The sequence below is a fragment of the Sceloporus undulatus genome, chromosome 6 (genome assembly GCF_019175285.1).
Source record: "Sceloporus undulatus isolate JIND9_A2432 ecotype Alabama chromosome 6, SceUnd_v1.1, whole genome shotgun sequence".
Classification (NCBI taxonomy): domain Eukaryota; kingdom Metazoa; phylum Chordata; class Lepidosauria; order Squamata; family Phrynosomatidae; genus Sceloporus; species Sceloporus undulatus.
Window position 1 is genome coordinate 108,574,589 of NC_056527.1, and position 72,089 is coordinate 108,646,677.

General features: G+C 42.5%; 1 protein-coding gene and 1 long non-coding RNA gene across 3 annotated transcripts; both read left to right on the forward strand.

Annotated features, from left to right (window-relative positions):
* The first annotated feature begins 9,395 nt into the window (after window positions 1-9,395).
* SPN (sialophorin) lies at window positions 9,396-17,466 on the forward strand. 2 transcript variants are annotated; one of them, XM_042471669.1, is made up of 3 exons: window positions 9,396-9,502; window positions 9,996-10,137; window positions 15,618-17,466. In XM_042471669.1, the coding sequence occupies exon 3, from the start codon at window positions 15,653-15,655 to the stop codon at window positions 16,838-16,840; it is 1,188 nt and encodes a 395-aa protein (XP_042327603.1). In that variant the 5' UTR covers window positions 9,396-9,502; window positions 9,996-10,137; window positions 15,618-15,652; the 3' UTR covers window positions 16,841-17,466. The 2 variants fall into 2 exon arrangements, with proteins under 2 accessions (XP_042327603.1, XP_042327604.1); XM_042471670.1 differs by lacking the exons at window positions 9,396-9,502; window positions 9,996-10,137 and adding an exon at window positions 10,647-10,711.
* Window positions 17,467-26,387: 8,921 nt separating this feature from the next.
* Window positions 26,388-32,714, forward strand: LOC121932779. The gene is made up of 3 exons (XR_006104412.1): window positions 26,388-26,490; window positions 27,303-27,444; window positions 31,730-32,714. It is a non-coding gene; the product is annotated as an uncharacterized LOC121932779 (long non-coding RNA).
* Window positions 32,715-72,089: the final 39,375 nt, after the last annotated feature.

Below are 72,089 nucleotides of genomic sequence, written 5' to 3' on the forward strand. Positions count from 1 at the left end.
TCTGGCTCACCCCTTCTGTTCCCTGTCTCAGCACTGGCGCCCCCAACAGGTGTTCCGATGCCTCCCCCTTCCACTGCTCCCCTGTTCAGCGAATGTGGCAACTGCTTGCTGATCATGATCTGTCTTGCCTTCATCGCGGGTGTCTTCATGGTGATCGCCGCCATCCTCTGCGAACGGGTTTTCCGTGGGTCCCTGCCTCCGGAAAGAAGAGGAGTGCCATCTGTCTGGAGGCAAGGTGGGACCTTGTGGATAGAGCCTAACAGGGACCATGCAGAGCCAGATGTCCTCTCGAGGCAATCGGCAACAGTCCCTCTTTGGATCCAGCGCTCTCATCACTGGTTTCAGGATATTCTCCCAGCAGAACCAAGGAGCTGTGATTCCACCGATGACCTTCAGATGGAGACATACAGCCCAACCAGTTCTTCTCCTCTCTGTGACCACAATGAACCAACATGGGGGGTCCAGCCACGGGTAACCCTACAAGACCTGAGGGGTTTTTTTCAGCAGAGTACCCGTGGTACTTAAGAAGGGCCTGTACCTGAATGGGTTCAGGATGTCCAAGACCTACCTTCTCCTTTCCCTCTCCTCCTTCTTTCCTGAATTCATGAAGGCTGAAAGGTCTGTGAGATGCAAATATTTGCCTTAGGGATGTGTGCTTGTGCAGGCAACAAGACATGAAAAGAGTATAGGGTACTACATTCAAAAGACTGGGAGTAAAAGGCATTTGAAAACAGAATTTTTGTGTTAAAAAAGTATATTACGTCAGGGTGGTCATGTTAGGCTGGAAAGTGTAACCAGGAACTTGTAAAAGCAGACATGAGAAGCTCACAGACTTTGCTTCTTAAATCAACATCCTTTTCAAAAATGCTCTCCAAGTGGCTATACATCTCTGGGCTATACAATACAAGAGAACATAACATTATTAAACAAACACCAACAAACAACTGAACAAAAACAGATAAGCATAACTATGTCAATTACAACATTCAACCAAACACTAAAAACACAACAATCACATAACAACACTTCCTCAACTATTTTTTTTCCTGTTAAGGTACAGAAACTTATTACCTCCATATATCTTATCATTTATTTCACACACCCCAATTATATATTATAAATTTCTTCAATAACTACTAAATATTGTATCTTAATCCAAGGCTATTATAAATTCACCACCACATTCTTTTTAAAAGTAAGTTATCGATGGGTTCCATTCTGTTTTAAATTTATTCAGTGATTTCTTTTTTAACATTTGTGTTAATTTATTGCTTTCAAAATAGTCATATAATTTTAAAAGCCATTCTTTTACCCTTGGACAATCATCTCCCCCATACTTGCATATAAAATTTGAGTTGCTGTAATCATGTAGAATATATGCTTACCATATTTATTTTCTAAATCTTCATTTATGACGATACTTAACAGGTACATTTAGGGGGGCTAAAGTTTCTTTAATTTTTAGTATTTTTGTAATTTGATTATGAATAGCCTTCCAATATCATTCCAATTTTTTGGCCTCTTTCATGACCACCAAAAGTGGAAGAAAGTGATAGTTTCTTTGTTGCATTATCAACATATGGGGGCTTTTTTAACTATCCTAATTCATTTTGGCTATTTTATATGGAGTACAATACCATCTATGTTGCATCTTATATATATAAAAAAATTAGGTCATAATTTAAGGTATATTTAATTCTTTTAGATCATAATTTTTCCCACTGTTATTATTAGATGGATGGTCCTATGGGGTAAAACAGATGGGCCAAATAAAGTAGTTTCCACCTGCTTTGAAGACAGGGTGTTTAGATGACGCATGCCTCCAAAGCAGGCAGAAACCAGATTGAAGCTGTGCTTTGGAGCTAAAAACTGGAGAGAGAGAAAAAAGTCAGGATATTCCAATTTAGCCTGGAAAATGCATGTCTTTGACCCTGTATATAAACACCCTGAAGTGAAAGCAATTCTGAAGGAGCAATCCAGCCTAACCCTAACCCTAAACCTGCATATAAACGAAGTGGTGCAGGTGCGCATTTAAAAAGGACGAAGCCGGCCAGCAATGCAAAAAAGTGAAAGTATGACACCTCCAACAGATATAAGTACAACACACACAAACCAGATAGTCCAAGAGGGGGCATGGGGTGGAGTGAAGGGAGCATGTAGGGGGCCCATGATTGTGCTTTGCCAGTGTTTTACTGGGCACACCGATGCTCCAATGCCTTGTGGAGCAAGGTGAAGGATCGCAGGTACGACTGTGTGGCTGATCAAACAAAAGGCCATCCAATGGGATGGCATCTAGGCTGTAGGCAGTTACTGGTGGTGTGTTTGTGGAACAATGCACATGCATGGTGGGGAAGTGACCAAAAAAAAAAAAAAAATTACCCAGCAGTGTGGCTTGATGCCACACCATGCAGTTGGGCTGTGTGCATTTGAGCCACCTTGGGAGCAATCAGTGCAGGCAATTGCTTCCGTAAAAGGCAAGTTCCAGTCGCTTTTTCCTGCCTGTCTGTTCCTCTCCTACATCTTGGACACACTTTACCATACACTTTACCAAACCAAACCATCTTCTCCACCATTAATCTGCCCAAACATTACAATCATTCCTGGAGGTCCCCCCCCTACCTTCTGCAATAAAGGACTATGAGAAGGGTCTTTTCTATTTGTGAGCCAGTTTTTGAAATTTCTCCTTAGGAAGGCCTGCCTGATACCATTTTTAATGCCTTTTTGGCACTATGTGAAGACCTTTTTCTTTACTTGGTCCTTGGGCAGAACAATCTGAAATGGAGATAAACTCCATGGTGGAGGAGCCATCACATCTCTTCCAGTAGGTTTATATGGTCAGTTTTAAATCATGACTTTTAATTGGCATATTTTAAAGACTTTATTATAAGTGTGCATTTTAATTATTTTATAGTATTGTATTTTAACTGTAGGTTTCATAGCAATAGCAGTACAGCATGTACATTTCTATACTGCTTATCAGTGAACTCAGCATTCCTTAAGTGGTTTACAATGTGTAAGCCAATTGCCCCCCAACAAGCTGGGTGTTTACAGCATATTCATCTGTCGAATCTCTTCCTGGTGCTGTCCACATCTTTTATCTGTTGTGCTGATGCGGCTTTTAATGTATTTATTTTTGAACTTTTATTCTTCCTAAAAATGATTTTATTATAGGTAGCTGAATATCCTGTTATTAGGACAGAACAGGGATATAAATCTATGTATTTCTCTTTCTCACAAGTAGGTACAAATAATCTCCTCACTATTCACCTCACTGAACAAGACTTTTTGCGAAACTTTGAGAGCCAATTGTAATTGGACCCTCAAGAATACATGTAATGCATGCGCGTGCGTGCACAGAAAATATATATAAAACACATTTCCTGCACAAAATAAGCACTTACCTATGCACAACACATGCTTTCTGTGGGGGAAAGGTATGTTCTGTTTAGGGAACAGTGTATTTTGCACAAAGACTAAGGGGACTTTTTGAAATGCAATGTGCAAAGTACCTCCTGGCTTTCATTATTTTACCCAAAAGGAAGAATAACAGGATAAAGTTATAATTTACTAAATAAATAAATGTGCACTGTTTCTTCCAGAAAACTTGGTTTTGTGTTCTGTCTTCTGCCAAAATGGAAGACAACCAGCTCTGGGGATATCAAGACAGAGAAGCTGTCAGGATCTTGAAGCCAACATGAGACCTACTGTGTGGAGCTCTGAGAAAATGAAACCACTCTCATCTTATCTATTTCACCACCACCCCACTGCCTTTTATCTCAACCCAACTCATATTGCCCACCCGTCGAAAGAAGCAGCTTCCAAATTTGTATAAAACCTTCCAGTGCAGACCTATGTTGTATCTGTGGTTGCTAGGTTGAATATAGGATAGAGTTCCTTTAACTCCTAACAGATCATGGAGCAGATGAGGCTGTGTGAAGCTCCATCTAGCAGGACAAAGGCACAGATCCTCCCTCACCATCAAAACCCAACTTTCAGTTGCAGATGTCCCCTCCCAATATCGCTGTTGAAAGCAGGAGAAAGGTGTATGGATGAATGCTCAGCTCTGCTCTTGTCACAGATCGATAGGGAAGATGTTCTCACCCTTGACAAGAACAAAACTGGGTGATACTGCACACCTTCTTTTCCTGCGTTCCAACAGGGAGGCAATAGCTTTGTTGAGAAAGGAGATAGCTGCAGTTAAAAGTTGAGGTTTGGAAAGTGTGGAAGCAGATATCTTTGTCCTACTTGAGGGAACCAAGCCCTGCTCCATAATTTGTGACAATTAAAGTTACAGGAGCACCATCCTGTACCCAGATTGGTAGCCCTAGCACTGGCATGTGTATATGTAAATATATATGTATATGCTTTCCAGTTGTCTATCAACTTATGACAGCTCCATAAGTTTCATCAATTTTTTTTAAAGCAAGGAATACTCAGAGGTGGTTTGCCAGTTCCTTCCTTTGAAATACATCCTACAGAACCTAGCGTTCGTTGTCTGGAATAGACCACCCAGAAGCTGGAGAATGTGCACCTGGAGCTGACCCATGAAATTTGGAGTCTAAAGTCAATGTCTTGAGATCTAGTGACCTCGCCTGAAGGACGTTTGAGCAAACTGATAGGTTACCCCTTGGGTTGCATATTCCACTCCTCTCTGCCCCTCACTGACTAAATAGGGCCAATAGTTGTCTTTTGTTTGGGAAGGATCTGGGACCCCAAAATCCCAAAACTGGTTCCTTGAGGGTTGTAGTTGTTTTGCCCTATTTGACTAGATAATATACCCCATAACAGCTCTCCACCTTCCTCCACAGACTCCCCAGAAGTTGTAGAGAATGGCAGCCAGGATATTTGATCTTTCTGAAGGAACAACTGTGGGAACATACATTGGCTGATGCTGTAAGGGCAAGACAGCACCCCTAGATTGCCTTCACCTCACCCTATTTCTTGTTTATCATTGTGTTTGAAGACAACATTTTACGCCTAAACCATCACATAAAAACACAGAGATGAAGTCCGCAGATGAACTGGCTGCTCTGGCAGCCCAACCCTTCCTGTGTTATTGGGTGTGTATTTACAGTTATAAGACTGTCCTCGATTGCCTGGCAGCTTACTAGTTCCCCGGGTAACTTTTGTTTCTTCCTGTTCCTTTCCCCTACCTTTAACGGTTCATTCTCCTGACATGTCAAGATTAAGTAGGTGACATGCATTTTCCCCTTCAAGTGTCCATACCACATACGTCTCCTCTGTGGTATATCAGTTTCTTCAGGCAGTTGGAGGTAACGTGGCAGCAAAAACTGTCTTTAGCAATCAGAGAGTGGTGAAATAGATATCTGAAATATATCCTACAGCACCTAGTGTTCATCAGCAGTCTCCCATCCAAGTACTAACACATTAGTTAGTACTTTTAGGCTATTGACTTAATGAACTTAGGATGAGCCCCTTTCAGTGGCCTTATGGCAGTGGTCTCCAAAGAAATGTAAGATTTTATACTCCGAGAAAACAACATAGACTTGGAACGATTACCAAGGAAAGTTGAAGAACAAAATGCAAAGGCAGGCTTACTGCTGAACATTAAGAAAACAAAAATAATGAGCATAGAGGACTGACCTAAATTTAACCCAGATAACAAGGATATCGAAATATTTAAAGATTGCCCATCCCTTGGATCTATCACTGATCAGAATAGAGATCTTGTAGCACCTTTGAGACTAACTGAAATAAAGAGGTTGGCAGCATGAGCATTCATAGACTTCAGTCTACTTCCTCAGAAGCATATGGTAGAGTGCATCTATATGCATCTGAGGAAGTAGACTGAAGTCTATGAAAGCTCATGCTGCCAACTTCCTTCTGTTAGTTAGTACCTTATCGCACTTACTTTTGCCCCGGGTCTGGGCACGGGCAGGGGATGCGTGTGGCCGATGAAAAATGCATTTTATCACACACCACACTGCCCCATGCCATTGCCCAGCACCAATCCGTCTCCAATCAGGGCTCATGATTTTGCCCCGCCAGAAAGCTTCCACCTTTCAGAATTCACGCGCCTGAGTTCTGATTGGGGATGGCTTGGTGCCAGATGATGGCATGGGGCCACCTTGGGGACAGTGTGACGTGCAATAAAATGTGTTTTCCCCTAGGCCATGTGCGTCCCCTGCCCATGCCCATATCGGGGGCAAAAGTGAGCATGATAAGCTCCTAAGGGTGTGTTACCACTTGGCAGATAAAACAGATTATATTGGCGCAATTCTGATTCGGATTATGTTCCGGGAATAATTCGAATTTTTCCATTGTTTCCATTACCAAAAGGGACAAATTACCTCGATTCATTTAGACCCTGTTTTAATTCCCATTTATTTTAAATCGCTTTATTTTAAAGTGGATTAACTTGCTCCCTGTTCCCATTTGTGTCCACAAGCTGTCAATCAAGCACGTAGGTTTCAGATGTCACAAGTCTAGGTTTTTATTTTTATTTTTAGGGCAGCCAATGAAAATTGGCTGCATCCAAGGCTCTTCTGTTATGTCTCCCCAGACTAGAAGGAGGCTTGGCAAATCGGATCAAGGAGGAGAAGGCAGCGGGCTTCATTACTGCGGAGAGAATCTTTGGGGAAGAGAGAAGATAAGGCTCGATTCCCCCCCCCTCAGATCCCAGGGCATCCAGGCTCTCCTTTCCCCAAAATCGCTTTGCCTCCCCCATTGCTCCCTGGGCCGTCTGGGGGGCGATCAAGCAGGCATGTCCTGCAAAGCCCATCTGCTGCTCAGGCGCTCAGGCAGAGGTGAAAAAAGAAAAAAGAATAGTTTAAAATTGTGTTCAGTGGCTCTCCTCAGATATCGGTCTAAGAATGAGGAGCAGAGGGGAGGTTGCAATCCACCAGGGGAAAGCTATGCGAATTGAAGAAAATGGTGCTGGCGATGCAGAAAGAGACCAAAGAGGGTGACACCCCCAGGCCACCCCCTTGAGCGCTGCTCCTCCCATCTCCAGGTTCTCGCTTCAGACACCCTTGTCGTTCCCATTCGGATACAGCAAATTGTACCCCGCTTTCAAAAATAACTCGCTTTATAACCTACTATTTTTTAAACCGGTTTATAGGCGTCTAATTCGAATTATACAATATAATTTGATTTTGAATCGAATCGCAGTGGAAACAATTCCGGGGCATTGAGGAACTAATTTGGGCATCAGTGGGAACGACACCTCTTAATTTGCTTCATGATCCGCTTTATAGGCAAGTGGAAACACCCCCTAAGTCTCAAAGGTGTTACAAGGGACCTTATTGCACACACAATTTTAAACATTATGGGGACTGGAGGAGGACACTCATGTGCACGCGCGGCTGCCCAAAACCAGATTTTATCACACACAATTCAGTCCTCCAACAGTCCCCGTTCCGTCCCCGGTGCGCACCCGTTCGCATCCAGTCCTGACGGGCATGATTTTTGCCTGACGGATTACCTTCCGTCAGCAAAAAATGGCGCCCGTCAGGACTGGACGCGAACGGGTGCGCGCCGGGGGATGGAACGGGGACTGTTGTAGGACTGAATTGTGTGCAATAAAATCCGTTTTTGGGCAGCCGCGCGCGCACACGAGCGTCCTCCTCCAGTCCTCATAACGTTTAAAACTGTGTGTGCGATAAGGTCCACTATCTCTCTACGGAGTAACATGGCTATATCTTTGAACTGATCAGAACAGAGACTGCAGTCAAGAAACAGATGAAGATTAGGACTGGGAAGGGTAGCTATGAAAGAACTAGGCAAGATTCTAAAGTGCAAGAATATTACACTCTACTAGCTGAGATGGAGATTTGCACCCAGCCCTTTCCTTTTGCCTAGAGCTGACTCTTGCACCTCAAAAAACTGGGCAATTTGCACCCTTGTCTCCTGCCTGGAAATAACCCATGAAAACAGAAGACTCAGGGCCAAGCAGACACACATACACATTATATTCTCTCAGATGAAGGAAGGCCATCTTCCTCACACTAATTCAAAAATACAAGATGGCTTCCTGGATATTGGGAGACCAATTTCTAACTGTCTGTTCCCACTGAGGGAAATATTAACCAACCATTCTGGACTACTGACCAAGGAGAAGGCCTGACTAATGAAAAAGTCACAGTGACCGTGTGGCACCAGGAACCTCAGTGCTGTAGCCATTGAACCAGTGGGATGTCATTCAGAGGTTGGGTGACTGAAGTTCCTGCTTCAGCCCCCAATATCTTCATTATCTGAGACAGGACTGCACAGCCATAGTGGTAGACTATCACTTTCCTTGTGGAGGGTCCCAGATTCATATTCTCCCATTTTTAAAAAATAAAAAAAATAGTCAGTGGGTGAGGAGTTGGCTGTCTCAATGCCTTTCTGGTCAGAGAAGAAGATATTAAACAAGATTGATTGTGGTCAGATGCCTCTTCAATCCCTGCTCCAGTCTCCACCAGCCATACAATGCTCATTCTGGAAACTGCACCAAAACCTTGAATCCTGAGGGGGCTTTGGATGCTGTGGAGGATGGAAAAGAATACAACCTCCGTAATAGCGTGCAAAAGAAAAAAAGAAAGAAGCATATACACAGGCATAAGGTGGAATTATGCTTGTATGTCAATGAACAGGATGTTGTCCTGATTTTCATCTGTGAAATGTTGGAGGGTATGGTCCTTCCTGTGCATAATACACACACATGCACATATGCGCGCACACACACATTGCATGCATACAAAATGAATACATGACAGTAGTCACAAATGTACAAAGTATGCAGGGACAACCCAAAGGTGCCGGGACATACTGACCAAGAGCAATTGCTTGGTTTTATTTTATTATATTGATTTTGTTCAATGCTGGCTGAAAAAGAGCCATTCCTCCTTCATTTGGGAAAGGGACAAAGCTTTAAAATGTCTTCCTTGCCGCACCATTCAGATGTCAGCTTCTCTCTTTCTCATCCATCCTATCCCTTCATGGTACTATCTGAAGGAGACTTCTTCACCTTGTGGTATGCCAGTGGGACTAGTCCAGCTTTCATGTAATGATTTAGACCATTTACAGTATTTGCTTACGGGATACAACAAATTCTCAACAAATTAGTACAAGATACAACATAGAACAACAACCAAACCTTGAAAATGCTCATTGAGAAAGAAGTCCAAACAGCAGCCAACAAATCAAGTAAATTCCATTTGGCACAGTCAGACACCCACCAGTGGGTCTTTTAAAACTTTAAAAATTAAAAAGAAAAAAGACTGAACTTCCAAATTTACTGACAAATCTGAACTGGTAAATGCTGGCAAGGTCCAGGAGCCACAACTAAGAATGTGTTGGCCACTAGATGAATCAAGAGGAACTTGACTCTCTGCTGAATAATGGACAGTAAGCACCCATGGAGAAGCGATAAGAAAAAGACTGGTGAGGAGAGATAAGAACTTGGGCATTTTGCAAAGCATTCCTTTAATTTGTGGATGCTCTGTAGTCACAGATGTGTAAGCAAGTTCTGCCCCCATCCAGGACAAGAGATCATTGCCCGGTAAGATGAACCTTCCATTTCATTCTATATATGCTGTCTCCTCTCCACTCCCAATGGTTGCTTTTCAACAACAACAACAACAACAACAAAACCTTTGCTTAACAATGGCATGTTTTATCATAATAGTTAATTCCACTCTGAGCTGTACCTTTTCATCTCTTGTCCCCATCTCTTCTCTATGTTTTGGCATAAGAGGGAGACTGGAGACTAGCTCAGAGTCACTCCTTAATTCTACATCTATGCTAGAGACATATCCAGGCACTGGGTGCATGTGTGTGTGTATGCTTGTATGCATGTGTGCATCCATGAATAATGCACCATTCCCAATTCCAACTAAGCATTATTTCTAAAAATGTTTCCCTACCTAAGGCCTCTCCCCAGATCCAACCTGATTTGTTGTTTTTTTTTTAAATGGGTGGAATTAAACAGTGTTTGCACCCCACAAAGCCACTTCCTCTATGAATGTAACGGTTGCATCTTTGGCTTTTTTCAGCATTTCTCCACCGCCACCACCTTCTCAGTTTCATTCACTGCTTCCTGCCTGGCCAGGCGAAAAACTGGCGAGGAAAAACCAAGCCTTGGCACGCAAACACCGGGCACAGTCACACCCTTTCTTGAAGCTATCCTAGTCAAAGGTAGAAGGGACTGGGATGGTATGGGTGGGAATAGTCCATAGGGCTACAACAGTATTGAGAAGCATTGTTTGGAAATGAGATGGTGGGGGGGGGGTGATACGTTTGCAGAGTGGACAGTAATGGAGTGGGATTTCTGAACTGTATTTTATTGGGTTTAAATCCAGCCTTTTCCCCCAGAAACTTGGAGCAGGGGGCATGGGTGGCCCCTATTTTAACCTTACAACAAATATGTAAGGTACATTAGCATGGAGAATTGCCTGGTCAGCCTCTGGGCTGAGTGGGGATTTGAACTAAGGTTTAAATCAAACAATATTTCCACTATACCCGTCCACTCCAAGCCAGCATCCATCACCCCCAGCTACATTTTCTGGGAATGATGGGCATTGTAGTTCTACATCTCTGGAGGGCACCATGAGGGAAAAGACTGCAGTACCTCATGCCTGCAGTACCTCATGCAAGGATTAAAAGACATCCTGTAACTTGTTAGAAGTGCTGAAAGAGAAGGGGTGGTGGTATGCAACCATCTCAGTTCCGGCAGCCTTGCCATGCAACAGGGTGAAGGAGACAGATCAAGGTGGGAACTAGATACTGTATTTTAAAATATTTAACCTAGTTGCCGGATTTGGGTTGCTCTGCTTCAGATAGCAAAATGTCTTGGGCTCATACAGCATTACTGACCAGCCAACATGTAGAGCAGATTTTGAGCCTGAAAGGTCTGCTTTCTTTCCTAGAAACCCAAGATCTGTCAGTCAGAGGTTGGTCCCAAAGATAACATACTGGAATTAGAGAACTCTGAGTCCAGGCATTTGTTCTGACTGTACCAGAAATGACCGCGTTTAAAGTCCTTCCGCAGAAAAGGACACTCCTGGTTACTCAATGTTTTCGTAAGCAGTGTAACTCTTTGCTGGAGGGATGTATCTGTTCTGAAATTGTTGATCAACTGGCAGTTCCAAATCTTCATGGCACTACTGCAAACTACTCACAACTAAACTGGTAGATCTAGATCTGTCTCCAAAGAATGGGAAAAGTGTTTTGGACTGACCATGCTGGGTGGAGAATGATGGGAGCTGCAATCCCCAAAAGGGGCTGTTTTTTCCCAGCTCCTGCTCACACTGATATACAATTGCTAGCTTGCGTCTATCCAGAATATGGCTGATACAGTACAGAGTTTTATTTAGGGATTCATGCCTCTCTGCTGATAGCAGGTTGACTTGTTGCACCCGCTAAATTTCTAGAGCCATGTAGCAGTTAAGGACACCAAAGCCTTTTCCAGGCGTATCAGTGGTTAATGGAACCAGTGGTTCTCTGCCCCATCTCTTCTGTCTCATCCCACACTCACCTTCATATGGAGTAATAGGGTCATCTTATATAGAGTTCTGCCCATTTTTCCTCCAGCTTCATGATCTAAGTGGTTTATAGCTGCCTGCTGAGGATAAGAAGGCAGTGAATCCTGGCACTGGTCAACTGGCCAAGACATGGGACCCACTTGGGGGGGGGGGGGGGGTGAGCTTTAGCCCCTTCTTTCAAACTGAGTGTGGGTTTTCTGCCCAATGATATTGGAGATACCAGTCACACTGGCTGCTGTTCCCATTTCTTCATCTCTTCTCTGCTGATGAAGAACATGTGTGCCTCTGTGATTTTTCTTGAGTCACTATTTCCATGCTGCAAAACTGAGTGAAAGGGCCACCTCAGCCAACTGAGTTCTCCCCACCCTGCTTTTGCTGAGTTGTTATGTGTTTGCATCACAAACAGCACAGAAGCCCTGAATTTTGCATCTTCTTGTCTGCACATGTCCCTTGGGGTGGGAGTTCTCACTTCCACTCTGCATGGGAAAAATACTGACATGTTAAGCCACTATTCGTGGGGTCTACTTTGGTAATGGTTTTCAAGGCTCCTCAGAGCCATCAGTCTTCCCAGAGAAATTATTCTGGAAACTTTCCTCCACAGAGCAATGTAGCAGGATCAAAAAGTCTGCTTCAGGAAGCCTCATGCTGCAGACTTTATAAAGTGTTGGGGTGTGTGTGTGAGAGAGAGAGAGAGAGAGAGAAACAAAATGTCTTTCACTGGCACAGATCTGATTTTACAGCTTTCACTTTTTAAAATAAATTTTTTGCTCTTTAAATTACAATGGGCCTTTGGTATCTGCTGGCGTTTTGTTCCAGGACCCCACTTGTATACCAAAATCCGTGGATACTCAAATCCCACTAAATACAATGGGGCAGTGAAATGCTGTTCCTTACATAAAATGTCAAAATCAAGGTTTGCTTTTTGGAATTTATATTATTTTGGAATATTTCAAGCTGTGGATGGTTGACTCCATGGATGAAATTCCCATGGATACAGTGGGCCAACTGTACAAAGATATAAGAGAAGCTTTTATATGTAAGAGAGACATTAGAAAGGGAAATGGCTTCATGGGGCCTGGAAAGGGAGGGTTCCTCTGGCTTGGCCTGCATTATGCAACTGCCACCTGCATACCCTCCAACATTTCACAGATGAAAACCAGGATACTGTGGCTAAGACACATCAGAGTGTGGTCAAGATAGCAAAAATTAGTGAGGAAGAACACAAGCTAGGAGAGGCTGCAGCACTTTACTTTTGTTTAAGCCTACTGGGAAGGGCAAGATTGCACCCCGTTCTCTTCTCTCCCATTGCAGAGTTAATTGAGTGCACTTGGAATTCAGTTTGCAGCCATTAAAATAAGCTGAGGACAAAGAAGCAAAGTGGGAGGAGGAGAGAGAAACTGGGACATTTTAAAAACAACTGGAAAAAAAAAGAGATGACAGAGGATTAATCAGGAGGGTATAAACCTGGATCCTTCCCTCATTTCTTGGAGTAGGCTCTGCTTTGTTGTCTCCCTCACCCAGTAAATGGCCATGGGAATGCATCAATGGGAGGAAAGGAGATTGGATATTATGCAAGGAGGCAATGAATAGCTCCTCAAACAACATCCCAAACCAGGCATAGCTACCTTGAGTCCCTATACTGGAAGAATGGCAGGATATAAATAAAACAACAACAACAACAACGTACACATGCATAGCTCAGAATTACACACATTCATGTCACTGCAGGGGCTAATAGCAAAATTGGTGTGGTTTGATATTATGGTTGTCCAATATATTTCACAGCTTCAAGTAAAGAACAAGTTAGTATTCCCATGCACAGCATCCAGTAGAGAGCTGCCTGGTGTTTGAATTTTAATTCAACATTAGTGAAGTGGCAGTGCCCACCTCTACACCTTAAGGTAGTGGGGAGACAGGAGAGCCACAGGTTGTTGGTTACCCCCATGCTGTCCCTGACTTCAAATACTCTGGACAGCCCTGGCGATAGACCCCCCTGGGCTGAAAAGGCTGCTGCCCAATGCCAATGCTGCTGCCTTGCAACCAGGTCACAAGCAACACCTCCTGAAATTCCCTCTTCTATATAACCATTAACCCTTGCTTCTGTACAAGCATTAAAGGCACAGGAGCCCTTGCCAGTTTTCACTTTGGCGACCCTAAATCCAACAAGCTTTCCTAACTCCCTTGGGCTTGGGAAATTGCTCCGCCCTGGTACCAGCAAGACTAGAAACTTTGAGGAATAGAGGAAAAGCTACCAGTAGCAATAGTAACAACTGAGCTCAGTTTATTGTGATAAATTTGGGAAGACTTTTTCATAACATGGAAAGTTCAGAGTCTCCCTGCACTCCTGCACCCCCAAAGCTGAATTCTGCACCATTACCATGGTCTCTGTTATTTCCTGTACTTATGTAGAATAGTAGGAAAAACAGTCCCGTGGATGATTCACACAACAGCTTTAAGATAATCAAATATGGGCCAAGACAGTAAATCATTTAAATATGTGTTCCCCTTCTTTGCTTATATGGTGCGGATGCTTCACTGCATACCCATAAGAGCAGTTTAAGTATTGAGTGGTAAAATGTGGTTTTATGATGATAGATATGGAAATGGCAATTAGATGACATACATCTGAGAGAAGGAAGACATGTACCATCTGACCACACTGATATCACTTTGGGATTGAATTCATTTGTAAATTCAGCCATGTTTATGATACTGTACAGAGCTTGAAAACTTACTTTTGGACTATGTCACCCAGAATGCATTAGCTAGCATGCCCCCAAAATGTAGCTTTTCCAAACCCTATTTCTGAATCAGGACAGACACATTTTGTAAAAAATGATACACTCCATCCTTAACTGTATATAACAGGCAGGCAGCACATAGTCCTTTCTATGCGGGGTGTGTGGCTGTTCCTGTTGAATTTGGCCAGTGCAGATTGAACTAGTTCATTCTTATTTTTTAAATAAGATTTATTAACATTTGCAAAATTCATCATAGAATCATAGAATCATAGATCATAGAATCATAGAGTTGGAAGAGACCACAAGGGCCATCCAGTCCAACCCCCTGCCATGCAGGAAATCTCAATCAAAGCATCCCTGACAGATGGCCATCCAGCCTCTACTTAAAGACCTCCAAAGAAGGAGACTCCACCACTTTCCAAGGGAGTTTGTTCCACTGTCGAACAGCCCTTACTGTCAAGAAGTTCCTCCTAATGTTGAGGTGGAATCTCTTTTCCTGTAGCTTGCATCCATTGCTCCGGGTCCTGGTCTCTGGAGCAGCAGAAAACATCATCAATGGGCAGAGCTGAGATTTAGTGGGTTAAAACCCTAAATCCGAGAGAAACCTACTAAGACAGATTTGTTCATCTCTTGGTTATGTGAACAGCAAGTATGGTGTAGTGGTTTACACGTTGGGCAAAGAGTCTGGGGGGCAGTGTTTGAATCCCCATTCAAACATGGAAATCCACTGAGTGAATTTGTACAGGTTACAGTCTCTCAGGCCCGGCATTAAAAGAAGGCAATGAATCCTCTCTGAATATATCTTGCAAAGAAAACTCTAGGATAGAGTTGTAATAAGGTGTGTTACATGGTAATAAGTAAAGTGGAAGGCACACAACAACAACAACAACAACAACAACAACAACAACAACAACAGGTTGTGTGAACAAAACCCTCGGAAATCTTAGCCCAGTCTAGCTATAGCAATAGATAAAAAATTGTTGCTCATTGCTCAAGCACAAGAAGATATACATTCTCATCCATGTAAACAGGCAGATTGCACACTCACCTCCAACCAAATTGTTTCACCCATTAGGTTCACAGTGAATACTCCCTGCAAACATCTACACTCTTAGCCAAAAAGAATTGCTTCTGTGTAGACATTATGATGTGGAACTGTATATCCATGTGAATCTCTCTGTGTGTATATGAAGCCCCCAATCCAGTAAGAAGAATCTATGTTCAGAATTCCACTCCTCTGCTGAGTTGAAATACTTCTGCCTCTCATTTTAAAACCCTTCCTAGTACTGGGTTCTACTGTAATCTTTCAGAGTGCTTTTTCCTGGAAGTCTGTTTTATTGCTTTTTTCTTTTTGTTCTTAGTTTGCCACTGTTTTTTGTTCCACATACCACAGACTAAGAAAATCCTGGACTCTGAAGTTCTGCTGCCATGAAAACCTCAAGATCTCTCCTCCATGGCTACAACAAATCCTTTGGCCTCATTATCCTTTTTACTATGGGCACTGTTTGGGGTACAGACATGCCAACAGTGAAACCTGTCACCACAGTGCATCTACTGGTACCTGTTAAAACTACATCTGTGCCTCACATTGCCATAGCTGAACAAAAGGAGGATGTACAAATCACACATGATCCAGAGGAGCATTCAGATGTCCCATTGGCATCTCCCACAGTGCCCAAGCTACCAACTGAATCACCTTCCAGCATACCCAGCAGCAAGGACACAACCCTAGAGCCCAAACTGCATCCTAAGCAAGCCCTTGCTGTGACCACACTTTTGACCTCACATCCTGAAAAAAAGGCCACTTCCACCACTGTATCACCTCATTCTGAACCAGAAGGCACTTCAGCTACACAAAGAATTCCTGAGGATATTTCCGACATGTCCACTTTACCTGACCAGGTAACCCCCCATATCCATGGCCATGTCACTGTGGGAGAAAAATACCCAGCAGCAATTGGCAAAAATTCCAGTGAAACAACTGGTACTGTCAGCACTGCCTTGAGGGTTACATCTGGGCCAGAACCATCTGAAAAGACAACTCAGACTAAGGAAGAAACAGAGATGACAACCACACCATCACAAAATATATTGGACACCATCACAACCGGTGCTGCGGATGAAAAACCAGAACCTGATTCAGCTGGTGCAAACTCTTCAGGGAACAACTACATCATCATAATCGTGGCAGTAGCCTTTTGCCTCCTGTGTCTTCTGGCTATCATTGCTTTTCTGTACCATAGACGCAGATACCGGTCTGGATCTACCAGCTTCAACACAGCAGAGTGGGCAGGGCAGGTGGCATTACCAGATGATTCTGGTTTGGATAGGGACATAGAACCAGGGTCAGTGACTGTCTCAGGGGATGGAGAGACAAGGCGTAACACCTTGGTTACATTCTTTGGTAAACGTCAGTCTAGGGTACCCTCAGTAGCCATGGAAGATATCAGTGGTAAAAGAGAGAGAGAGGAGTGCCAGCAGCTGCTTGATGGAGATGCCAGCATAGGCTCTGGTCCAGAAGGATCGGAGGAAGCGAATGGTAAATTACCAGAGCCCACCATGCAGTCTTCTGAGGAGACCTCCACTCCAAACAAACCAGAAGGAAGCTCTTCCTAAACAACTAGTACAGGCCAAACCAACATCACTGCCACCAACCTCTTCCCTTCCCCGTCCCACTAGATCACAGCACTTGCTCTGCTTATATTCATCCCCACTTCTTGGTCCATTGTATGTGGGCGGAGGAGAGGAGGAGCAAAAGAGAGAAACTCTTATTTCACCACCATTATTCAGAGATGCCTGACCACATCCTTTTTCCTGTTTGCATGGTATCTGCAGGGTGGAAACAATTACAGAGATAAATCAGGAGTCTGGGTTTTCCAGTCACTTTCACAACAGATTCACCAAACCCTGTGTTCATTCTAGAAGATAATAGGTGGAATTTTTGTAAGGCCTTCTTTGAGATCAATGTGTGTGTTTATAAAGGGAGAAACCAGGTCTGCAAAGAGAAGAGAGACTGTGGTGGAATAATGAGCTCTGGCATAACTTTCAGTTTGTAGCAGGAAATTTGGATCACCATGTTCAAAAAGTATGCAAATTCAAAATGCTCCAATTTGCTTAAGGTTACTTAATATAAAAACTGCTTTTTGAACAAATGAGAGGGGAGATGCTGAAGCAAAGCAGCTAGGGACAGAGGGAGGAATGGGTTAAATAAGTTGAAATAAACAGTCTTCTCCCTAACTCTAGATTAAATTTTGTCACCATTGTCTTGTTTTTCTTTCTATGAAGTTAGACAGCCATTCCTGGAGATTGACAATTAAAGTGTACAGAGATTTATAGGCACAGTTCCTTCAGGCATTGGTTCAACATAACTGCAATGCTTATTATGTAGTGTCATTTCAAAAGACATGTTAACAAACAGAGCATTTTTTCTGCACTAAAAGAGCTTTTAAACAACATAGGGACAAAATGAAGAAGCCGTTTAATAAAACTAGTTTTTAATTGGGAGAAATAAAATATACATTCTGGAATATCAGAAAATGCACAGAGCACAAAATAGCATTCCATCCAATGCCTTGTCCTCGTTCAGCTGTTAAAGTTCTGCCTTTTCTCTGAGTAGATACCATGCATATCAGAAACATTGATAGGTGAAGCTGGCTTGTCCTGCTAGACAACACTTCTTTCCCCTTTCCCCCCTAGAGGAATATTCTTTGATTGTGAATAATGTGGCAAATAACCAATCCTGAATCAGAATTCACAACAAGCTAGCTAATATACAGATGAATCATTTGGAGAGTGAAATTACAGCACATCCTAAGCATGTTTATGCATTGATCTTACTGATTGCAGTGAGACTATTCAGGATTCTGGGGAGCTCTTGTAGAATGGCTAGACTATACAGAAGCTCCTAATGGGACACATCCAAAAGATGAATCAAGTCAGAATGGACAGATGATGGCTAACAGGGCTCTATTATTAGGTAAAATGAGGCTGCTGCCTCAGATGGTAAATTTGGAGAGCAGACATAGCAGTCTCTAATCTGCTCCTCCTGGCCTCAGGCTGTTGGCCGGTGTCAGAGGCAGCACTCTGTATGTGCCATATACATTTTAGGAGATTATCACACTGTCCTTTCCATTCCTTTCCTCCCATGCTAGGCGCAGGATATAAACTTTAATAGAAGGATTTTATCGCACACCTCTGTGCCCAGGGAGAAGGCATCCTATACCCAGTCTAGGCATCACATACCCAATCCAGGCTTCTCCCGCACTTTTGCAATGAATGGGATTTTTCCACTTTTTGCAAGGTACAGGAGAAACCCGGATCAGGTACGGGATGTCTCCTGCCTGAGAATGGAGGTGTACGATAAAATCTGCCTATTAAAGTTTACATTCTATGTCTAGCGTGGGAGGAAAGGGTGGTGTGATAATCTCCAAAGAATCATAGAATCATAGAACTGGAAGAGACCTCAAGGCCCATCCAAGTCCAATCCCTGCCATGCATGAACACACCTTCAAAGCACTCCTGACACATGGCCATTCAGCCTCTGTTTAAAAACCTCCAAAGAAGTAGACTCCATCACACTTCAAGGGAGTGTATTCTACTGCTGAACAACTCTTACCATCAGGAAGTTCTTCCTAATGTTTAGGTGGAATCTCTTTTCCTGTAGTTTGAATCCATTGTTCCATCTCCTTGTTTTTGGAGCAGCAGAAAACAAACTTACTCTTTCTTCTTGGTTTCCTTTCACACTAAACAATTCCAAGAAAGTACCTTGAGTCCACCTGAACTGCTATGATTCTATTTTATGAAATCCTGGGATTTATAAGAGATTATCACATGGAGAAAAAGACCCGAACTAAATTTGGGACTGCAAACTCAAAGTGGGTATTGTCACATGTAAAACCACCGCCGCTACCACCAGGCAACTTCAACCTGGGTCCCAGCTATGCTCAGCCAGCCACTTTGTAAAAACGTGGCTGGAACCCGGGTTGTAGTTACCTGGCGGCGGTAGCAGCAATTTTACTTGTGATAATACCCTCTTTTGAGTTTGCAACCCCAAATCTATTTTGGGCCTTTTTCTCCATATGATAATCTCCATAGTTGTGAGGCAGTGAAAAGTGTCTTCAAGAAAGCTCCATTGCTTCACCAGACTTCAAGCCACAGGATTCCATAGAATGCAGCCACGACAATCAAAGAGGAATCAATTGGGTAGTATTACCTGCTGATAGGATACCAGATTCATTTAGCTATTCAATCCACTTCTGTATACAGTATGGGATAGACGAAAGGGTGCACTTGCCTCCCGCACCTCAGGCAGCAAAATATCTGGGGCCAGCACTAATGGTTCAGATACATTTCTGGATCAACTTTACAGTTAAGCTCCAAACCACCTGTTCTCATGACCTGTTCTAATGTAGTTTGTTACTCCTTTACAGGCTTCAGTCAGTCTTTTGATTTAATTTATCTAAATCTATCAAAAGATTTAGAAAGTGGGACATTTTGGTAATGGTGTGTATGTGATCATTTTGTCTGTGGGCCAGACATTCTACTTAATTTTAAACAGAATAAAATCAGAAGATCTGGAGAAGGTCCTGAGTACATCTAGAGCTGCAAAAGCATAAATGTGTGGTTCCTTAAAAACAAATAGGAATTATGTCATAAACAAATCAATGGATTCACTTAATAAATTGTGGGCTCCAATCCATGAGAACCTGTGACATAATATGTCTGATAGTCTTTAACATGCTAGAAGTCTGTCTGGTTTTGTTGGAATCAGAGTTTGTAATAATCTCACATGATTTTTTTTAAATGGAATATTTATCTGTACTGTATCTCTAAACTGAGTTGGTTGCCATAGCTTTCTCCAAGAGATCCTTGATGCAGTTTTCTGAAGGGACGAGGACACTGCAAGAGAGTTCAGAAACTGGGCAACTATTATGAGAAAATAATTCCTTAAAAATAACTGGTTGCATTACTTATGGCATGATTTGCTTCTTTTCCATTGTAAAAAGATGTTAGGACTGATAAGTGGATGGTATAAGATTTGCAGTCAAAATTCCTCTAGAAATGCCCTTTCAAAGTGCCTTTTAAAAAGAGCAAGAAAATGTTACTCATTATACCTTTGAAATGTGTCTTGGTTATGTCATTTAATTTCTTTTTTTATAACACAGGTTACCGTGTCTTTGGTAACGTCTCACTTCAAGCTCCGCGAGACAAGCTGCTACCACCCTGATAAAATAATAGATCCCATGGTTCTCTGTGGGAGATGCCATGGAAATTGTTGTGTTTTTCAATCAAACTCAGTTTGGGATCATAGGTGTCCCATTCAGCAATGACAGAAGACTGTCTCCTATGCAAACCCTATTGAATTGAACATGAACTGTGCAAGAGCTCATATGCCATTTTTTTTTTACTTCTCTTTCACTGAACAAGTGGGACCTGTGCATGAGGTAACGCACCATTATTCTAGTTGGTTTTCTTCTCCATTCAGCTTCTTGGTAACACAAAGGTATATTTTGTTGCTGTTCAGATCAAGTTTGTTGGGTGCTGAGTCAATGCATTCGCCTGTATTAGTGTATCACCTGTGTTACTGTATCAATAAAAATGTTTAATTTGTTTTAATTTGGGGGTGTGCCGTATATAATAGTGTTGAAATCAACAGCATTGGTCAGATCGCACAATGTACACTTTTGTTAAAATCAGGACTATGGCAGCCAGAAGAGCATGTATAGCATACTACAAACTCCTTCCTAAATTTAAAAGCCAGAATCCTAAAGGAGACATACATCTTTGTAAATGGACTTATGTCTCTCAGAATTAGAATTGGGTCATTTTGTAATGTCCATATCCACTAAAGGAGTGGAAATCAAACTCTGGTCCTCCAGGTGTTTTGGATTTCCATTCCCAGAATTCTTGACTCTTGGCCAAGCTGACTGGGATTTCTGGGAACTGAAGTGCAAAACACCTGGAGGATTGAAGTTTGGGACCACGCACTAAAGGGCTGATGTTACTACTTAGGAGAGTCAGTAAAGAGACTGATGCACAATCGTTTGAAATAGTTCAAAATTTCAACCCAGGGATTGGAAAAATTCAGTGTTGTTGAGTTTGTTAACATTAAAACAACAGGGAACATTGATTAATTAATGCTAACCCGTTAAGACAATTTCATTCAATTCATTCATTAATGGGTTATTAATCTATGAAATTATTAAATTAAAATCATTTTAAAATACTAAAAGCCACCAGTAATGAATTAAAGTAATTAGAACCTTTAATTGCCAGTCAAAAACTAAGTTGTTGGTATTTAGTGATTAAAATAACACATTTTGAAATTATTGCAGTGAAATATAGCAGATTAAAAGTGCTATGTCAATGTTAACAAATTATTAACAGAGGACCCAGTCTGAAGCACAACACAACACATAGCACCCTGACCAGATCACTTGGTCTATCTAGTCCTTTCCTCAGGGTACACTTGCTTTCCCAACCTACTGTGCTCAACATTGTTGCTAGACAACTATAATTCCCTTCTAGCACTTAGAACAGCCTTCCCCAACCTGGTGCTCTCCAGACAGGTTGGTCTACAACTTTCATCCTCCCCATCCAACACGTCCACTGTCTCCTCAAAAAGATGTGCGATCTCCTTTGATGAAATTACATTGTTGGAGTTAGCCATACACTAGATGGTGCTGTGGTGTCAAACAGAGAACTGGAGATGCAATTAATGTGAGAAAGATGTACTTTGTCAGTTTGGTATTGTCTAGTGATAATCAGTCTGCCCCCATATTCATTAGCATTCCCTGCAAATCTGCTTCCCCCCCCCCCAATGCAAAATGTAATACATGCACAGAACATGTACAACATCTTCCATACCACTGGATGCCAATGATGATGATGATGATGATGAATAAATAATAATACAAGCTTTCATTCAAAAGGAAATAAGATGGCACACACTGGAGTCCTTGGCATAATATCTCTGCATGATGTTTATCTGATATAAGAGTAGTATTTGGACTTGTGCCATGTCTCCTGGGCCTTCATATTGGAAACTAGTGCTAGTGTATCATGGAGGGAAGGTCTGGTTCTGGGTTATAGACTCTACACAAAGGAATGTTCCTCCCCATGATGTGCATATCCTATAAAAACTTTGAGGAAATTACTTTTCAGGATTATAACTCTCAGAACCCCTGGCCACTCATGGGAGATTATCACACTGCCTTTCTTCCTGACCTAAATGCAGGCTGAAACATTTTTAAAACTGATTTTATTGCATGCCTCCATGCCAAGGCTAGAGGCATCCTGTGCCCGATTCGGACTTCTCCAGCACTTTTTGAAAGAATGGGATTTTCTCGTTCTTTGCAAAGTATGGGAGAAGACCGGATTGGATATGGGAGGCCATAATCAGGAACGGAATTTATTATTATTATTATTATTATTATTATTATTAACCTTTATTTATAAAGCACTGTAAATTTACACAGCGCTGTACATACAATCTTTTTAATTCCTCTGGCCTGGGCATAGAGGTGTGCAATAAAACCCAGTTTTAAAATGTTTTAGCCCAAGCCTAGGTCAGGAGGAAAGGCAGTGCAATGATCTCCATGGTCAAAGGGCTGCAGGATTTGTAGTCCCCAAAAACAACTTCTCTCACCTTTTGATACTGATGCTTCTATGATCACTCTTGGAACAGGCTGGGTTTTACACTCCTTCCTTCACTGACAAATGTTGTATCCTATGATTTCCAGGCCAAAACCTGGGACCAAGGGATGGTCTTGAGGGATGTCATGGGGGCAGAGAGGAGAAGTGAGGAAGCTGAGCTAACTCAGTAAATGAACACACACCATGGAGTTTTTGCAAGTTGCAGCAACTTGGCTGAAATTAGTTAAGCATTACAAATTGAAGCAAGCTGCATAGCCAAGTAGAAGAGCAAAAGTGGAGGAGGATGAAGAGGAAAGAATGATAAGTACAGTACATATAGCTGGCAAAAAGCTCTGGGCTGAAGGTTTGTATGCAACGATTGCCTCTTGTCTGGACCTGGCCACACAGAGGCCATAGAATGTGCACCTGGAGGTGACCCATGAAATCTGGGGACTAAAGCTAATGTCTTGAAAGCTGGCAACCCACCTTGAACAACATCTGAGCAGAAGAAAACCAAGAGGTTGCTCCCTGGGTTGCCCCTCACTGGCTACACACAGCCAATGGTTGCCTTCTGTTTGGGAAGGCTCTGAGATCCCAAAATCCTAAAATTGGTTCCCTGAAGTTTGTGATACTTTCCTTATATTTGACTAGAAAATATGCTCCATAACAGCTCTCTGCTTCCCTTCACAGATGCCCCAGCAAGTGGCCAGGGTAGTATTTCAGTAGTAACAGCTGTAAGCACAGGCCTTGAACCATGCTATAAGGGCAATATGACACCCCTAGATTAACTTCTTCTCATTACACTTCTTGATTTCCAAGAAGACAGTAACATACACATATCAGCATATATTTCATCTCATAAATACAGACATGAAATCCCCGGATAAATTGGCTGCGCCAGTGGTCCAACCGTTCTTGTGTCGTTGGGTGTGTATATACCGTTATCAGACTGTCCTCAATTGCCTGGCATCTTACTAGTGCCCAGATTATTTTCGTTTCTTCTTTTTCTCTCCCTTGCCTGGCATCTTACTAGTGCCTGAGTTACTTTCGTTTCTTCTTTTTCTCCTCCCTACTCCTGACATGTCATGATTAAGTAGGCGAAATGTGTCCCCTCTTCAAGTGTCCATACCACATGCATCTCTTCTGTGTCAAAGCATTTTCTCTGGGTGGGCAGTTGTGGGGAAAGTGGCAGCAAGAGCTTTTTTTAGGAATCTGTGGGGTGGGAACATGATGTTAGAAAAGAAATTTAAGATTTTATAGGAGTTTGAAGACTTAGCTTCAAATAATTCCAGTTTGGCAAATTCTATTTGGCAATTATTTGCCAAATAGAAAACCAGAGAGGACTCTGGTACCTTTAATGGTTGTGTGAGAAGAGGGCATTTCAGTGTTTGTCATGCAATGAGCCAACAACAGCTGAAATGCCCTCTCCTACACAACCTTAAGACATGCAAGAGTCCTTTCCAGTTTTTACCCAGGCAACCCTAAATCTGCTATAGGTGTACAAGCAGGACCTAGGGTTGCCAGTTCAGGATTTTCTCAGGCCCTGAGGTTTCCAGATCAAAACCTGAGACTTAGGGATGGCCCCTGGTGATGCTATTAAGTGTTATGTATTAGATGCCCACCACAGTTGTTCACAGCTTGTCACACACACACACACCCCACACACAACCTATTTTCCTGATTGGACATAAATTTGTGCTAAAGGGACTGTTCCCAGATGCTACTGGAACTAAGCAATGATTAGGAAGAGGGGATAAAGAACATTTAATCTAGCCTACCTAGCTCCTGAAGCAAGAAATCAAGTTGCAGTAAGATATCAATGAAGCCTTGGAAAAAGCTTTGGACAGCAAGAGCTGTTTGACAGTGGAATGTGCTGCCTTGATGTTTGGTGGAGTCTCCTTCTTTGGAGGGTTTTAAACAGAGGCTGGGTGGCCATCTGTCCTGGGTAGTTTGATTGTGTATTCCTGCATGGCAGTGGGAGGAACTAGACTGCTGTTGTGGTCTCTTCCAACTTTATGATTTTATGGCGGGTTACATACCGCCATTTGGGACGTCCCCAGGACGTCCCAGTTTAAAAAAGGGGCGTCTCTTCTAGACACCCCTACTCCTGTTACGGACTCTGTCCGTAACAAATGGCGGTGGCCGTTCCACATGGCTGCTGCCATCTTGACGTAGCGGACGCTGTGCATCCGCACGTTGTGTGGTGCTTATGATGTCGCGAGGGCACCATTGGCGCCTCACGGCGTCATAACTGCGACACAAGAAGAAGCTCCATTTTGGAGCTTCTTTTTTGCTCCGCGTGGGAGCCGCACGGTTTGGCTGCTGCGGCTCCCTCACGGAGCAAACAGCAGCGGCGGTCTGTAACAGACCTATGATTCAATTGCAGCATGCTGCTACTCTACTAGCTGAGGTGGAGATTTGCATCAGTGACATCATTAAGGTGGGTGCGGGGGGTGCAGCCCAAAAGAGGGGTGACACCCAGTCGGGGGGGGCACCTCGATGCTGTTGTCTTGTTCTCCTTATAAGGAGAACGATGTCGCAGCACCAAGAGAGGCTGAGCACACACACACATAGACACCTCTGTATTGTTGCAAGAACAAGTGTGTGGCCTCTGGAAATCTCCCCCTGCAAGTGGGGACACCACTGATCTGTACTCAGCCCTTTCCTCTTGCCCGGAGGTGGGTCCCCTACCACCCACCTCAGTAGAGAATTTGCACCCTTGTCTCATGCCTGGAAATGACCCATGAAAACTGGAGACTCAGGGCCAGGCACTGAAATCTGGCAAACTCAGTCGCCACATATACAGTGGTACCCCGGGTTACGAAATTAATTCGTTCCGCGGCGCCCTTCGTAACCCGAAATCTTTCGCAACCTGAAAAAGCCATAGGCGCTAGCGCTGGAAGCCGCGATTTCATGAGAAAAAGCGCCGAAAAGCACCAAAAAATTTTTTCGTAAGCCAAAAAAAAAAACGTAACCCGGAACAGTTTTTTCCTATGGAATTTTTTCGTATCCCGGAAATTTCGTAACGCGGTGCTTTCGTATCCCGGGGTACCACTGTACACTGATGAAGAAATATTATCTTCCTCAAACACAAGATGGCTTCCTAGCTAGCAGGAGACCAATTTCTAACTGTTATTTCATACTGAAGTAGTATTCATTTTGGACTGTTGGCGGCAAGGCCTGACTGGTCAAAGTGACACCAGTGACACCAGTGAAATACAGTGGGACACCAGTGGGACCCAATGCTGTAGCCATTGAACCAGTGAGAGGTCTTTCAGGGTCTAGATGACCGAGGTTCTGGCTTCAGCCCCCAACATCTTCATCATATGAGGAAAGACTGCAAGCCCATAATTCAGTGGTAGAGCACCAGCTTTCCTTGTAGAAGCTCCCATGTTCATCTTTTCCTGGTTTTTAAAAATAAAAATAGTTACTGAGATAGGAAAGGCCTGTGTCAGAGCCTATTCCACATAAATAGGCAGTAGGAACTCATATAAAAGTGATAAGAGTAAGACTGGTTAGGAGAGATAAGAACATGGGCTATTTAAGAAGTATTCCTTTAATTTGTGTATGCATTCTAGTCAGAGACGTACAGGCAAGTTCTCCACACATCCAGAACAAGAGGCCATTGCCTGGTAAGGTGAATCCTTCTGCCCTGTCCTGCCTGTTTATGAGGTCCGTGTCTGTTGTCTCCTCTCCCCTTCCAATGGTTGCTGTTCAACAAGAAATCTTTGGCTGACAACTGCATGTTTTATCATAATCTTTAATCCCCCCAACTTTCACTTTTTATTTCTTGTCCCGTTTTTAATGTTCAATCTCTTCCTTATATTTGTCACAAGAAGGAGACTGGAAGATTCATCTGTGAATTTTACCTGGCACACAGGTGGCAGTGGTTCTCAAATGGTGGGGCATAAGAGTTGCTTCAAGGGGGCTGCAAGACTTGGAGGTTCTGAACCTTCCTTCCCCTCCTCTTCTCAAACTTTTTTATGTGTAAAATTTACACAGGCATTGAGTTAACAAATGAATTTATTTAAACAGAACTGTTCTAATCTGAACGTTGCTACTTCCTTTTAAAATATTAAAATATGAATATACATGAATGTATGGATGAAAATGCAAACACTAAGCAAACAAAATATTTTCATTCCTATATTATGGCGAGTGGGGGATGTGACATCCACATGTAGATATAAGGTGGGATCCCAAGGGTAATAAGTTTAAGTACCAATGGTTAATGGCATGGGAATCCTACTAGAAAGGAATAAGCTGCATTTTTCTTCTACCAGAGCATTGTTTGTCCTCTTTCTTGGATGCAGAAGATGTGAGGAAAGGTAGCTGTACAAGCTAGTGAGGGAAAATTGCACCCTGCACAAGCTCAGAAGCACTCCTTATTTTTTCATCTGTGCTGGAGATAAATCCTGACACTGTAAATATCTTTTTCCCCCAGCATTTCTGCACCACTACTGCCTTCTCAGTTTCATTCGCTGCTTCTTCCTTGGCCAGGCGAAAAACCAGTGAGAGAAAAAACAACCCTTGGCATGCAAACTGGGCACAGTCACAACCCTTGCTTGAAGCCATCCTAGTCAAAGGTAGAATGGACTGGGATGGGACGGGATGGGTGAGAACATCCCATAGGGCTATAACAATATTGAGAAGCATCATTTGGAAATGGGGTGGGGGGGGGATATGCTTGAAGAGAGGGGGTTGGATTTTTAAATCTGTATTTCATTGGGTTTCCATCCAGCTTCTTCTCCTGGGAAATCAGGGCAGGAGGCATATGTGACCTCGATTTTAACCTTACAACAATCTTGTGAGGTGGGTTAGCATGGGGGGAGAAATGACCAAATGCCTGGAGAGCTACCACCATGAGTGGGGATTTGGACCCAGGTTTAAATCAAACATTTTCCCACTATAACAGTCCTCTCTAAGCCCAATTATATTTTCTGGGAGTGATAGGCATTGTAGTCCTACACCTCTGGAAGGTACCAGGAGGGAACAAATACAGTGCCTCATACTAGGATTAAGAGGCATTCTGTAATTTATTTAAGGCATCATAAGGAGAAAGGGCCGTGGTATGCAACCATACATTACCTCATTTCCAGCACCCTTGCCATGCATCACGGTAATGGAGACAGATCGAGGTGGCTCTAGACATTTTTAAAGAATTTAACCTAATTGCAGGATTTGGATTGCTCTGCTTCAGCTGTCTTTTGGACATAGTACTGCATTATCAACCAGCCAGCATGTAGCACAGACTTCAGGTTTGAAGAGTTTACTTTCTTTCCTAGAATCCCAAGACACACCAACCAGAGGTTGGTGTCAAAGATTACATACAGTATATACTTGACTATAAGTCGATTGCAAATATAAGTTGAGGGCAAGTTTTGGGGCCAAAATAATGGATTTTGATATGACTGGTGGATAAGCTGAAGGTAAAATTTAGGCCATGTAGTGAAGGATGTAAAGGACAAAGTAAAGGAAAACAATGCCAAAGAACTTACAAAATTCCGGTAGCCAATATATATACACACACACACACACACATACATACACACAGTACGTTACCTTTGACACCAACCTCTCGTTGGTGTGTCTTGTCAGTGTGTGTGTGTGTGTGTGTATGCGCATTATAATACAGTACTTACATTGACCCTTGAATAGGTCAACTCAGGTTTTTTGGGTCAATTTTTTAACCTAAATTTCTAGGTTTAACCTAAATCTGGGCATTTGTTCTGACTGAACCATGAAATGACAGTCCTTCCACAGAAAGACATTCCTGGTTACTCATTGTTTTCTGACACAGTTCAACTGTTTGGTAGATGACAGCATCTGTTCTGAAGTTGTGTGTCAAGACATGAGCACTCAATGTCATTTTTCTTGAGTCAGTTTCCATGCTGTAAAACTGAGTGAAAGGGCTGCCTCACCCAACTCTGAGTTTTCCCCATCTCACATTTCCTCAGCTGTTCTGCATTTCCCTCAAAAGCAGCAGGGAAAACCCTGAATTTTGCCTCTTCTTTTCTGCACTTGCTGTATAGACCCTCTCAGGCTGTATCCACACTGCAGAAATAATCCGGTTTGACACCACTTTAACTGCCCTGGCTCAATGCTACGGAAGTCTGGGAATGGTAGTTGGTTGTGGCACCAGAGCAGCCATGAGTCAAGACTGACTCAAGAGTGGTTAATAACAACAACAAAAGAACCAGTACTAAATTTAAGATGAGGCAGTATAAATGCGTGGCATAATCATCAATATCTGGTTGGATGTTAGTGTCTGATAATGCGATTATTAATAAAAGAAGATTGTACATGTTTGTTGGCTAGATTTTTGTGAAATTCTATGTGTTTTTAATTTAATTTAATTTTTTTTTAAAAAAAAGTCCTCAATCGCTGATCCTCTAGAGTCGCCAGAGTGAAAACTGGAGATCACCCCTAAGCCTTTAATGGTTGTATAGAAGAAGGGATTTCTGCAGGTGTTGCTTATCATACAAGCTAGGACACCTGCTATTACCTCTTCAGCCCAATCATTAAAGGCGCCAGAGTCTGGCAACCCTAGTGCGGAAACACAGCAAACATATTCCTGTCTATGCTATATTAAAATTAAAACACAAGGTGGGAATCTAGACCCTGGAATCTCATACAAGTGGTATCCCTTGAACGCTACCCCTCATTTGTGTTCTTATCAGCTTCTCCCACATCTTCTTCTTGCATTCCCCTTGGTTTCTATTTACCCAGTGGTCTCACTCTCCCACCACAGTTTATTTTTCAGTTCCTCCTCCTTATGCTTCAGTTTAAGTTAAGCTATAATTTGAGAAGGATCTCAATGAATGTGGATGTGAGTACTGTAGTGAGGAAATTTATCTGGATGGTCGAAAATGCCACTTTTTAGGGCAGCATCTCTTCGGGTGGTTGTTCTCAGCTGTCATGACCTCAAATTAGATTCCAGCTTTTCCTGCCCCAAGTCCTTAAGTATGCCTCCCCCACAAGGAGCCTGGTTCTATAAGATTTCCCAGAGCTTACACAGTTAATTTAAAAGTAGTTATTTATGGTTATAATTCTAAGCCACCCCTAAAAATACTTGTTTGTTGTTGCTGTTGTTGTTGTTGTGTGCCTTCAACTAATTTCCGACTTAACGGTGATTCTAAGGCGACCCTGTTGCAAAGTTTTCTGGGGCTGAGAGTGTGTAACTCACCCAAGATCACCCAGCAGGTTTCCATGGCCAAGAGGCAAAACAAACCCTGATCTCCTCTGCTCAAACCACTACACCATGCTGCCTTTCTATATAACTATGATGGTAGTTATATAATTATAGCTCTATCTTTTTTAAAAAAAAATTGCATAGTTTTTAAATTGCTTTTAATTCCATTTATAGCTTAATTCTACCTGTTCTAACTTTATAGCCCTCCTTGAGTCCCAAAGGGTGAGGAAAGGGTGGGTTGTTGTTGTTGTTGTGTGCCTTCAAGTCATTTCCGATCACAACTTTACCGTAGGTGATACAAAGGTGAAACTATCATGAGATTTTATAGACATGATTTCTTCAGAGGAGGTTTTGTCATTGTCATGACCTTTCCCTTAACCTGAGAGAGTGTGACTTTCCTATGGTCATCTGGTGGATTTTCCTGATTAAGTACAGATTTGTATTTGGTCTCCTAGGCCCCATACAGACAGGCCAAAATAAAGCTGCTTCAGGTTACTTTGGAGGTATACTATTTATATGATGCATGTGTCCTAAGAGCCCAGAAGCCGTGCCAAAGCCACAATCCAGTCCTAAGGACTGGAGCGCAGCTTCCGGACTCTTGCATGCATTATTTAAACAGCATACCTCCAAAGTGGCTCAAAGCAGCTTTATTTTGGCCTGTCTGTATGGGGTCCAAGTCTCCACTGAGTGACTTCAGACAAGTTACATTCTTTCAGCCTTAAAGGAAGGCAATGACAATTTCCCTCTGAATAAATCGTGCAAAGAAGACTCTGCAATAGAGTTGTCATAAATTGTAATAAGTCAACTGGAAGGCACATAATGACAACAGAGTGTGTGTGGGGAAAAGTCTTAACCGTGGGCCATTCCAGCTATAGCAATGGATAATAAATTGTTGCCTATTGTACAAGCACAAGGAGATATTATTTCCCATCCATGTCAACAGATAGAAAGGTGCACTCACTTCCAACCAAATTGTTTCACACATTAAGTTCACAGTAAAATACTCTCCACAAATATAACACTTTTAGCCAAAAAGAATTGCTATTGAGTGAACATTATGATGTGGAGAAGTATATCCATGTGATCTCTGTGTGCATGAAACTCCCAATCCAATAAGGCAAATCTATGGGGTCATTCAGATGTGTTTTTTTTTAGTGCGCAGATGCAAATCATCTCACTCACACATTCCAGGTTTGTTACAATATTAAACAGCATCAATGTGCATGTCTGCTTGTTCAGTTGTTTGCACATGCAAGCATCCAAATAAAGATAGAGTTGGCAATACAAATGCATTTGGAACCCTTTTTTGGTATGCAGCATTTTATCCCATGTCTATTTGCATCGGTTATTCACACTAGCAATGATTTGGATCTTTAAAAAAAACTCAAGAAAAATACTGATATCGATTATCCTGGATTAAGTGGTTTTTTTGGCTGCCCCACCAAAAACCTAATTGGGTGCTTTGGGATCCAAGTAAACAAGGGAGATTTAACCCGGATTCATCCTGTATTATTTTCACAGTGTGAATAACCCCTATGTGCAGAATTATTCTCCCTTGCTGAGCTGGAATATTTCTGTCTCTCATTTTAGATCCCCTCCTAGAATTGGGATATAATCTTACTTTTAGAGTGCATTCTTCTCATATTTTGTTTTATCACTTCCTCTCTTTTTGTTCTTAGTTTACCATTGGTTTTTGTTCCACATACCACAGACTAAGAAAATCCTAGACTTTGAAGTTCTGCTGCCATGAAAACCTCAAGATTCCTCATTCATGGCTTCAGCAAATGCTTTGGCCTCATTGTCCTTTTTACTTTGGGCATTGTTTGGGGTTCAGACATGACAACAGGGAAACCTACTACTGCCAAACATCTCTCAGTCATTGTCACTCCTACATCTGCCACAGCTGAACAAAAGAAAGATGGAAACATCACACCCGGTCCAGAGAAGCATTCAGATGTCTCATTGGCATCTCCCACAGGATCCAAGCCACTGGCTGAATCACCTTCCAGCACACCCAAAAGAAAGGACATGGCACTAGCACCCAAACTGCCTCCCAAGCAAACCCTTGCTGTGACCACAGATCCTGGAAAAAAGGCCACTTCCAACACTGTGCCATCTCTTTCTGACCAACAAGGAACTGTTGGGGATATTTCCAATACGTCCACATCGAAAAAACCAAGACAGACTGCGAAGGAAACAGAGATGACACCTGAACCACCACAAGATTGGTGGGACTACTTCCCAATTTGCAATCAATATGAGATGGATTTTGTGAACTCAAGCTCTTTAGGGATTGAACACATCATCATAACCATAGTAGTAGTCTCCATCATCCTGCTCATCACTCTTTGTCTGTGCTGTTGCTTTAAACACTGAACCAAAGTGTCTCCATTTTGTTTACCTTTAACCATTTTCTTTATATCTTTTCCTTTTTAAGAATTTTGTCTGTAGAGCATAGATGAGAGGGCTCACTCACCATAAGGCCAGCCTGGACTTAGTTCAGGTGGTTCGTAAAACAATAAACAAGGGGGCTTAGTTCAGCTATGCAAGACGTAAAGATAAGCATGTGCAGTAGCATCTGAGGCTCTTTCCTTTCTTTGTGTTTTTGAAAAATATACAAGGCTTGTAAGTACGCAATAAACCTGTCTCACTCTCTAGCTACATAGCATGAGTGGAGTTTTGATCAAAAAATTTTTGTTGCATATCTTCCTTTTCTGATCAGATTCACAGTTTGACAACCCTATGATTACTCAGTGTGTGGATTCTTGGTGCTCCACCAAGAGCTAACAATAGTACTTCTCTGCATTCACTAGCTTCAACAATGGTACTACTCTGAGTGTACCAGGGTGAGCAGGATAAGTGGACTTACAAGATAATTCTGGTTTGGATTGGGATATAAAATCAGAGCCAGTGACTGCCTCAGGAGAAGAGGAGACAAGGCATAACACCTTGGTCATGTTCTTTGGTAAACATCAATCTAGGGTGCCCTAGAAGATATTAGTGGTAAAGGAAAGAGGGGAAAGTGCCAGCAGCTGCTTGATGGAGATACTGGAGCAAACCAGGAGGAAGCTCCTCTTAAACAACTAGTATGTAGGTCACACCAGCATCACTGCCACCAACATCTTCCAGTCCCCATTCCACTGGATCACAGCATTTGCTCTGTTCATCCCCACTACTTGGACCATTGTGTGTGTGCAGAGGAGAGGAGGAGCAAAAGAGAGAAACCTTTGTTCACCACCATTATTCAGAGATGCCTGAACACATCCCTCTTCCTGTTCTCACAGTTTTGGCAGGGTGGAGACAAATTCAGTGCTATTTCAGGAGTCAGGGTTTCTCAGCCACTTTCAGCACAGATTAACCAAACACTTGTGTTCATTCTAATCTAGAGGATAATGTGGTATTTTTGTAAGTCCTTTTTTCAGATCTATGTGTGTGGGTATAAAGGAGGAAACCAGGTCTGCAAAGAGAAGAGAGGCCACAGTGGAATATGGAGCACTGATATAACTTTCAGTTTGTAGCAGGAAATTTGAATCACCATTTTTAAAAAGTATGTAAATTCAAAAGGTTCTGATTTGCTTAATGTTCCATGGTATCCAAAACTATTTTTTGGGCTGACGGGAGGGGAGATGTGGAGGCAGTGGTGTCCAAGCAACTTGTGTCACCTGATGCATAGCATGGGGCTTCAGGGGGTGGGGCTTTAGGAGTGGTACCTCCCTCAGTGTCACCCTGTCCTTCTCATGAGGAAAAGGATGGGATGGCACAGTGGAGGGAGCGTGTGCAGGACAGCATGATGAGGAGGCCTGACCAGATGTCACTCCTCTTCTGGGGTGTCACTTGGTGCAAGCCGCACCACTGCACCCCCCTGGTGACTCCACTGGCTGGAGAGAAAGAGCTAGAGAGGAAGAGAAGAATGGGCTAATATGCGGGAATAAATAGTTTTCTCCCTAACTCTAGGTTAAATTTTGTCACCACCATCCTCTTTTTCTTTCTATCCAGGTAGACAGCCTTTCCTGAAGATCCACAATTAAAATGTACAGAAGTTTATAGGCACAGTTCCTCCAGGCGTCAGTTCAACATGACCGCTGTGCTTATCTTTTACTATCATTTCAACAGACATGTTTTCAAAGAGTATGGGGCATTTTTTTTCCTGCACTAAAAGAGCTTTTAAATAACACAGAGATGAAATGAAGTAGTCATTTAGTAAATAGTTTTTATTTTGGAGAAACCAAATATATATTCTGGAATATCAGAAAACACACAAAACACAAAATAACGTCCCATCTAATGCCTTGTCCTGGTTCAGCTGTTAAAGTCCTGCCTTTTCTCTGAGTAGATACCTTGCATATCAAAAACATTGATAGGTGAAGCTGGTTCATCCTGCTAGACAACACTTCTTTCCTTTTATTTCCCTAGAGCAACATTCTTTGATCCTGAATGGTGTCACAAACCCATGTGGCAATCCCGAATCAGAATTCACAACAGGCTAGCTAATATATGGCTGAATCACCTGAAGAGTGAAATGGCAGCACATCCTAAGCTTGTTTACGCATTGATGTTACTGATTTCAATGAGACCTACTCACAAATGAGTGCATATGGGATTGTAGCCTAAAAGAGATAAGCATTATTATTAGACAAGCTTTTGGGGAGCTACTGTAGAATGGTCAGGCTATACAGATGTTGGAGATTAGTGCACTCTTTTTAAAGCGCCATATCTCTGACAGGATAGAGGCGCATTTAAAATTACCAATGTGTTTTATTGCATTCACCCATGGCTGGGCAAATGCAGCCCATGTGCAGCCCAGATGCCAACAAATGCAGTCCATATACAGCCTGGAAGCCAGCCAGGATTATTCTGCAACTTTTCAAAAATAGGATTTTCCCATTCTTGAAAACTCGCTGCATTTGACTGGCCGCAGTGAATACGATAAAACCCATTTGTAAATGTAAATGCACCTCTATCCCATTGGGGATAATGCACTTTAAAAATAGTGTGCTAATCTGTGTTTATAATGGGACACACATCCCATCTAAATGATGAGTCAAGTCAAAATGGACTGGTGGCTAACAGGGCCCTAACATTGCGAAGAGTGAGGCTGGTGCCTCGAGTGGTAAATTCTGAGGAGCAGCTATGGCCATCTCTAAGATGCTCCTTCAGACCCCAGGCTGTTGCCCTTAGAAGACAAAACTTTGTGTATGTCATATGCATCTCGGTTCTCTTTCAGACATATCACAAGAGGAAAGAAAACAGACGTTCACTCAAATAGTAGTGCCTTTGTACATGCCTTACCGCATAATGCCATAGTTCTTTAGTTCTCTCTCCATGGGAGATGGTTGTAAATGTGAGTCTGTTGTCAAACAGAATTCTCAGCTGAAAAAAAATGCTTTTACAATCATCTGCCGTGGTAAGAGAACTGACAAACTACAATGTAATGCGGTGAGGCACACTTTCTTTCTTCATCCGATACGCTCCTCTGATTCCCCTTTAACTGCTATGGTTCCATGCTAAGGTGAACCTCACACAGGGTTTTCTAGGGCTGAGAGTATGTGACTCACACAAGGTCACCCAGTTTCACAGATGACCAGGGAATCAAACTCTGGTCTCCACAATCCTAGCCCAACAGTCAAACCACTGCACCATGTTGGTTTAGGGCGGTGTATTTAGAATTCCTAGCCAGAGCGCTCTGGCACCTCATCAGACTACAAACTCAAGGATTCCAAAGGACAGTGATGGTGAACCTTTTGGAGGCCGAGTGCCCAAACAGCAACCCAAAACCCACTTATTTATTGTAAAGTGCCGTGTCCCTCTGGCTTTCTAGTAACAAACTCTGGCAAACTTTGTGCTGGGGCTATGGCACATGTGCCCACAGAGAGGGCTCTTAGTGCCACCTCTGGCACGCGTACCATAGGTTCGCCATCACTGCCATAGGATGTCACCATGGCGGTTAAAATGGAATATAAGGTTATAATTGTGTTGTATGAAAGGACCCTCTGTGGGCAAAGAGAGTGAGATCTACTCCTAGAAGGCTCTTGGCAGCACTGACCTCTTTGCTCCTTGACTGCAAAGGCATTCATAGATGGAAAGTGGAAAGGAGGAGGTTTATTAGCTACATTTATATTCAGCTCCATTAAGCTCCTAGCAGTATACTGTACATGACTTTCCTCCAAACTACATGATCCTCAGTAGAACCCTGCCAGGTAAGTTTGACTGAGGAAGCATGGCTGACCCAAGGAGAGTGAGTGATTTTCATGGCTTTAGTGAGGATTAGAATCTGAATTTACCAAATCCCAGGCCAATACAGCATCCAGTACACATCCAGTACAGAAGGATGTATCAAGAGGTTGGTTGAGATGGCTTTAGTTCTGATAGATTCAAAGCCCTCTCATTTGTTCAATCAGAATGGTGCTGGACTGGCTGTGTTTTCCCCAATGGAACCAATAGCAGGGACAAGCTTAACAAACAAGAACACAGACAAAAGATTGGGGAAAGGAAGGGAAAGACCATCCTGCCTCTGTGCCCTGCCAGTAGTGCTTTGGAGCTGGGGGCTTGTTTCACTCCAGGGTTGCCAGAGTAAAAACTGGAGAAGGCTCTTGTAATTTTAATATTTGCATAAAAGAGTGAATTTCAGTAAATTTTGCTTGTTTCCTAGTTGTGTGACAAATTACACTGGTTGAAATTCCCTATTCTACATAACCATTGAAGGTACAGGAGCTTTGTCCAGTTTTCAGTCTGGCAACCCTATTTGGCATAAATTCTCCTCACAGACAGTCAACGTTTAACCAAGATCAGAAATTCAGGTTCAGCAGTTGAAACTCAGCAAACCTTTTTTCAGTAACTACAGGTCCACACTAGAGGCATTCACTGGACAATATCATACTACATTGCAATAGCTCTATTCTTCCACTTTAACTGCCATGGCTGCCTCCTGTGGAATTTTGGGGTTTGTAGTTTAGTCAGGCCTAAAAGCCCTCTGGCTAAGGACTCTAAATGCCCCTCCCTAAACTGCAAATAGGAGGCATTCATAGCAGTTAAAGTGAAATAATAATGCTCTAACAGTTTAGTGTGATATTGCAAGAACTGAGCAGCAAACATTAGCAACATCTAATTAAACCACACAAAATTTCAAAATCATTTGTTATGCAGTTAATCATTTGTTACATAATCAACACAACTTTGGTTCTCCGTTTTCCCATACCTCCCCCTCTTTGTTCTTTCATCCATTTTCTTCCCAGTCGAATGACCTTGGGTCCTTCAGTCCATGTATGGGATGGTCTACAGGGGTCAAAAGATCCAGGTTCCCCCCAGCTTTGTATTGTCTAGATCAGATGACACAGGCCAAAACCCCGGGAAGAGGATTGGACTCAAATCTGCAAGACCAGTCATGTATCCGAAGGATGCAGCCTGGCCCTAGGGTAATCAGCGGATACCCCTGGGTAATACACCCCTAGTTTGCCATGGCGTTTCCAGGAAACTCCACGGCACACACCCTGCCTGCCATGCTCCTTACCTTGCCATGGTTCCCAGGTCGGTGCTAGGATGGGTGCATGAACACCCACCTGTCTCCATGCTAACCCAGGGACTAACCCATGTGAGCAGTAGGGCCAGGATCGCATGGACACAGCCCATGCTATCCGGGCTCATCTGCTCAGCCCTGTGCCACCTATGCAATAACCATTCACTTCCAGTCATTGCTTCACTGCCTGCTCCATTACCATACCTCAGCCTCACCCTAAATTCATGGCAGGCAGGATGCAAAAGTAGCACTTGACCGCTGCATTCCTCTGCCCATAACTTTAAATACATTAGGCATCTTGTGTTTATATTTTAGCTAGTCTGCAATAAATAATTGAGTGCACTGTATCAAAACATTTCTCGCTACAAGCCTGACTCAAATAGTCCTGAACAACCTCCACCGTACCTGCTTTATCAGTTCCCTTAATGCTGGATAGAAATGACTTCCACCATTTCAAATATTTCAACATGTCAATCCAGGCACAGGTGGAAACATTACATATTAGTTAGTGTAATAACATTAAAACATTGGGGAATATTGTTTAGTTTATGCTAACCTGTTAAGACAATTCCATTCAATTTACTGCTTAATGGGTTACTAATCTATTAAATCATGAAATTAAAATAAGTTATAATTACTAAAACCAGTAATGGATTAATGTTTTGGGTATTTACTGATTAAAATAACACATTTTACAATTTTTGCAGCGCAATGTTTAACAGATCAAGGGTGAAAAATCAGTTTTAACAAATTATTAACACAGCATCCAGTCTCATCTTCACCAGCCAGCATGGCCACTGTCTCCTCAGAAGGATATGATTTGTTTTGACCAAAATGATAGCAGTGGGGTTAGCCATTCGCTAGATGGTGCTGTGTTGTCAAGCAGACAGCTGGAGATGCATTTGATGTGAGGGAGACGTAGATTGTCTTTTTGGTATGATCATGAAAGCACAGACTTGCCCAGTGATAATTAGTCCGCCTTCATATTCCTTAGTATTCCCTGCCAACCTGCAAATTTTTCTGAGGTGAAATGTAATACATACACAGAACGTGTACAACATCTCCATGCCACTGGGCAAAGATGCCAATGAAGATGCAAATACTGAAATAATAACAATAATTTAATAACAGCCTTGCATGCCAAAGGAAATAAGATGGTGTACAAGACATTGGAAGTCCTTGGCGTAATTGCTGTTTATCTAGTATAAACGTAGCATTTGGACTTGTGTGTCATGCCTCCTGGGTCTTCCATGGTGGAAACTAGTGCCAGTGTATCATGGAGAGAATTTCTGTCCTGGATTAAAGACTCTACACAGAGGAATGCTCCACTGTGTGACGTGCATATTCCAGAAAAAGCCTGGGGGAATTGCTTTTCAGGACTTTAACTCCAATGTCCAGCCACCATGGTCACAGGGCCACAGAAATTGTAGTCCCCAAAAGTAACCTTTCTCACCTTTCATACTGAAGCCTCCATTGTTGGTCTTGGAACAGGCTGGATTTTGCACTCCTTCCATCACTGACGAATATTGTACCTCCTACTTTGTGTTCAAAACTGGCTCAAAGCTAATTAAGTTAATTACATGTTGGTTTTAAATGAAATGAAATTAACCAACCCTTCCCTCCCTCTTTATGAGCTCGCCGTCATTGCACAATTTCTTCTTAACTGGCCTCAAAAATTACTGGGTTTTTATTATTTAATACCAGATATTAAAAATAGAATAATCTTGGGGTCATTATACGTTACTTGTATAAAGAAATAGCTTGCGTTAAACGCAGCAGTTTTCCAATCTGATCTATTATTTATGCAATCCACATAACTCTGTTAATAAATGAATTGTCTAAGGGAATGATTTTCCTCTACAGTTAACTGGTATCCCCAGTAAGTAACCTGTTTAAAAGCAGCGTAACCGAATGATAGCTTTTTTTAAAATGTAGAAAATAAAGAAAAGACATTTCCAGAATTGTTTATTACCAAGAACAGCTAAAGAAACACAATTAAGATTTAGTAATCTGAACTTCACAGGCATGACAAGAAGGGGGGGACTTCTAATCCCAAAGTTTATAAAGAACCTAGTACTAGAAGTCCAGGAGTAGTGCGTTGTTGAGGATCTTATGTAGCAATTGTTGACCCAAAGTTCCCATACTTCTAAAACAAAAATAACAATCAAAATTCTAGTTTTTATGGCTGTAGTGTGAAGCATGTAGGCAATTTTGGTGAAGGGTCAGAAAACAACAGGTGAACTAACAGGGCAACAGTCAGTGAATAAGCTTCAGGGCAGCCCAAGACATTTTGCTCCCTGAGGATAAAAAGCCAATGGAAACCTCCTCTCCCATGCGCCCAAAGTCAAGGCATAACACCTTAGGCCAGAAAAGTTAGTTTGGCCCCTAAAGCAGACAATCTCACAATAAACATTTCCATTTTCTGACAGAAAAGGTACAATAATGATGAATTAAACAACTAGCAATTTGCTGTTCTTCTCTGGTTCCCAAATCTGCTACCTGGAGCAGGCACTGGACTTTGCCTATTGGAAGGACTGACCTAACAAACTTCAAGGACCTTTACATGGAAATATTTTTTTGTGTTCCACCTTTCAACTTTTCCCATTCACATCTTATACCTGCTGAGCACATCATCCCAACCTTTTCGTCTCTTCACTTACTTTCTTCTCCATCATTTGTCCTTGCCATCTCACTTTCTGCCTGGTCCTTTAAAGTCAAGTCTGAAAACCATAAAATAAATGCTGCAGATTTCGCAGTTTTTCACAGGACAGGTAGGGACTCAGAGTAGTGAATGCTCCTCCATACAATAAAATGCCATTGCAGATAAAATATTGACATGTCAGGGAGAAAATCTGATACCTTCTTCTTGGCACCTAAATGAAGGAAGGAAGAATTTATTGTGCGGGTTTATGCGTGCATGTGTGCACATATGCACCTTTTAGTGCCTGTTGACTTATGGCAACCCCATAAATTTCATAGGGTTTTCTTAGGCATGGAGTACTCAGAGGTGGTTTTCCCAGTTCCTTCCCCTGAAATACAGGCTACAACACTGGATATTCCTTGGTGGTCTCCCATCCAAGTGCTAACCAAGGCTGACTTCTTCACTTTGCTGTTATCTGGGGCATTCCGTATATTTAGATCTATCCCATCATTTCAAGTGGTAATGCCTAGAAACAGGTTAACTACCTTAAAAAGGATCCAAAGCCTTGAACAGGAAATCTAAGAGTTACTCCATATATTATATATAATAAAGAGGCAAAATATTAGACTACACCACTCAGATGACCAATAGGAAGGGATTCCCGTGACAGATTGCTCCTCTGTATCATGAAATAAAAATGGAAAAAGTCTTAAAAGGCAGAAAATGAAGCTACGTATAAGGAAACACTGAGAGACCAGAAGGAGCATTTTTAGAATCTTTCCCATTATCATGGGCCCCCAGATATTCTTAGACTACAAGTCCCACCATCTGAGCCATTGGCTGTGCTGGTTTGCAGTGGCAGGATTTAAAATCCAGCAACAGCTTGGAGGACTGTGGCTGTGAAAGGTTGCTGTGTTGTCAGCCTGACCTGCAGTCTGAAGTGGCACAGCCCAGACATAGCTGGGCAGGCCTCACCATCTTTTATGTGCTCTGTTCAGTCTCGTTCCTTGTTATCTTCATTGCCACCTTCCTCTTCATCCCGCCTTTCAGTTTCTGTGTCAGCCGCACAAACTTCTTCCCCATTTTCCTCCTCGTTTCCGTTGCACATTTGGCGGCACCTCTTGTTCCAGCAGAAGCGTAGATTAAAGTATCCACTACAGGCGATTATAAAAAGGATGGAGGTGAAAGCCAACCCCCAGAGAGCCACCCGTTTTTCAGCCCTCCCTTTCATAGTGCATTCCACAGTTTGGGGACACCCGACAGCTCCAGGGGAGCATATCCATGACTTCCCCAAAAGGGTGGGCATCTGAAAAAGAAGCACAACACAGAGGAAGCAGATCTCCATAGATAGGAGAAGTGCCACCCAGATGTCAAAAAGGGGTATGCCACAGATTTTACTAATAGACATCTTGGCTTTCTCCTGGGGCCCAGGAGTACTTTCTCTATGTCTGTGCCCATCGTGATGGGAAGGCTGAGCATTACAGCAGGGCTCAGAGTGGGGCTCCCAATAGGGTTCCCATTGGTGGTTCATGTGACACGGGTCAGTCTCAGTGCCCATTGAGCTTGCACTGCCATGGCAACACACATTTGCCCCAGTGGTCGTGCATTGTCCGGTCATTATTTTCTTCCCACCAATAGGCCTGCAGCTGGAATCCTTGGCCATCCAAGGTTGGGCATATGTGTGGCTGCCAAAGCCCATGTCGCTTCTGTTGGTGGCATCAAAATTCACATGGTGTTTGGTGTGCATCTTACTCCCCTGAACTGGCCGACGCTTGACAGCCATGTTTGCATTGTCATCTCCTATCGCGATATGACCCATGCTCCCTTCAAGGTCTGGCCTGCATTTGGATGCCATGCTGTATTGGCCATCTTCATAGTATCTGGGCACCATCTTATTATGGCCAGGATATCTTATACATTCATCAGGGTCTCTGTATCTCTGCTGGAAGGTCTCATCATGTTCATTGCCTGGGGAACAACGGGGAGCCATTTTACCTTTATGGGGTGAGCCATGAATAGGAACAGGGACACACTTGGTGGGTGGGTTATACTGCCCCTTTTCTGCATAATAGGGTGCACCACGGGTTTGCCTCACATGGCATGGGGAGGAAGATATTCCATATTGATCAGTTTCAGTGCCATGTGTGGGCATTTTAGTTTGCCTCATGTCCTTCGGGTAGACACCCATTTTGTGTTGAGCCATGTCATAGCAGTGGTCAGGCATTTTGGTCTGGCTGATGTGCTCCTGGTAGACAGGCATGCCGTATCCTCCAACATCCTGTGGAACAAAGCCCCCATCAGTACCATGTCCGCCAACCACAGGGACCCCAGGTGTCCCGTGCCAATCGGCCCAATCATGCCAATCATCATGATGGGTGTAGTGATGATGAGGATAGTAAGAATGGTGGGGGTGAGGACGGTAGTTGCTAGGGAGACCACGACGCCCGACCATGTAGACGGTAGAGATATCAGGACTGTTTTCATGAGATGCAGTGGCAACAATAGCTAAGCCTTTGTCTTTATCCTCTTTCTCGTTCCCATTCCCGTTCCCGTTCTCTTTCTTCTTCTTGGGGATGGAGAGCCTCATGAGTCCCACGAAGAGGAGCAACGCAAGGAACACCAGCCCCCATGTAGCAGCAACAGAGACCGGGAAATGAATGTTGTGACACAGGGCCATGCAGAACTCCCGGGATTTGTCGTTCATGGGGGCCACCCAATTGCAGGCCAAATCTTCCCTCACCGTATCCCATGGGCCATTGGAGAAGAAAATGGCCACAATGCGAAGGCCCAGCAGGAAGTACCATGGTCCTAAGCCCTTGCAGTCGAGTGCACCAGAAAGGGAGGATAGCAGTGGTCGGAAGATGTGGATAAGACCCGAAAGGATGATGGACATCTGTAGTTGGGCGGGGGGGGGGGGAGAAAAATAAAGATATTAAGCCAGGATCTGCAATGGAAAACTATATAGTTGTGCATCTGTTGATGTCCACTCCATACTAAAGTCAGTAGTGACAGCAGAAAAGAGTACATACTTGGAGAGCAAGCTCCACTGCTCCAGTTTGGCTAAAGGATTTGTGAATAGTGGTGCAAAATAATACACAACTTCTTCAAATTCTGGTCTAAAAGAGATACTACATACTATCTTTTTGAATCTCCAGCATGATTTTACAAGCAGACAGCCCACTGACAAGCCATGATCCTGCTGGGGGCCTTTTCACACTACATAGTTATCACACTATGATTCCACTTTAACTGCCATGGTTGCATCCTGTGGAACCCTGGGGGTTGAGTGAGGCATTTGAGTTCTCTGGCTGAAAGGTCTAAATACCCTTCTCTAAAGTGCATACTCCAGGATTCTATAAGACGTTGCCATAGCAGTTAAAGTAGAATCAGAGTACTTTAATTGTGTAGCATGGAAGAGATTGGCTATAAATACATTCAGGCAGTGAAAATGGGTGGCTTACATGTCAGTCAATCCAAATATTTTAACATCTAGACTGGAATGGGGCTGTCCCAGGATCTGAACTTATGTTTAGGAAAGTGTTCCAAATAGAGGTAGGTAGCTGCCTTAACCCCCTCCCCCCCAATTTATACTGTATGTGCATATTTTCAAATGTATAAATATATCTGCAACATAAACAAAATATTGCAGGTGTCTCTGTCATTCAAAGAAATCTAAATCCAATACAGGTTGAGCCTCCCTTATCTGGAATTTCAAAATCCAAAATACTGTACTACAAAACCAAAAAATGTTCATGGGTGGCTGAGACAGCAACACCGTTGCTTTCTGAGGGTTCAGTCTATGCAAACCTTATTTCCTACACAAAAGTATTTAAAATGTCCATAATCAGGCTATGTGTATAAAGCATATATGAAGTATAAATCAATTTTGTGTTTAAACTTGGGTCCTATCTCATTATGTATGTATATGCAAATACAGATATTCCAAAATCCTCCGGAATCTGAAATCCCAAACACTTCTGGTCCCAAGCATTTCAGATAAGAGAGACTAAACCTGTAGCCCTGTTTCTCAGATTTTTCACCATTTTTTATATTTCTTCAGTGAAACCATTTTCATGTTTCCCCCCTTTCTTTCGTTTTCCTTCCTTCTGATATGGCCCCTGCTGTTTTCATCTGGTCTAACTCAGAACAGGATTTTTAAAAATTTATTGGGGAATAAACAAAACATTTACTGACAATAAAAACATTGGTGAAAAAGAAAAACAACTGCAAAGACCTAACATACTGAAAGAAAAGGAAAAATAGGGGTAAACCAGCACTAAACATAAATTATATATAAACATAACATTACTTCCAACCGATATAATTGACAGTTGATTCCATCTATCATTGTTTTCATTCCTCTCTATCACAACTCCAAACCAATCAAATTTAATACAGTAACAGCCTCAACGAATACAAAGCAACCAAATAATAATTACATATTGAATTCTAATGCAGCACCAAGAAAATATTGTCATCATTAATACTGCATATTATTCTACTAATTTATGTCAGTATCCAGCTCACCCTATCCTGAAGGCAAGCACTGCGGAAGACATTAGAAAAGCAAACAGTTCATGAATAAGATAAGTGCATTCAACAGTGATTCAATTTCATTCCTGAATAGCTTTACCAGGAAGGAAATCAAGGCCAGCATGGGGATATAACATGTTTACTGTTTACTCTAACAAATATGTGGCTAGATTTAGGGGCTCACCTATGATATCAATTTATTTCTGTTGCTAAAAACTCTATTGGACTGCAAAGTGCTTTCAAAGGGACTTTCGCACATAAGAATAAATAAATGTAATGATAGTAAATGAGAAATGATGTGCTCTAGACCAATCTCCCCTGCACATAGGATTGCCACATCTAAGGGCCTCACTCCAGGTTTGATATGTCATATCCAGTCCAGGCAGGAGACAAATTCTCCAGTTTTGAGGGGTTCAGCTCTGGGCAAGAAAAAAGGGTTATGGACATAGCTACAGCTCAGATAATGAAACAGCTACATTTGCAAGGCTCATCTGATTTGCTGCTGCAGCTAGCTTCCCTCTTTCCTCTCATTCATTGTGGTGCCAGCAGGCCCTAAATAAGTGAGAAGGAACAGTCTTCTTTTTTCACCTTGTTCTGGGAATATCTCCTTTAGATAAGACTTTTGTCCAAACAGGAAAATAGGTTCTCTCTCTCAATCTTTGTGTGTGTAGCTGTAAGGAACTATTGTAGTTATTTAATGAATAATGCTTACAGAATCATCAAGACTCCCAAATCTCAGGTTTTGCCCTCCTGTCAACCTCAGAGAATGGGACAATCCTGGACTGGCAATCCTACACTTATCACATATATTATAATTAGACTAATCAGATACATCATGAGGTTATGCTGGATAAAAACACCAGCAAAAAGTATAGCAACTGTGATAAACACAGAAACAAATGGTACAACTGCTGCACATTCCATGCTATGAATTAGCATTAGCAATAGCAAGTACATTAGAATAAGAAAGAGACAAAATGAAAATAAAATAGAGTAATGCCTTGATGGCCTAAATATCCAAAAGGTACTAGATCCTGTCTGATCATGGAAGCTAAGCAGGGTAGGCTCTGATTAGCACTTGGACGGAAGACTGCCAACAATGACTAGCTGCTGTGAGTTATATTTCAGAGGAAGGAACTGGCAAAAATACTTCTAGTATTCTTTGCCCAAGAAAATCCTATGAAATTCATGGAGTCACCATAAGTCAATAGGCGACTTGGAAGCACATATATACACACAGTGTCCTTATATAATTCTATGGGAAACTTGGTGCTTCCTGGATACACTCCCCATCATCCCCAGCCATGGTGGCCTGGGATTCTGGAAACTGTCATTCAATACATCATGAGGGGACTAGGAAAACTGTTCCATTGCATGGCTGCATTTGGAATACCGTACTTCAAGGACTCTGCTTTCTATGAATGCTAACATTGCTGGGAAAAGCAGAAGAGAGAACAGATAGAAGGGAGAGAGTGGCATCCTTCCCTATGAAGAAAAGTTAAGTGTTTCCTACAAAGAGCAGCCAAACACCAAAGCTTTGGTGTCACAGAGTTAGAAAAGTCCCCATAGGCTACTGAACTCCGGCTAAAGCATCCCCAGCAGGTAACTATCCAGCCTCATTTTGAAGCCATCAAGAGAAGATGACCCCCACCGCCTTTCTAGGCAATTGGTTCTATTGAGAAACTGTTCTTGCTGTCAAAATGTTCCTTCTAATGTTTAATTGAAATCTCCCCTTTTGTAACTTAAAACCATTAGACATGGTTCTACCCTCTGGGGCAGCACAGAGCAAACAGTTACAGTATATCACCACTCAGTCTTCTCTTTGCTAGGCTGAAGACACCCACTTCTTCAATCTTTCCTTCTATGTTTTGTTCTCCGTACCTCTTATCATCCTTGCTGCCCTTCTCTAAACCTGCTCCAATTTGTCATCTCTCAACTAGGTGACTCCTGGTGACTCAGTGACTCAACTCAGTAACATTCTTAAAATGAGGCACCCAGAACAGAACAGTATTCCAGATGAGGCCTGACTAGTACATAATATAGTGGAACTAAAACTTTCTTTGACTTGGAAACTATAGTTCTAGTCATCTGTGTTTTTAAAAAACGGCTAAGCCACAGATTTAACAGGACCCATGTTGTAAATTGAACATGGGATGCAATGACTAAAAAGAAACCCAGCATGGAATAGTGGTGTGAGCACTGGACTAGGACTCTGGGGACCAGGGTTCAAATCCCAGCTTGGCCATGGAAACCCACTGGGTGATCTTGGGCAGGTCATGCACTCTCCGCCTCAGAGGATGGCAATGGCAAACTCCCTCTAAAGAAACCTGCCAAGAATACCCAATGATAGGTTAGCCTTAGGGTTGCCATAAGTCAGAAATGATTTGAAGGCACACAACAGCAACAACAACAAATGCAGCTACAACAACCTTCTGATAGTTGGCCATCCACGCTGGTTAAATATCACCAGTAAAGGCATGATGTTGTTGTGTACCTTCAAGTTGTTTCCAACTTATGGCAACCCTCTCATGGGGTTTTCTTGGCAATATTTGGTCAGAGGAGATTTACCATTTCCTTCCCCTGATGCTGAGATCATGTGACTTGCATCCAACATCACCCAGTGGGTTTCATGGACGAGCTGGGAATCGAATCCTGGTCTCCAGATTTGTAGTCCAACACTCAAACCACTATGCCACTTGATAACAGTTTGTAAAACAGTGAGTTTTGTGGAGGAAATAACCCAAATTAAGGGTTGCGGAGAGGATTACAGAATTCTGTCTCTCTAAGCCTAGAGCCCTAGGTTACAGAAATTGACTAAAATCCTTCTTCAAAGTATGCAGAATTAAGGCCCAGAACCTGCTGTCACAGGATATGGAGCTGGGCACCAGCTTAGATGGCTATATAAAAGGATTACAGAAATCCATACAGGATGGAAGAGGAGGAGAAGTGTTCAAATGGCCACAGGCTATATGGACTTTTTAGGCTCAAAGTCAGTCACTGAGTACCTACCAGCTGCTACAAGAGAGCAGAGTTGAGAAAAGGCTATTCACTCTGTTTCTACTGTGAGAAAAGGGACATAATGAAACCAAATACTGGATTAGCTGGCCCTTTGGTTTGATCTAGGCGAACATCCCTTGTATATGTTCTCCCCAGACCAGCTTTCCAGATCCACTGGACTCCAACCATGAGTCTGCAGTCCAATGCATCAGCTGATTTTGGAGTAGGGAAAGGCTGGCATTCTGACAGTGGGTAACAACAGTTCTGGAGTAATGTCTAAGTAAGTAAGCTATACTTGAGTAGTGATTCCCAAACTTTGGTCCTCCAGATGTTTTGAACTTCCGCTCCCAGAATGCCTGACTGTTGGCCAAACTGGCTGGGGTTTCTGCAAGCTGAAGTCCATCACCTGAAGGACCAAATTTTCGGAATCACTGCTTTAGGGTCTCTGGTTATGAAGGGCTTTGGGTGGGGGGAAGAGTGAATCCTATTTGTAAATCCCAACCAGAGCAGACTTGTTTAATCAGTTGTGGATGGTGAATCAATAAGCAGGTATACTCTAGACTAACACTAGGATTTAGGCTATTTAATTTTGTACATAATTGTTAGAATACCCAGTGGTAATGCTACCAACTCTTAAATTTATATAGTTTAGGGCGGCCTTCCATTTGTCTAATCCAGCCTTGAGACACAAATAACTAAGCTGTAACCATAATCAGTTCAGTCTCTTGCAGTGTTGTTGGTGAACAACTTCCATAATGGCACCCAGCATAAACACTGTGTGTATGGTTCTTTTGGATGTTCGTCAAAAGGGTTGCAATTTGATCCAAGACAGAGGCCCTTATCAGATGAGTCTGGAATTGGGGGTCTTCAGCACTGGGCGGTTCGAATTCACGTTATTTCGCACAATACCATCATACCTGGGAGTCCCTCCGTATTGGCATGATTCAAATTGGCCAATCCGCATTCGCGCGAAGTGCATTCAGTGCAGAATGTTTTGTCACACCGGTGCTCAACATGAGGATTGGCCGATTCGTATCGGCCCCCTCGCACATGCTCAGTGGTGCCCTGCATGGGTTGCGACCTTAAACGCTTCCGGGGTGAAAGGGGAGGTTCCGTCATGACAGCCCGGTAAACAGCTGGAGAGCCAGCTCATGCACATTAACAATCGCGATACAACGTGCCCGTTACTGTTTCCTCTCTACATTCCTGCTTGGTTTTAACGTTACCATGACCTTCCCTTGCAACAAATTAGCAATGCCCGGTTCGGCGTGTGTGTGTGTGAGTGTGTGAGTATGTATTCTGGGGGGGGGGGGGGAGGAGCAGTTCCAACGGCTGTCAAAGAGGCTGGATGGCCATCTAAGTAAATGGGGATGCTTTGATTAAGAGTTCCTCCTCCTCCTCCCGGCTTGGGATCCAGCCTGGGCTGCATCTCAGGCAGGGAACAGGCGCGGGGCCGCTAGAATCGCGGCGATAGCCGCCGTTCCAACGGCCTCCTCCTCCCGGCTTGAGAGGCAGCCTAGGCTGGCTCCCAAGCCGGGAGGACGAGGAGGAGGCTGCTGGAACCACGATTCCAGCGGCCCCCGCGCCTCTTCCCTGCCTGGGATGCAGCCAGGGATGCCTCTCAAGCCGGGAGGAGGGAGGCCGCTGGAACCGCCCCCCCCCCCGCTTCCCTGGAACCGGCAAGAGGAAAGACCCACCGGAAGTAAAAATTGGAATCTGGGGGTCTTGCGATGGAATTCAGGACTGGGTAGTCACACCAGACCCATTCGCACTGAGATCGAACAGAGCCCCAATCCAGGATATTGCCAATCCCCTTATCAGCGCACTGGCCAACACGCTCCAAAAAGAGGAGCCAGTACGCATTCAGTTCAGCAGCTCGCGCATTCACGTGAGTTCGGATTGGGCCATTCGAATGCTGGTATAATGGTATTGTGCGAAATAACGTGAGTTCGAACCGCCCAGTGCAGAAGACCCCCAGTTCCAGACTCATCTGATAAGGGCCATACATTGCTGGCTTAGGACCATATTGCACCGCTTAAATAACCTGGTTTACCTCTTCCGAATTGAAGTGTAATTTGGAACGCAGCCAGGTCCTATCACAAGGTGAGTCCAGCCCAGCTGCAGCCCGGGTCCCAGGCATGCTTTGGGAGCCTCATTGCGAAACCAGGAGTTTTCTGACTTCAAAAAACGGCCGCCGAAAAGCGCAGAGGACCCTGGTGGCTTTGGTGGCAAAATCCTTGCAATAAGATCTGGCTGCAGTCTGAATTACACTTCAGTTTGGAAGAGGTAAGCCAGGTTATTTAAACAGTGTGACAGGTCCTTAGTGTAGCTCCTTCAGTAACCCAGTATACAGTCATTGGAGAAAATCATAGAAAGTGTTTATAATATACAGTTAATGCTGTGAGAATTGTATATGCTCAAAGATTGTATACCAACATGAAGACTGCCTGATGAAAATTGTTGTACTTGCTGAGATGGACAAATTGACAACTTTTATTAAGGATACATCTTTGACAAACTTTAAGAAAGACTGGAAGCCATTTATTCCTTTAGGGATGTGCATTGGGGACATATATCAGCTTTAGGCTTTGTTAAATGAACTGAACTTGCTTATTAAGTAGCAGCAAAATACATATTATGGCTTTAAGTAACTATAACAGAAAGAGTGGTTTAAGCAGCAGTAAGTGAAGGGGAAATCAGTAGTTTTAGGTGTTGTATTTGTGTTGTTTGTGCTGTATGGCAGTTTTAGACATATATAAGATGTATTTATTTTTGTATATGTTTAATAAAAATGATTTTTTTAAAAAGAGAACCCAGTATGCAATCAAAAGATTTAAGTTCAATCTTGTAAGCATTTTCCTGCAAAGTGGGGCAGAAGGAATAAGGAAAGGATAAAGAGAGAAAAGAGGTATCTGGTAAGGGAGAAGATGAAGTGGTCAAGTGGATAGAGAAGTGGGGAGTTCATCTTTTTCTCAGCCTGTTAAACACAGAGCCTGAAAATGTTTCCAGGTACTAATCCCACAATCCTCAAACCCAGGCTGAGGGATTCTAGATTAGTTATAATCTAAAATGCAATTTTTCCAAGACCCAGAGAATTAAAATAACAGTGGCCAACTGTGCTTGTTGGCCTACCTATTTCTAAATATACATAATCTATATCTATCTTTATCAGCCGCTGCTTTTTGGACAACATTGGTTGCAAGAAGCAAGTACAATAGAAATGCACACAGGTGTAATTATAATTGGGATAAACAGAAGAGAAGTATGTTTAACAGAGTCCTGATCTCTGACAGCTGATGACATTAAGCAAGTTTTAGGCTCTTCCCTCTTGAATGAGGGAACCTGAAGGATCTACACATGAACTCAGTCAGGAAGAAGATGCAAACACAGAAACAACCCAACTACTGCTGAATGGGATCTTAGGATCCTGTTGCGGTTGGGGAGTGGTGCAGAAATATTTATTTACATCTGAGTACAAACATTTTTAACATGTTTTAAATTATGTCTTCAATGGTGTAGTGTTTGAGGTTTGGACTTGAACCCTGGAGATCAGCATTTGATTCCCCACTTGGCCATGGAAACCCACTGGATGACCTTGGACAAGTCACACATTCTCAGCTCCTTAGGGTCGTCATAGGCTGGACTGACTTGAAAACACACAACAATGACATTCTTATACAACCTGCTGCAGCTAAACCAACTGTCTCTGATCCACTATCTAAAGGTCAGCACTAGAGACAGAAAAGTGCCTTTTCCCTTTGGAACTGGGTTTTGTCAATGGTCACCTGGGAAAGGGGAAGATCATAGAAAAAACACTTTGGTGGGCAGCAAGTCTTTTGCTGGAAATTTCTTTTCGCCTGCCTAGGCTGCACTGGTATTTTTTGTTGAACCAACAGGTTAAAAACACTGCCTGGTTACCCTTCCCTAACATGTATGTATATGTCAACACTAACTCTTGCCTGGTGGTTTATGTAACTGGATTTTTGTGAGATTAAATTAAAATAATTGGGTTCGATGCAGATTTAATCATGCTGAGGGTAGGCTCATTCAAATCAATGGAATATCTCTAGAGGGCCTAAATGAAGCCCCATTGATTTCATTGGGTTTAACTGAGGCATGCCTGTGGCTGGATCCAACCCAGGTTTTTTTAATCCTATTTTGATCAATATCCTCTGCTAGGGCAGGCAGGTCAAAGTATTTTAAATACATACATAAATAAAGTAAATATTTTCGAATGCTCTCAGGCTGAGGTCTGATGAGCTCAATGCTCCTCTCTCTGACACTGAAACCTGATGTTCACTGTGTGATATGACTTAAACCCCTCACACTGCAGCAACATCCAAAACAACCTTCTCCAACCTGATGATTCACAAATGTTGCTGACTACAGAAACCATCACCCAAGCCAGCATGGACATCCCAACATATCAGAAAAAGGGGACAGGTTGGGGGGGGAAATAATCCATAAACTACCCCCTTTGCTTTCTTTCTCAGAACACACACATACTGTATATACTTGACTATAAGTTGACATCATGTGTAAATTGAGGACAGGTTTGGAGACCAAAATGATGGATTTTGATATGACCTGTGGATGTTGAAGGTAAAACTTTAGGGCATATAACAAAGGATCTAAAGCAAAGGAAAAGAATGCCAAAGAATTTACAAAATTCCAGCAGGCATAACTGTGTTCACACTAAAGACTGGAGGGATGAGAGTGGGGTTAGTGCTTCCAAGGCAGATTAAACTCTTGCCTATCACCAGCGGATGCATATGCGAGAGTTAAAATACAGTACTTATATTGACCCATGGATAACTTGACTAAGGTTTTCTGGGTCAACTTTTTGACTAAAATTTCTATAGTTACACAGGAGTATATACAGTACAGTAATTCCTCAATCTTAATCAAGATGTTCCTCTGTTGTCCCTGCCCCATACCTGATATCCTTGCTACGTGGGTCTCCCCCTCTTCTTTCATTCGTCCTGTCTTGAAGTCCAATCCCTCCTGCCAAAGCACAGTAGATCCTGAAATCTGGAGCCTGTATCCCAGTTTGGAGGCTGTCAAACTACCTGCCACCGGACAAGAGCAGAGACCTTTTTTAAAAATGCTGATGCCGCGTGATACCAGCCGACAATATATTGAGTCACTCCCTGCACACAGAGGCAAACCCTGCCCCAACCAGGCGGTGTTACTTTGACTGCCAATGCATTCCACAACCACCCACAGGGCATCTCGGGGTGTCACAGAGAAACAGAGGCCTGTCCTGATCATCGGGGTGATTAGCTCCACAGCTCAAAGAAGACCACATCCTAGATTTTGCAAAGGTGTTCCTTGCCTACACAAAACAAACCACAAACACTGTCCCAAACTGCACAAACTTTGTAATGGAAAAAAAAAAATACTGGATGCTCCTGCGTATCCTGAAGATTTTTAAAAGCCCAGCTCATTAATCTCCTTCCAACTCAGGGCTTTCTGCATTCCATCTTCAATTTCAGTATTCCCATACCCAATTCTTTTTGCATATACTGCTTTTTGTGCCTGCTGTCTGCTGCCACCCTTGTGAGGTGAGCCCACTAAGGCTGAAAATACAGAGGTTATCCACTGTAGAAATAATGCAGTTTGACACTGCTTTAACTGTGATGGCTCAATTTTATGGAATTCGAGGGTTTGTAATTTTGTGAGATATTTAGCCGTCTCTGTCAGAGAACCCTGGTACCACAACAATTTACAAATCCCAGGATTCCACAGCGTTGAGCCATGGTAGTTAAAACAGTTTCAAACTGCATTATTCCTGCAATGTAGACCCTCACCAAGACCCTCATTTTGCCCAGGGCCAATTCAAAACATGCCGCCGCCTAAAATGAAGAACCAAATATCTCTCCTACCCTGGACCAACAGTCTCACTAGTGTGTTCAGGAGTCACCTAAGCCCTACATCTTTCCCTCTAAATGTCCTGCTTCACTTTGCTGCATATGGGCCATTCTTGTACATCACATAGCTACTTCACCTCTCTATGTTCTGCTGTGGTGGGCTAGCTTCAGGTCTGAGGAGGTCCAGGACAGACTTTCAAATGCGTCCCCTGTTTGGTTGATCCCTGGTGGGCTTCAGCAGACAGGAGTGGTAGGCAGCAGCTGTTCTTTAAACAACATTATACTTCCGGTCCCATTTTAATTTCCGACATGGTTTCAACATCATGTCAGGTTGCCAGATTTTCAGAATAGCAATAAGGGACAGTCAAAACTGGTTGGGACACATGGAGCAGACCTATATAATGTCTGCCTTAACTCCTTTGAATGGAAGGCCTCATGTGACAAGTTCCAGACTTCTGCAAGGTCTCAAATCTTGTTTTTGTTGTTGTTGTGTGCCTCCAAGTCTTTTTTTTACATATGGTGACCCTAAGGGCACATTTGGCACATTTATTCAGAGGGGGTTTGCCATTGCCTTCCTCTGAGGATGAAAGAATGTGACTTGCCCAAGATCACCCAGTGAGTTATCATGGCAGAGAATGGAATTGAACCCTGATTTCCAGAGTCATAGTCAAACCTCTATACCACTCTGGCTCTCTCAAATCTTGTGGGAACCTCCAAATCCCGGGAAATCTTGCAATGGCAGACCACCACCCATTAGAAGGAGATTAGTTTTACTGCCACCAGGCCAAGTGCACTGTTGGTCCAATGTGGGAAACAGAGGTGACAACCATGCTTATAACATCTGCCCTGGGTTGCAAGGACTAGGCCAGGTTTTGGGATTTCTGCATCAAAACGTGAGACTTTGGGACAATCCCAAACCCTCCAACTATCCCAGTTTGTAAAGGTTTACATCCTGTTTAGTGCTCATGGCTTTTAAATAAGAAACATCTCTTACAGCAAGCGACACCTGTCAACTCTCACACAGTGCTATATTGGGAACATGGTGGGAAATGAAAATGGCTTTCATATTCATCTGCCAACAGCTGTTTTGAGTGCTAGGCTATATAACCAAAATATTTTCATGATGTTTCAGGACAGGTCTTGGCACAGCTGTAGGTAGGGTTGCCATAAGTCAGGACCTCCGAACTGGGACAAATGTAGGACAAACGTAGGACAAAATTTTCCAATTTTAGGAGGAAGGACACATTTTTTAAAATGTAGGACACGCAAAAATGATTTTTTAAAAAAAAAATTCATATAAATGCATGATTCTTAGGCATGATAAAAATGGAGGACATTTGGAATTATTCCTAGACAGATGGCAGAATGTGCTTCCTTTCTGGTCAAAACCAGAAGAGGAGGAAGAGTGGAAGAAAGCATAGAGAGAGGAGGAGGAAGGAAGGAGAAGAAGAAAAGGAGGAAGAAGAGGAGTAGGAAGAGGGGGAACGGAGGAGGAGGAAAGAAGAGGAAGTAGAGAAGGAAGAAAAAGGGGAGGAAGAGGGGGAAGGATGAGGGTGGAGAAAGAAGAGGAGGAGAGAGAAGAGAAAGAAGGGGAGGAACGAGGAGGGAGGAGGAGGAGGCGGAGGAGGAGAGAGGAGACAGAAGAAGAGGGGAGGAGAAAGAAGAGGAGCAAGCTGCAAGGCAGGGAAAAAAAGGGTCTCCCTTCGAGGAGAGACCCTTCCTCCCTGCCTTGGAGCTGCCTGGCCGGGGGGCAAGCCCCAAGGCAGGGAGGAAGGGTCTCCCTGGAGGAGAGACCCTTCTCTCCTGCCCTGAGGCCTGGCCTGGCCGGCGGGGCAAGCCCCAGGCAGGGAGAGAAGGGTCTCCCTTGGGGAAGAGACCCTTCTCCCCTGCTCTGAAGCCTGCAGGCGCGCCTCCAGGGGGGGGCTTGAATGCGCCCCGCAGGCCTCAGTAGGGGCCAGCGGCAGCGCGCACGCTTGCCCCACTTCCTTCCCCGCATGCGCGCGCGAGGGAAGTGGGGCAGGCGCGCACGCTGCCGCGACCCCTACTGAGGCCTGGGCGGCTTCACGCCGTCCGCCTGGAGGCGAGGAAGAGGAGGAAGCGGAGCTGGAGGAGGACGGGGTTGGCGCGCCAGCAGTCGGCATTAGCGGCCGCGCAATGGCCGGAGCGGGCCCCCGAACAGGGGACCAGGCACGGGTGGGGGCCCCAAACCGGACCGTGCCCGGGAGGGGCCCCCCAAAAGCGTACTGGTCACAGGGGGGCGGGCGGGGTTGGCAACCCTAGCTGTAGGCCCAAAGTTCCCAGCAGCTGCCCATGTATGCTCCGATTCTGCTGCTGACAGTAGGTCTTGCTCTTTTTTTCATACCCTCCAACACTTTACAGATTAATACCAGGACCAATGTGGCCAAGCAACACCAGAGTGTGTAAGGATGCAAGAGGCGTTATTAATGAGGCAAACATCCAAGCTAGAAAGAGACTACAGCAGTTTGCTTTCCTTTCCTGATTCTATTGGGAAAGACAAGATTCTGACCTCTTCTCTTGCTCACAGCCCTGAATTAACTGAGTGCAACTATTTTTGGACTTTGAACTGACTTTGTAGCAATAGGAGTAAGCTAAACAGGGGAAAGGTGGGCAGATGGGAAAGATTATAGAACCTTTTAAAAGAATCTGAAAAAGTGGGATGATAGAGAATTAATTGAGATTGTCCCTGACAAACAAAGAACACTGGAGAATATGTAATTTTGCTGCTCCTTTGTCAAGGCTATTCCTTCCTTTTTCGTCTTACCATCTTACCAATCATATTTCTGCACATGATCCTATTTAGGGGATTAGAAGCACACTATATTCAAAAATATATTAACCCTGCCTTGATCTGCAGGGAGAGACAGGGAATATAAATAATGTATTATTATTATTATTATTATTATTATTATTATTATTATTATTATTATTATTAAAAACAGTTTTCTTCCCCATGAATTTACATACTGCCTCAGAGGTATGTTGCTTCTTGCCCCCAAGTGAAACTTTAGAATCCCCCCACCACCACCACCACCACACTTTGGGGGGGGGGGAATCTTTCCATGTGGTTATTTAGGCCTAGAAAACCTATTTAATTATATTTAAATATTTTGCAGATCATTGCCCTTTGGGGTGTTTCAAATTGTTTTTATTGTGCTGCTTCTATTTTTGAATATTTTTGTACTGTGCTCAATTACATTTATAAAAATTATTATTGCTATTTTCTGCAGAGTAGGTAGTGTTTTTCAGGGTAACAGTGGAATCTCGCAGAATTAAATGTTTCCTTCCTAAACATTATAATCCTGATTCAAATCAAGTGGGAAATGCTTTATTTTCTCCGTTTATTTTTTTTTTTTCATTTTAAGCCACATATTTAAAATAACGTGTAAACCTCTAAAATAATGTGTACAGTAGACCTTCAATAGCCATAGATTTTTTTATCCACAGATTCAAGCATCCATTGCTTGAAAATATTTATATAGGGGACACAATTTTACTGTGCCATTGAATTTAACTGTACTTGAGCATCCACAGATTTTGGTATCCAGAGGGAGCCCTGGAGCAAAACTCCAGTGGATACCAAGGGTCCACTATTTTAAAACTGTATTTAGCTATTAAATAAGTGGAAAAAAATAATTTGTTTTTCCTGACTCTCCCACCAGTCAGATTCATTGGATAGCTGAAAGTTGTAGCTGGTTTGGGTCCCAATTTGCAGGAAAGATGAAATATAAATTAAATTACAGAGATACATACACACTGAGAGAGAGGATTATCCATTTTATCCACATCACACAAAGTTTGATAGACCACTATCATGCATTCCATACCTTTTCTTCATACTTAAATAGCCTCAAACAATAAACTGTTCTTCATTGGGAGGTTGGCCCATCTCCCTTATTTTGGATGCCCCTTTCAACACCTTCCCAGCATCACAATATTGTTTTTGAAGTATAGTGACCAGAATTATACACAGTATTCCAAATATGACCATGCCATAGACTTTTGAAATCATGGTGATACTGGCAGTTTTGCTTGCAAGACTCTTTCCTAATGACTTATGGCACAGGTGATTTTCCCAGTCACCCCTCCAATAGTCTCTTGGCTCCAGCAGGTATTCAGAATAATAGGAAATCTCCTTTCTTGGCAAAGTGAGTGAGCCCCTGCCAGTTCCACCAACAAGGTCTTCATTCACCCTATTCTTTCCATGGTGGTTGGAGAGACAATCTGTGTTAGCTCCAATAGCAAGGTGACCCTGCAGCCCTGCCCTCCCCAGATTGCCCTAGTTCCAACCTTGAAATTGCCATATTCACAATCCTGTACCCATCTACTGGATCAACATTTTCAGAAACGTAGTCATCCCGACCACAGGATCTCTTTCCTGGTCAATCAGCAACTCAGATATAATCTGTGTATATCTGAGGTTAGAGTTCTTTGCCCCAAAACAATTAACTGTTTCCTTACTTACACTGAACTTCATTTACATAATGTTCATCCCTCTGTTTTGGAGAAATTATTTTCAAGTTCTTCACAGTACCCTTTTGCTCTTCCCCAGGGGTTGGGAAACTTCATTTTTGGACTGCAGTCCCCATCATTGTCCAGTTCCCCAAATGCTTTGTTTTTACCATCTACAATAATGTTGGTGTCATTCGCAAATCTGGCCATCTCACTGTTCATCCCTAACTCCAGACGGAGTAAGAACAAGTAAAAGCACTAATAAAACATCAGTGAGAGATCCCACTGTTTACGTTTCTCTGTGGCAAGAAATGCCCATTTATTCTTATTCATTTGTTTCCATTCTTTAAGGAGGACCTCTGTTCTCATATGATTGCTGAGTTTACCAGCAGCCTCTAGTAAAGGATTTTGTTAGAAACGTCCTGAAAGGCCAAATGTACACTGTCTACCACATCCTATCTGTCTCAAAGCAGTTTAAGAATTAATGAAATAGAATTTACCTGTGGAGAGCCCATCTTGATTTTTCTTCAGCGAGACCTGTTCTTCTATAAGCTTGATAATTTCATCTTTTAAGAATGCTTTCCACTGGTTTATCTGGAACAGACGTTAAGCTACATGACCTGTAATTTTCTTGCTCTCTGTTGGAAGCCCTTTAAAGCATTGGCATTATTACATTTGCCACTTTTCCACCTTCAGGAACAGAAGCTCAGATTCTTCATCTGGCAATACCAAACCTGAGATTTTCCATATGTGAAGAGTGTGTTTACCAAGTGCATTCACCAAGATGTGATTATTTAACTAATGCCCATCTGTGCCAAGGAGATGAATGTATACTTAATGAAGAGTTAGCTGCTGCATTCCCTGGGGGAAGGGAGACATAAAAGTCAATATTAAATGAGACGGAGAGAAGGGAAATAGGAAACCTGAAACAGTGGTTCTTCCTGTCCTGTCTCTTCTACATCAATGCCCACATTTTACATGAAGGCTATATTCTTCTTGAAGGAAGTGGCAAAGGATGGCAGCTAGCTAATATTTATGCTTTTTAAAAAATTTTAAAACAATTGCCTCATCCTTGCAGCCAGAATTACCTTCAGGGCAACTAATAAGCCACACATTATCGCACAACAAACAAACAAACAAACAAACAAGAGGAGTCTGTAAAGACAGCTTAAATAGTACTTGGATGCCAAGTTGCCACTAAAACCATTGTGGCCGGTTAGTATTGGTTCTTCTTGAAATCTCGGGCAAACAGGATGGGTTGAGACTGGCATCTAAAAGATAGTAAGGATGGCACCAAGTAAATCTTCTTAGAGGTAATTCTGCAGCTGGGACGCGACCACAGAAAGAGCACCATCTCCCTAGTAGCAGTACTATCTAACTTCTGTAGGTGAAAGATGTCAGAAGATGATCTTACCTGATCTTAACTGATGGGCAAGGTCAGCTGGAAGAAAACAGCTCTTTTCTGGAGCAATTTTCTCAGGTGCATTTTTTTTCCTTTATGGAGTTTTAAACGGGTTTCATGTGAACACACTGTTACATCAAAATAGACTCTCTCAGTGTAATTTTAGTTGGACTAAAGGGAATTCCCTAGAGAAAAGTTAGAATGATCTTCCTATACACACCAACATTTCACAGATGAAAACTGAGACATGTCTGGCCAGGCCACATCAGAGGGTAGTCAAGGTGGCAAAGGTTATTAATGAGGAAGAACACACAAGTTAGGATATGACGCAGCAGTTTGCTTTTGCCTGAGCTTACTGGGAAGAGCACGATTTTCTCCTCTCCTCTCCTCTCCTCTTCCCATCTGAGTTAATTGAGTTTAAATTACTGTTGCACTTTGAATTTGGTTTGCAGCCATGAAAGTAAGCTGAGGACAAGGGGGGAAAGTAGGAGAAGGAAAGAGAATAATACATTTTAAAAAGCAGCTGAGAAAGTGGAAAAGTAGAATCATTTGGGGCTGTTGGAAGGTATGCCTGTCTTTATAAAGAAATCACAAGAGAATATAATAATTGTTGATACAAACACACAGTACAACTTACAGTACATTCCTTTACGTGTAGGGTCAACTTCACCATCCGTACAGCAGACTCAAGTGGCAGGCCAGCCCAGAGACTGCTGTAGATTTCAAGTGTCATGAAAAGGAACTGAATTTTTGGCTGTTTACTTTGCTGCTATCATTGCATCTTCGCAACATAAAATTGGAAAAATACCTCTGGCATCTTCTACTTTATATGTCAAAATTACACAATTGGTTTAGTATCACTTGTACCTTGATTTCAATAAAAAGAAGATGTTGATTGCTGGTCTGCCTTGGCAGCAAAATATCTGGGGATTGAGAAGTCAGAAGCATCCCAAGCCCTGAGACTGAAGGGCCCAAACACTGATACATAGGGGCTTTCCTGGACCCTGATAATTTTGGGAAGAGAAGAGTGGGTTGGTGGACTGCCATTTCCAAACAAATCTATAGCAGAGCCAGCAATATACAGGCTGAGTCCTTATGCAGAATTCTGAAATCTGATATACTCCCAAAACCCAGAACTTTTTAAATGGGTGGCTAATATAGCCACACCTTTGCTTTTGGATGGTTCAGTGTACACAAACTTTGTTTTATGCACAAGCTTATTTAAAAATATTGTATAAAATTGTTTTCAGGCTATATGTATAAAATGGACATGAAATATGAACAAATTTCATGTTTAGACATGGGGTCCCAGCTCCAAGATAGCTCATTATGTACAAATATGCAACTACAGTGATTCTGAATCAACACCTCCATCTCAATTTTGCTGCTGTTTTGATCAAATGCAGTATATCTCACACGTCACCCCCATTCACCAGGTCCCATAGAAAGATGATGAGAGATCTGATCATCAGTCTTCCACATTAAATCTGTATTAGGTCACAAGTTAGTTTGGAACCATTTTCTAAATGGTGCTCAACAATGGCACCTTTTCATCCTGGAGAGAAGTGACCAGTGGGGTCCCACAGGGCTCTGTCCTGGGCCCAGTACTATTTAACGTCTTTATCAATGCTTGGATAACAGCATAGTTATCAAATTTGCAGATGACACCACATTAGGAGGAGTAGCTAATACTCCAGACAACAGTAGCAAAATTCAAAATTACCTGAATAGACTTGAAAGCTGGGCCCAAGCTAACAAAATGAAATTCAACACGGAGAAATGTAAGGTACTGCACTTAGGGCAGAAAAATGAAATGCACAGATATAGGATGGGGGACACCTGGCTTAAGGAGACAACATGTGAAAGGGATCTTGGAGTCCAAGTAGACCACAAGTGGAACATGAGTCAAGAGTGTGATGCGGCAGCTAAAAAGGCTAATGCAATTTTAGGCTGCATCAATAGAAGTGTAGTGTCTAGATCAAGGGAAGTAATACTCCCACTCTATTCTGCTCTGGTCAGGCCCCACCTGGAATATTGTGTCCAGTTCCTGGCACCACAATTCAAAAGGACATTGAGAAAATGGAGCGTGTCCAAAGGAGGGCGACTAAAATGGTGAAGGGTCTGGAAACCATGCCCTATGAGCAACGAGTTAGGGAGCTGGGGATGTTTGAAGGGATGTCATATTGAGGAGGGAACAAGCTTGTTTTCTGCTGCTCCAGAGAACAGAACCCGGAACAATGGATGCAAGCTGCAGGAAAAGAGATTCCACCTCAACATTAGGAGGAACTTCCTGACAGTAAGGGCTGTTCAACAGTGGAACAAACTCCCTCGGAGTGTAGTGGAGTCTCTCCTTCCTTGGAGGTCTGCCAGAGGCTGGATGGGGATGCTTTGATTTGGATTTCCTGCATGGGAGGGGTTTGGACTGGATGGCCCTAGTGGTCTCTTCCAACTCTACGATTCTATGATTCTCTGAAATACAACTTGTACATTAAAAAAATAGATTAATGTTATTAAAATATTTATAGCTCTCCTATATCATGGGAACTTAGGCTGAAATACAAACAAAAAATCAGTTGAAAGAGATGAAAAACAAATTTAAACCAACAAAAGTAATGTATGAGTTTACAAACAAATAATTAAACAGGTCAATAGAACTTAAAATATTAAAACAGCTAAAACCAGTCTGCGCAGAAAACAGAGGGAGGTATAATGAGTGTGAAAGATTTTGCCTTTTTAAAACTAGAGATAAACAGGTTATTGGTTGATTAGTTGCTTGATTTTTCTGGGTTGTTGGTTATTTTTATTCCAAATCTTCAAGCACAATTATTCTTTAATTACAGTGGGAAAGCCCATTCTGGTGTCTCCTCCTAAGAGTTTCATTTTTGAGTTTTTCTCTATCTTGATCTCCAAGTAATAATGTTAGGGATTAATCTAATCTAAACCTGAGCCATGCAGCTTCTCAGTAATTGTGGTTCCAGTTTCTCAGTAATTGTGGCTCCCATTTCTAAAAGATACTTTTATCAGCTCCAGAGCTTGGAACAATTTTTTTTAACTACAACTCCCAGAATCCCCTAACCATCTCCCCTGGTTGTATGAGGATCCAATGGCAACTGGTTCTCAAGATTTTTCTTTAGCTTTAAAAAATGTGGGAAGAGTTAAAAGGTGTCAGTTCTTGGCTGATCCATCCACGCTAATCTTCTGACTAGCTGATAAAATCACAATTAATAACATCCCATATGAAATAGAGGAAGGCAGTCGAGCCAACGGAAAGGAGTGGAGCGGACATTAAGTGCACCCAATGGTTAGTAATGCTTCCTTAATTGGGGATAGTTTAACAATGAAACCATTTTAAAAACTACACCCAGATAGGTCAGGAATGCTGCAATATTTTGTGGAATAGTGGCCAATATTCTACATCAGTGACTACGTAACCTCTCCTGGCCCAACACACATACACATGACAGAAACAGAATTCACCCATGCTCCAATAGCCAGAAGGATAGACCCCCTTCTCTCCAGCCACCTGATGTACATTTGGTTGGGAAGGGCAATTACTGTTGTGGCAGTACAGTCAAAATTGCGACTCGGGCTGCACCTTCACTGCAGAATTAATGCTGTTTGACACCGCATTAACAGCCATGGCTCAACACTATAGAATTCAGAGGTTTGTAGTTTTGTACTGTCTATTCTCCTCTACGGGTCTGAAACATGGGTCACCTATTGCCAACACCTACGACTCATTGAACGCTTTCATCAGCGCTGTTTACACACAATTCTAAATATACACTGGACTGACTATGTGACAAATGTTGCTGTCCTTGAACAAGCAGGGATCACCAGCATTGAGGCCATGCTACTGAGGACGCAGCTGCGCTGGGCAGGACACGTTTCTAGAATGAAGGACCATCGCCTCCCCAAAATAGTATTCTACGGTGAACTTGCCATGGGTCAGCGTAAGAGGGGCGCCCCAAAGAAGAGATACAAGGACTCCCTGAAACAACATCTCAGGCTTGGCCAAACTGATCACCAACAGTGGTCTGCCCTGGCCTCGCATCGGGAGGCATGGAGACGCACTATCCATGATGCTGCAGCCTTTTTCAAAAGCTCACAGCGAACGAGTCTCAAAGAGAAACGACAACGCAGAAAGAACCACAACCTGGAAACATCACCCAAGGAGACTTTCCGCTGTGCATTCTCCAACCGGACCTGTTTGTCCCGGATTGGCCTTTTTAGTCACCAATGCGCTTGTACAAAGCGTGGGATGTGTCCTTCCTGAATCTTCGTTCGCGAAGCAAAGCCAGAGTGAGTTTTGTGAGAGATTTAGCTTTCTCTGTCAAAGAGCTTTGATGCCACAACAAACTACAAACCCCAGGATTCCATAGGATGGAGCCATGGCAATTGAAGCGGTGTCCCTTGGTATGGTTGGATGACTTTTAAGTTGCATTTATAATCATATCAATGGTACCACAATTGTAATATATGAATAGGAAACAGTTGCAAGGCTGTACATCTAACCTACATTATCATAACTGACTAACAGGATGCCATCCCTGATAAACAAACACAAATTAAATTAAATAAATCCTCCAAGCATCCCTACTTCTTGTTTCTCAGTGGTCTATTTTTATGTCTATTCTAGCTGCTATCTACACCTGAGTTCATTATCAGTTGGAGAATTGTAACTTTTCTTGATGTGCCCTGTATATTCCCTTAGTTAAAGTGCATCCAACCCACAAAAACAACAACATTTATTTCCCTAACCGCCTCTCCCCATAGATCGAGGCAGGGAACAACAACAGATTAACAAATACACAACTTCAAGTTAAAAACACAACATCAGTTTAAAAGTACAAAAGAGTCACATGCATATTAAGACAATCCACATTTAAAAATTCATAATCTGGATAGGCCGACTGGAAGAGACTGGTTTTTAATGTTGTTTTAAATTTGGACAGTGTATTTAGCTGTCGAATTACAAGAGATTCTGGAAGCAAACTGAAGGTGTTCATGTTGTTGCCAGTACTACTCAGACATAAACTGGTGCCACTCTGCAAGCCATTGGCTACCAGTTTGTCACAGTTTCCAGAAAACTTTGATAATATAATACCATGGCACGAATATGGTGTTGGTCTCTGTCACACTGGGAGGTGAAACTGCACATCTACCATCTCAGATAGCTTGAGAAGCACTGCACTAGAGAACTTGGCAAATATCTTACATCTCTTTAAGCAGCATAAGAACAGGAGATTTATCCTACTGTCGTCCAACTTTCTTCTCTCCTTGATATTTTATCAAATGTAATTCTGCAGAACAATTCATGCAGCTTCCTGACAACTTGAAAATGATTCAGCTTCACTGTGGCGTCAAAGCTCAACTGTATAGCGTATTTCTATAATCCAAGAAACATATAAGTGGTTTCCACAAGGTCAGGTTGACTTGATTCTGAAAACAAATAAGTACTGCTGCAGCAGATGGGCCACAGAGGTTTCCTGAAACTTCACTGACTCTTATGTTATTCACCCTATGGATGTAAAATCCTTGGCTATTTCATCTTTACATGCAAGGATGAGTAATTACAGTTGTTTTCTCAGTACTGCGAGAGAAAACAAATATTCCTCCATGGTATTGTCCCTGTGATAGAACATTTTGAAATGTTGCAGAAAAATTATTCTGTTTAATTATTCACATGGTTATCTGCACACACAAAAACTGCTTGGAATAGAAAGGTTTGGGGTTTTTGCAGGGGGGGGGGTATCACACACCTTTTCCTACTCAGAATAATTCCTCTGCAACACTTTGGGATGTTTGCATATGTAAAGAAAAATGCACAAGATTCTTGCTGTTTTATTATTCTTACCAATGGATTTTGTGACTGTCAGGAACTATATTTTTTTGTGCTATGAATGAATAATACTAAACATCATTTCTATGGTCTAATCTGCACTGCAGAAATAATGCAGTTTGACACAGCTTTAACTGCCATGGCTCCATGCTATGAAATTCTGGAATTTGCAGTTTGTTGTGGCACTACAGCTCTCTGAAAGAGAAAGCTAATTATCACCCCAAACTACAAATCCCAGAATTCTATAGCCTTGAACCCTGGCAAGGTGTCAAACTCATTATTTCTGAAGTGCAGATTAGATCTATCCTTAATTCAGGCAGTGCCATCAAAATCACGTCTCCTGCATTCCTTTTTGTCTAACAACAAAGGGAAAACCTCCATTCAACCTTAGCAAATCAAAGAAAGCACATTGAGTGTGAAGAGAACCATGACTGAAAGGATGAAAGGATTCCTTAGTGCCTTTGGTGGTAGCATCAAAGAAACAACACTTCAATATCCACAATACTTTAAAATCTATAGCAACATAACAGCAATATAAGAGCTTGCAAGAACCAATTGCTGGTAATTTTTTTAGTACAGAGAAAATTATCTCGCCTGCCATTCCCCTCATGTTTCCCCTCTGAGCACCACTCCAATTCTCACAGCAGCTGGAGCTCATGGGGTGATTTTCCAAGCAGCAATACAGTCTGCCCTCCTTATCCACTGATTTTTTATACAAGAATTCAAGCATTTGCAGATTGAAAATATTTTTTAAAAATATAAATTCTAAATAGCAAACCTTGATTTTCCATTTTATATAAGGGACACCATTTTGTTATGCCATTATATTTAATGGGACTTGAGCATCCACAGATGTTGTTATCCATGGGGAATCCTGGAACCAAACCCAGAGGGATTTGAAGGGATTTCATATTGAGGAGGGAGCAAGCTTGTTTTCTGCTGCTCCAGAGAACAAGACCCGGAACAGTGGATACAAGCTACAGGAAAAGAGATTCCAGCTCAACATTAGGAGGAACTTCCTGACAGTAAGGGCTATTTGACAGTGGAACACACTCTTTCCTCGGAGTGTAGTGGAGTTTCCAACCTTGGAGGTCTTTAAGCAGAGGCTTGATCCCCTTCTGTCAGGTATGCTTTGACTGAGATTTCCTGCATGGCACAGGGTTGGACAGGATGGCCCTTGTGGTATCTTCCAACTCTGTGTTTCTATGATTCTATGTAATGGAGTCTTCTTCTTTTCCTACAGCTTTCCACCTTACCAAGCATCATTGCATTTTCTAGTGAGTCATGACTTCTAATCATGTGTGTAAAGTATGGCAGTCACTCTCAGTTTATCATCTTGATATCTAGAGAGCGTTCTGGCTTGATTAGCTCTTGGACCCATTTATTTGTCTTTTTGGCAGTCAATGGAACCCTCCAGCAGCACCAGATTTGGACTACTCTTTTCTCTATATTTTGCAGACACAGACCCTTGATTCTATCTGAATACATCTAACAACTGAATTATATTTTCTATCTGTTGAAGATAGGAAGATAAAAGGAATGACAGAGAGACAAAGGAATGCATCTCTGGCTTTCTGATGAAGTTCAGTACATGCACAACCAGTTTTCTGGAAATGCTTCATCTTCATCTTCATTCTTGATTTGACACCTGGCAGGACATTGCCAACCATAGCAATTAGCACCAAAGTAGTTTGCTACATGTAACTTGTGTTATTCATTTATTCAAGAATGTGTCATCCCAAAAGGAAAATGTCTTTCCTGAGAACAAACAAATAAAAATTAGATTCATTGTAGTTTTCTCACTTGGGTCATTTCTCTGTCCCAAACATTTGCAACAAAACATTCTGTCCCAAGTGTTTGCAACAAAAGGCAGAGTAGTGGCAGATCTCTTTGGGGAATCTCTTTAGGGGATATATGGCCGATGTCTTTAGGGGATACAAAATTCCTGGAGACACAAACATGTGGCTTAGGAGCAACACTTGGAAAAGTTACCTTTTTTGTAACTACAACTCCCAGCTGGTTCTACTCAGGAGTGCTCCACTACAGTGCTGTGACAGATCTCTCAAACTGGACTTGTCTTTGAGATCGTGCAAAGATACTCCTGCTTTGCCTACCTTGTTCACAAGATATGGATGTGATTGTAACTATGATATTTTCAAGAAAAACAAATATTGCCTTCCTGGTCAATAATGAAAGCTCTCCTTTTCATTATTATGGGTAACTGATAATCTAGTCCTTTTTCTTCATTATGCAGGGCAGTCTCCTCCAATGTGGTGCTCTCCACGGGTGTTAGACTATAACTCCCATGTTTGCTGCGGATGATGGAAAGTGTAATCCACCACACATGAGGATTCAAGGGGAGCAGAATGCTAGTATACGTGTGGACCACAGGTATAAAATGTTTTGAACAAAGCTGACCTTTCAACTTCAAAACTGAAAAATTGAAGTTCAAAATTGAAGTTGTCTAATTTTGGCCAGTTTGCAGCGGCCTGGGGCCAACTCTAGGGTTCCAGAATGAGCAGCATCCACACACTCCGGAATCCTAGAATGTATGGACAGCGCCATCTTTATGCGGTGCCGGACATATGGGGCATGTTTGCATGATGCAAGCACGGTGCTGCATCCGCACTTCCGGGTGCCGCACTTGTGTCATGGATGTGTCACTGTGTATCAATGGTGCACTGATGACAGTATCCCTGCATGCCAAGAAGAACCCGATTTTTTTTTTGTTTTGTTTTCTTTTTGGTCCAGAGGGACGCCACATGGTTTGACAGCTGTGGCGTCCCTCTGGAGGAAAACTGGGCACCTCCAGCCCGCCCCTTTGTTAGATATGATTGTGACTGAGTTCTGCTACAGTCAGTCAACATTTGTTGCCGTACAGCAGTGGTGAACAAAGTGTGGCCTGTAGAGTGCATGCAGTGCCTGGATTCAACTTTTGTGATTTATGAAGCAGTCTGCTAATTCCTCAAAGACCTGCAATTCCCTTAGTTGCTTTTTTTAATGTCATGGTTTTCAGTCAATTTTTGTCCTCAGACTATAAACACATGAAAATACACAAAAATCCTCCCCCCCAACCAAGATCCCAGAACCCCATACTACCTCCCCATTCCCTCTGCTGTCCCTCTCAAAATGGCTGTTATTTCTTGTTGCAATTTTGAGAAGGACTGCAAAGGAAAATAGAAATACAGTTGGTTGTCCACATTTACAGATCTGACTTTTAAAGATTTGATTATTCATGGATTTGATTAATATGTTCTCACTAGGCATCTGTAGTTCATGGTAACTCTGCAAAACGTTGGCCATAGAATCACAATGAAAAACATAGAGATTCCTAGAGAAAATGCTTCTCTGGGTATTTATAGGTCCTCCAGTGCAATTCTATGGTTAATTTCTGAAAATGTTGACCCTAAAGTTGTGCTGGAGGACCTAGAGATTCCTAGAGAGGTGTTCTCTCAGTTAAAAAAAAATAGTGTTTAATTATTTGTGGTTTTTCACACTTCTCTGGGGGTTCTGCACCCCTAACCGCAGTAAATATGGAGGGCTCACTGTATTTGGACTAACTGTGGGGTGGCCTACCGGGAACTCAAGGGAGAAAAATTGTTCCCTGGTTCTCACACAATTGGCCATCCCGGCTATACAGTAATGAAGGTGGAGTAACTATGGAAAAACTCAGGCACAATGACTCTGAAAAGATGTTCAAGCCCAAAGGAGATCTTAGGATCAATCAAAAGAGGTCAACTTCATTCTAGAAACTTCCTTATGTTTGTATAATATGCATGTAAGAACCGATTTATACAGAGACACTCTCCAGGTCAGGAACAATGCATCATTTGTGTCTCGTTGCTGTGCTAATATTACACCATTGGAAGAAGGGCTGGCCCTTCCATTAGGCAGAGTGAGGCAACTGCCTCAGGTGACAGAAGGTGGAAGGCAACCTCCCAGTTGTTCCTCCCTAGCCCCTGGGCCATTGCCCTCTCTTGGAGGACAGATGTGCATGTACCACATGGCCTATCTTACACTGCCAAAACTAGTCTACTCTCTTCAGGTCAACTGGAGGATGTTATTTAATTGCCACTGTTGAAGCAAGATGCAACCTCCAGCCTTTTGGCTTCTGTACATGAGATGGAAGAAGGTATCACCATCTTGCCATTAGTCAGTGAAATTTATTGGGAAAGATGTGTAGAGAACGGATTTACATCATTTATTTTATTGATTGATTTATTGATTGATTAAAATATTTCTATCCGGCCTAATATACGATGTAGCACTGAACTGCAGTCTGATGTACCTTTATAGACTTACAGAACAGGTATCTGACATACTGTTAGTTACATTTATGTCTTGTAAAGTTGTGAAACCAAGCAATCATCTTCTGTTTCCTGTCATAAGTTACACACTATTCTTTCTAAGATTTCTTTTATCTTCTCCTGTCCCTCTTTGCTAAATATTTATCTTATTATACAAGTTGAGTCTCCCTTATCTAGAATTCTGAAATCCGAAGTACTCCAAAATAGTCCACATGGGTGGCTGAGTGGCACCTTTGCTTTCCAATGGTTCAGTGTACACAAACTTTGTTTTGTGCCCCAAATTATTAAAAATTAATAAACCTCCAGGCTATATGTAGGGGCTTCATATGATGCATAAATTAATTTCATATTTAGGGTTATCTCTCCAAGGTACCTTGTTATGTACAGTGCACCCGCATCATACGCAGGTGTGCCATATGCAGATTTCAGCTTACACTGAAGCTGCGCACCCAAAGAAGCAATGGGTCACACACCGCATGCACAAGCCCCGGTTCGAGCATATGCAGTATTTCCCTTACGTGGGGGTTGGAACAGATCTCTGTGTAAGGGAAGGGCCGACTGTATATGCAAATATTCCAAAATCCAAAAAATCCAAAATCTAAAACACTTCTGGTCCCAAGCGTTTTAGAGAAGGCAGACTCAACCTGTATTATAAAAAAATGTACGGGGAAATTATTTTTGAAAAAATTGGCTTAGATTCTGTATCAGAAACAAAGCTACAATACTGATGGTATGCTTTAACTCTTCATCCAGCCCCTGAAACCCACCTTAAAAGCTAGTCAGCTGTCCAAAGCAATGGACATTTGTGCCTCTGCTGAACAGGGTGCTACAGGAGTTTGGGACAGCAACAGTTCCAATTAATCCTCTGTCGTCCCATATTTTCAACTGATTTTACAATGTCCCAATTTCTCTCTCCTCCTATAACTTTCCCCCTTGGTCCACAGCTTACCTCAATTGCTGCAAACTGAACTCAAAATGCAAAATTAGTTTACGCTCAATTAATTCAGTTGGGGGAGAAGGTAAGTGAATCTTGTCTTTCCCTGTAGATTCAGGCAAAAGCAAAATGATGCAGCCTCTCCTACCTTGTGCATTCTTCCTCATTAATAACTTTTGCCATCTTGGCCACATTCAGATGTTGGCCACATATGTCCCAGTTTTCACCTGAGAGATGTTATCCATTGTGACAAATTGCTCACTCATGCATAATGCATTGGACCTCACTCATCCCACATTTGATCAGTCCTCAGAGAATGCAAGGGAAGATGCTTGCAGAATTTACTAGGATTATGTAAAATATTTGACAGCACAACCTGGGGCAAGATATGCAGGAAGAGTTTTTCAAAAGGCTAGGGCACTTCCGATGAGCAAAAGCAAAACAGAGTCTCCTCAGATCCAAATGTGATATGAAAGGCCAGTGTTACTTGAAAAAGTGTAATCTTAGTCTGCATCTGCACAGAAGAGATAATTGAGTTTGACAGTGCTTTAACTGCAGTGGCTGAATAATATGGAATTCTGGGATTTGTGGTTTTGTAAGGGATTTAGCATCTTCTGCCAGAGCGTTCTGATGCCACAACAAACTACAAATCCCAGAATTCCATAGCATTGAGTCACGGCAATTAAAGTGGTGTCAAATTCATTTACTTCTGCAGTGCAGATGCAGCATTAGTGAGTGATACAGGGTAAACATACAACTCAAGTGTACTGGTTGTTTTGTACCTTGGGTATTTGCAAGCTATAATTTGCCTCCTGCTCCTGCCCTGGTGGAAATAAGTTACCCAACCAAGCCCTGATGAATCACAGCAATGCCTATCCAATGAGATAAGGATGTGGCATGTCCTGCTAGAGGTGCTGAAGGAAACACAAAAGAGAAAGATGTTTAAGATACCAGCAAGTAAGTCATCAACATCCAGTGGGGTTGAAAATATGTAAGGCCCTAATATCAAGTCCCACAGTGTTTATATCTCTTCTATCACATTTGCTCAGGCACATTTTGCCAAAGTTTTCACAAGCATTTCTTTCATCACATGTATATAGTCAAGTAAGATAAGTAAGAACAGCTATATAAAACCCAAGCTGTTAGATGAAACTTTGCAACATTTCACCTCTAGTTACATAAAACTACAATACAGTACAATACGCTTTAAGCAAGATGTTGGCTCCAAAAATTCACTGCCTCAGTAGGTTCATCACTCAGGGTGATAACCTCCTTTTCCAGGATATGTCCTACATTTCAACCGTCTGTCCAGGAGGGGTTCCAAAATGTCCTCCATTTTGAGCATGACTACGAAGCCCATTGAGTAACACCAAGTTTACTGTTCCCCTTTGAGACATATGTCTACTTGGCAGGGATCCTTTTAAAGTTCTTTTTTCTTAGGAGCAGAAGAAAACCAGACTAATCCCCAGAGCTCTTTCTCTACAAGGAAAAAGACAGCGAACATGTTAGGCCATGGTACAGTGCAAATGG

What these genes read in the sequence shown, in the direction of transcription:
- SPN (XM_042471669.1), top strand. Translation starts at nt 15,653, where the DNA reads ATGAAAACCTCAAGATCTCTCCTCCATGGCTACAACAAATCCTTTGGC.